A 72,089-nucleotide genomic window follows, 5' to 3' on the forward strand; every position below is an offset into this window, starting at 1 on the left:
TTGCTGTTTCTTTTTATAGCTATACCCTATTATTTTGCATAAGTTCTCAATGACACATCTGTTAAACTATGCAAAAGTCTTGTGGAATATTCATGTGACTGATGGATAGGATCCCTGCTTTCATTCACTTTCTGAAGAGCCAAGCTAAACTCCTTCTAATGCAAAGCCCACAAATAAGTTTTGTGGTCTTGTCTTGTGTCCTCTGAGGAAAAGTTAATATTGGTTCTTAGTTTATCAGAATGAATACTGATGACTATTTAGCAAGAGCTATCTTGATGGACTTTGGATCTTACTCAAGATTAAGCAGAACTGAATATTTTGAAATTTGAGGTATTTATGTAAGGTTCATGTTCTATCCAGGTCAGATTGCCTGTGCTTTTATTCCTCCAGACTTTAATTTAAATTCATTTCTACAGTTTGAGATTGAGCAAGCTCCATCTTCTAAACACAAATACTCTCACCTGATGAGAGAGGCTGTGACTGTTCATAAACTGCCAACACTGCTCCAAACCTGAAGGGATGGAAATGGATGCAATCAGCTAAGTGCTGTCTTAATGTTGCCTGTCATCAGCACAATCAGATGTGGCCATGGCACTGAAGGACAGAAAAGTCCAGATTCCAGGCTAGGGACTGAAAAAAAATTGTTTTGCTGTAGTGACCAGGGAAAAGGACAGTTACTGAGAGCAAGCCTGGAAAAAACACAAGAGCCTTCAATAAGCTGAGAGAAGAATCCCAGAGAAAAGATTTATATGTGGTCAAATAAAGAAGAAAATTATATGGTTACTTTGGAGGCTTCAGGAACAGCTGACCTGGAAGAATAATTTCTTACAATCTGTTTATGTGCTAACAGGGTGTCTAATTTTCTAGAAAACAAAGATTTTAACATGAAATATCTGTTTCTGTGACAGCTGCTTAACTGAGAAGGCAGAAACTGACACCTCTTCAGATATCACTGAGGAGAAAAATTGTGGTGATTCTGTAAAGATATTCTATTACTGTGTGACAGGTATGAAGGGTAGTCTTTTAAATGCAAGCAATCTATTAAATTAATTTTTCAAGGGATTCTTGATCATAATGCAAGGAATGGGAGTGATCTCAGTTCATCTTAGTTCTATGGTAAGTCTTCGATATCTGATTTCAGGCAGTTCTGAGCCAAGATATGTTTCTCTTTTTTAGTGGTATTCAAGATGGGGAGGATTTCCTCTGGCTTTTGTTTGTTATTTTCTCCTTTACTTATTCCATTAGTCCCTGGAAGTCCTACTAAAAAAAATAGGTAAAAGAGGCACAAATATTGGTCTTAATTGTGGAGTTGTTCGACAATAAGGGGAAAAAAAAAAAAAAAAGGAAAGAAAAAGGAAAATAATCAGGAAAGAAATGAGGAAAATAAAGAGGAAGAGAAAGTATGTAACATTCATGTAATGTTCAGGGAGTGGTATAGGAAACCTCTTCTGATAATTCTTGAAAGAAAAAAGGAGAATATTCTGATGTGACTGTATGACTCTTCAGGAATCTTGTATTTTATGGGTAATAACTTTAATGTATCAAGTACAGAGCCAGTTAAAAATTTCAGAATTTAAAACCGATTCAGAAGTTAAAAACAATTTTCTACAGCATGAAAAGTAATAGCTTCTAAAGAAACTGAACTGTCTTGAAAGGTTGTTTACAGGGGCATGTCTTTTTTTTTTTTCCCCCTTTTTTTTTTTTCCTGTGCAGAGTGGCTCCTTAATTTAGACCTGTCAGTGTACTCCCATTTGTATTCATTATGTAGATTCTTGAGAATTTTCCTTTTAGTATGCATCGGCTGGTTTCCTCAGTGATACTGAAATGTAATAAACAAAAGTGACTCACAAGGTCATTTGTTGCCACTCCTATGTTAATAAGCTGAGTTTTGTCCCAATTCTGTGTGAAAGAATTACTTCTGCTACAAAGGCGAACCATAGATTCTAATGACAGCGCATGGTGATCTATTGTAAACATCACAACATGGGTGAGCACAGCCTTCTCTTTGATAAACAGTTAGGGCAGGTATCCAGCATTACTGTTTATGCAAGTAAATATTTCCATTCCCATGTGAGATACTTGTAAGAAAAAAAAAAAAAAAAAAACACAAATAAAACAAACAAACAAACAAACTTGTAAGAAACAAACAAAAAAAACAATACTTTTTTTCTCAAAAATATCCCTTTTTCAAACTAATTTATTATTTTTGAACTCTTGTAATTTAAATGATGCAGTGAGACAGAAAATGTTAAAATTGTTAGTAAGTCATTACTAACAATTTCTAATTCCTTACAGTTCAACCTGTTTATTATTTATATTTATTTCCGTAAATATTCATGCATTTGTGCCTTTAAGAATCTTTGATCTAAAGCAGAGGAAGCTGAAAGAAATTTCAAGAAGAGAAACTTCCAGCAAGGGAAACAAGATTTGTTTTTTTCATGAGGAAGAAAGTCCATTTGGAATAGCCCTATTTTATACGTAAATCAACAGTAGACAATACACAAAAGTAAAGGTATTTCTCTTCAGAAAATACAGTGTCATGGAAAGACATGAAGAAAAACAGTTTTAATGTTATACTGTCTTAACAAAATGCATATGTGTTTGTGTTAACCTTCTGTGTCTCCTAGACAAGATACAAGTACAGGAAAGTGAAGGAGTATCTTGAAATTTTAATTCATGACTTGAAGTATGAAATGGCATAATGGAGACAGAATAGGATAATCAAAAAATGGAACATTATTTTGAAGAGGCATATCTTTCTCAGGAAGGAGAGAGACACACAAAGAAATAGCTGCTACTTCGGATAACAGAGATGTATACACTTGTCAGGTCCATCAGAGAGAAAGACTGAAAATATCTGATAACATTGTACAGTGCTAAACTTAGGTATCGGATGGGGCTTTTCATGCAGAAATGCAAAGACATTCATAGTGCTGGATTCAGTGTAAAGATGAATCAAAACATGTGTTTGGAGGGACATACTGTAGGACTCAGGATGGAATTCAGTGCCTGATCATTATTGAATTTAACATTTTAGGTGCTATACAGAAGGATCTCTTGCTGACCCTGCAAAAGATTACAACAGTCCACTGGTCTCAAGTCATATCTCCAACCTCATATAAATATCTCAAAACCCCTGACATGTCTGAAATGAACCAGATGTCTTGTGAACTCCTGTTTGGTTCTGGGAGAAGTGGAAAAAGAGAAATGAGAGTGCTTTTCATCTACCGTGAAGGGATCTTTAATAATGCTGAAGAGAAGGAAAAGAAGGTAACTTGGATAAGGATGGCCAGGAGGTAACAGACTTCAAAACTTTTCAGACACCAAGGAGAATGAACAAAAAAGTAAAATAATGGATTTAGGGAAAGTTACTTCACTTGACTTGGGAAAAAAAAAATAATAAACAAAATAAAAATGAGGTGTTCTGGGAAGCTGCTGCAAGACAAAATAGTAGTGAAGATGATGATGATGATGACATTTCTGTAGGGAAGTGCCAATTCTGGAGGTTAAGATGCAACAAATTCAATTAAGAAGGAAAGAAGGAATAGCAAGAAATCAACTCATCCAATGCATAAATTTTCTTCATTTACTTCATATAAAAGAGTGGAGATTAAGAAGGATGAGGACAGAAATACAAAGTGAGTTTACATCTACACATTCAACAACATCAAGGCACACTGTTCAAGACGATGTTAGCATAGGATGCCAAGAATATGTAACATAATATTGTCAGTATATATTGTAGAGAGAGAAGAAATAAATAGACAATCACAGAAAAGGAAGATTATTGATAAATGTATTAAGCAAGACGAGGTATTTAATACCATTTTACATTGTCACCAAAATGGTCAACTCTGACCATATGGCTGAAACAATTATAAACAGTGATGTAAGATAAAACCTCAGCCCACAGTAGTTAAAGAACAGAATAGAGCGCAGTTATGTGAATTAGATGTTTTCAGATCATCTGGAGTGATAAACTGAATGGCTAATGAGATCCTCATCTCATTAGCAATTACCTTAGAGAACTCCTGTAATATATATGCAGACCTACAAATGTCCAATAAAAAAAGGAGATTATTGAAATTATGTTATTTCCTTCACAACTTGACAATTCACTTCTTCCTCTCAGGTTGTTGTTTTCCATTTCCTCCCAAATCATCAATTGCCCCTCTGCTGTGTGTGTTTTACATTAGTATGAATCTAAATGGATCTTAATTAACCAAAAGATGTAAAGGTTTAAGGCCTGGTTGTGTCCAAGTGTATAGAAATGTGAGTCTGCCTCAACTATCACCAAAAGTTTCGGCTGTTCCAGGTTACAATCACAATTTAAAGAAAGAATATAGGCACAAAAATTATATCTACAATGCAGAAAAGACAGTGTATTCACATTTTAGTTGTTCTATTCTCCAGCCTTGAGTCTCAATCTGAGTGGCTGGCTAATAAGTGAGAGCAGTAAAGCATGGTGACACACCACCTCTGCACACTGCAGAGCAGAGATTTGGGCACAATTTTGTCTTAAATTGCTGATGCCAGAGCTCATCTGCCAGAGCCTGAAATGACTTCCCTAAGGTGCAAAGCAATGTATTATCAGCTTTGGGAATGATTCATTTTTCAGAATTCTTTTAAACATGAATCTGGCTGTAAAGGAAGGCTGATTAGTCAGTTCCTCCCTGCACCAAGCTCAGTCTTTTGCCCGTGGTTCAATACAGACAGGGAAGTGACTAACTTGTAATTTTTCTTTTACAGACAGCTGCTGGGGTATAATTGGTGAGGGAGAAAATGAACAGCCATATATAAGTTGCAAAGTCTTGAGGCTGGCAAAAAAGGGGGGACAAATCAATTGAGGGGAAACAGGATAAACTGCAAGGCAATAGAAAGTTGTGGGAGAACCGGAAAATGATCGCTTTAAAAAAATAAATGAGAAAGAAAGTTGCGGAGAAACTGGAAAACAACAAATGCAAGGGAAACAGGGTAAAAGTCACTAAAAATGTGCTATCATTGCTCTTTAAAGTTAAGTACTTGAGAAAAAAAGTCTTTGGGTACATATATACACAAAAGTAGAGACACAGCAGATCTACTTAGAAGCTCACCTGGGAGCTCTTTAAGTACATAAATATTGTTTTAGTTACTACAGTTTGCCTCTCAGTACGGATTTTTGACTCAGGCAGAGTGTTGTACTGTGGCAGCTGCATACTTTATTGCTTGCATCTGACCAATTAGAACCTAAAAATGAGAGTTTGGGTACCATTGTTTTCTTGGAACATCTTTGTAATAGTGACTTTTTATCCTTATTACAGTCTTTGAGAGAAATTTTCTCTGTGGCTCTTGATGACTAGTGCAGCATCATGTAGACAGGATGTCATAAAGCGAGTAATTGAATGTAATTTGCCACAGCCTTGGCCAAGCCAGATCCTGCTGAATAATTTTTTCTCCTTTTAGGGCTGAAAGAAGATAAGGTTTGATTGCAATTGTAATTGTGATAATACCTGCACATACTTACATATGTATCATACATGGTATCATTGTATGTTAACCCCAGTAGGCAGCTGAGCCTCACCCAGCCACTCGCTCACTCCCCCTTCAGTGGAATAAGGGAGAGAATCGGAAGGGTAAAATTGAGAAAGCTCATGAGTTGGAATAAAGACAGTTTAATAGGTAAAGTAAAAGCTGTATGCACAAGCAAAACAAAATAAGAAATTCAATCACTTCTTCCGATGCGCAGGCAGGCGTTCAGCCACTTCCAGGAAAGCCAGCTCCATCATGCGTAATGGTTACTCAGGAAGACAGTTGCCATAACTCTGAACGTGTGTGCGTATGTCCCCTCCCTTCTCCTCTCAACTTTTATTGCTGAGAATGATGTCATATGGCATGGAATATCTCTTTTGCAAGTTGGGGTCAACTGCTCTGGCTCTGTCCCTCCCAACTTCTTGTACACCCTCTGTCTACTTGCTGGTGGGGCAATCTGAGAAACAGAAAATTTGGCACTATGTAAGCACTGCTCAGGAATATATGTAACCCTGGTGTGTTATCAACACTGTTTTCATCACAAATCCAAAACATAGCCCCATACAAGCTACCATGAAGAAAATTAATTCTATTCTAGCCAAAATCAGTATAAGAGACATATATTACATCTGTATAGTAAGCTGCTTCATTTACATTATATGTAAAATGAAGTAAACTAGAAATTGCAGCCTATATGTTTTAGATTGACTTCAGGAGCAATGTATGATCATACATTCATAATCATTATCGATTTAGGATGTTCAGAAAAACTAACCCCTGGATGTGGTGGTGTTGATCTGTTAACAATTTATAATTAAAATCTCATCTTATTTACCCAACTGAACACAGCCCTGGTTACAACCTGTTCTGGCTGGCTCTATCTGAGGAGGTGTTTTTAACTAGATGATCTGCAGAGGTCCCTTTCTGCCTTAATGGTTCTGTTATTATAAGCAGGCATGGGTCCTAGGTGTAACAGTCATGATCTAATAAAAAGGGATAGGAAAGAAATATAATTCCTTTTTTTTTCTCTTTTACTTTATTCCTACCCCAAAGTCTCCCTTTACCATGTCTCCTGGCCATCTCTCCCTTTGCAGCTCAGTAATGATGTGGGATTTTTAAAAAACACATTATTTTTTTTCCTTCAAACTGGGATGATGCACACACTATGACATAAACTCGCAGTTCAAATATGGATCTGAACTTTCTTGAAGTTAGGGCATATTTTAATCTAGACTTTTGACATATTTTATTGGAGCGGGAGGTTTGGAGACTAGAATCAAGCAGACAAAAGGAAAAGGAATGGACACATTGAAGACAAAATACTATTGTATCCTTTCATAAAGGCAGAAGAAAATTGTTGCAATGTTTTTATCAATGCCTGGACACAAGATTTGAGTGCACACTAAGGAGATTTGCCAGTGATACTAAATTAAGCGAAGCTGTTCAATCTCTCAAGGGTAGAGAGTCCTTACAGAGAGATTTTGATAGATGAGAGTTCAGGGCCATCACCAAGCACATGGAATTTAACAAGAATAAATGCCAGATTCTACATATGAGGTTGTGTAATATTGAATGTACTGCAAGACTGGAGGACAAGAGGCTGGGGTGCAGCCCTGCAGAAAGGGATATGGGGGTTTTGGTTGATTGTAAGCTCAGTATGAGTCAACAATGTGCCCTAGTGTCCAAAAGAGCCAGGCATATCCTGAGGTGCAGTAAGCACAGTATAGCTAACCAGCTGAAAGAAGTGATTGTCTCACTATATTCATCATTGGTGGAACCTCACCTTGAGTACTGTGTGAAATTTTGAGCTCCACAATATAAGAAGGATATAAAAATATATGTGTCCAAAGAAGTAAAACAATAATAGTGAAAGAGCTAGAGGACATGACTTAGCAGAAAAAACTGAGAATATTAGGTTTGTTCAGCTTAGAGAAGAGGACAGTGATGGGTGACCACATGGCTTTCTACAGCTTCTTCATGATGTGGAGTGGAGAGAGAGAGGTGCTGATCTTTTCCCTCACTTGTGTCCAGAGATAGGACATGATGGAATGACTTAAATCTGCAGCAGGATAAGTTCTTCACTGACAGCATGGTCAAGCACTGGAATAGACTCCCTAAGGAAGTGGTCATATCCCAATGCTTGACAGTGTTCAAGAAGCATTTGGAAAACACTCTTTTATACAGGGTTTAAATTTTAGTTTGTCCTGTATGGTGTCAGGAGTTGGGCATGGTGATCATCATGGGTCCTTTCCAGCTTAGGGATATTATTAGGGGTATTCTATTATTCTATGAAAAATATTTCACATTTTTAGGTTTCTAGGTAGCAGTAATTTCTAGGTAGTAGACTGGTCTCCAGTCTGATCTTTGTGAGCTTTCTTCTTCAGATAGTTATTATTTGAGGTGTGATGGTACAAGCTGAAATTATCAAGTAACTCTTCCAACTGAGTCAGCTTTACTGATAATACACATGTGTATGAAACATTCCACTTTCCAAATGATATGTATTGATCTGTTATGATACTGACATTGTGTGGCTGATCTGCTATACTTCAAAAATGGAATATCCACTAACAAATATTAAAATTTTAAATTGAAATGACCCCTAGTGAGAGTTTGACCGTTTTGCATTGCACCAGAATACCTCAAAATATGATAATATTTCCTTTATTTATTTTTTTTATGAGAACTGTAATTCAGTGTTTTTCCTCATGAAGAAAAAGAGACTTAGTACATTACTAGAACCAGAAGCTTTCAACTTTTTCTGTGGTTATTCATGGTTTCCACAGAGTCAGCCAGGGTTAGTCTTTGTGCTTGAGGAAAAAAAGACAAAAATTAATGATTATAGTCACATATCTAATTCAGTTTACAGTAGGGATTTCTGTATTTTCTGCTTCTGCATCTAGGCGAGACCTTTCTCATGCTGTGCCAGAAGTGATGACAGTGAAACAGCATGGGCTCACAAAATTAAATAAGTCGTCGTGAACTGAAATTAATTGCTTCATCTGCAAACTAGTTCTGGTCTTTATCAATTGCAGGGTGTCAAATGCTTTCAGCTTGGGTAAAATTAGGTTGCTACCTTAGTAAGTTTCGAGTACAAGAAGATAATCTTACAAAACCTGGGTTCCTCTGTGTTTTTCTATCCCACATACATAATTGCAAATGTTGCCCTTAAAATTTACAGATGTCATGGAATCACTGATCTTCTATGGTTCTGTCTAGATAGAGGTTTGTAAAGGAGAACCTAATATGCTTCATCCTCACATTAAAGAAATGCAAGTCTGCACTGTCTCTGAGACAGACTGAAGCCTTTTAAACATATCCAATGAGGTGTCAGTCCAAGCTAATAATCCCCTTTGAGATCTTCAAGACTGGACTCTACACGACATTCAAAGGAAAATAGTTATTTTGTGGGTAGCAAAGTGCCTACTATAGTGGAATTAAGACATAGTTAAATATTGCATCCAAATTACTTTTATCCTCACAGATCTGCTGCTCTGTGTACATCAACAACAAGATTATCTCATCCAATGCTAAACAATGTCAATATCATCAATTCCTGTTTTTATGGTTCTGATCTTAAGACTTGACTGATAGTTACATGATGACATATTATCGTGACAAATTGAAGTTGCAAACATATTGTTAGGTACAGTGTTTTATTCAGCATGAAATAAATCTATGTCTTTAAATACTTTTTTCTTTCTGAAATTCATTTATTCAGTAATTGAATATTACCATAAAAAATGCAAAAGCATAACAATGATTCAGGGAACTATTCATAATGTGAATAGGACATTTTGCCCTGATTCACTCCACAGCTAGTAGAGATTATCTCCTTTACGGAGTTATTTTCAACCGGAGTCTTAGCTTAAATACCTTGCATTAACTCTTAGAGAAGTTAACTTTTGTCCACAGACTATGAAAGTGCTGCTTATCTATGTCAAATACAGACTATTCGTGCTAATTAGCCAGCTATAGACAACAAAGTTGGTTATCCCTACACTGTGACAGTCTTCCTAAAAGAGCATTCAAAGCCTGCTTACTCGGTACTTGAGAAAGTTCACAATAAGTGCATACCAGTTCAGTAATCTGTAAGTGAGATTTTTCTGAAACCAACAATAGTACCTATGTCCTTATCCCTGAAAATGCTTCAGCATTTAACTTTATTAGTGGAATTTAACTTCTCAGTATTTTTGAGGTCAGAGTCTGAGTGCCTGTTGATCCATAAATGCACCTCAGAAGTCAGAGACCTCAGGTGCTCAGCAGGTAACATGTAACCAAAAGGTTGAAGGTTAGACAACCTTGGACACATTTATACAGCATTACAACTGAAAGAAGTTCAAAGCTTCTAGAAAGATTTTAATGTTGAGGCTATCATTGCTAAGAGTTAAAGTAAATCTTGAGCAATAACTCTTCTTCAACAGTGTAAAGACACAAGGATAAACAGCTTTATAGGGAAAAAAAAATGAAAAGTATTGTAAAGCAAAGAAAACATTCCCTTAGATTTGATAATTCTTTCCAAGAACAGGGTCATTTCCAGCAAGAGTGTAACAATAAAAATCAGATTTTGCGCACAAAGAAAACTTGCCTGTGGCTATTACTTTATGTAAGTACTTTTTATGAAAGATAAATGCTGTGGTTAGAATCCTAAGAGACTGAGAAATCTGCTAGTAACCCTCCATTCAATCTTGCCCAGAAAGTCATCCCTTTAAGCAGAGTTAGCAGAAAATGAGTCAATAAAATCTTACTATGTGACATTTAATCCCTGATGTAGACGACAATATTGAGATTACTTACAACTTTTTCTTGCTGATGAGTTACTAGAATGGCTTTGCAGAAATGTCGTCTTCTTTTGTGCTGGGGAAGTCATTCTGTGACAACTTCTCACGAGCTCATGTTGTGGTACATCAGCTCTTTAGCTACATACTACTTCAGAATTATTGGTTATGCTGGATTTCAAATGATTCAGCAATTAACTACATGCTGTAATTCCAGCTACAGTTTTTACAGCTTTTTTTTTTTTTTGCAAGATAGTGAAAATGTGTTTGTTTTGAAGCATAAAAGAAATATTTGCTGTGAGACTTGGTCATCTTCTGCTCCAGTGGGACATTTTGCTTCACAATAAATAACCTGATATGGCTTTGCTAAGAAGGAAGATTATTATTTGAACTATTGGAGTCCTTTTGAAGAGAAACGGCACCTCCAAACCAGAACAGGGCAAAGGTGCAGTATCAGGAAGGACTAATCAGGTTGCTTGTATAAATAAATAATAATTAATGTGGAAAAGAGGTTATTGAATTTGATTGATCACATGGATGGATTTGGACCATAATGGGACTAAGATTTCCCTATGTTAATAGAATATTGCAGAACCACAGCAGAGTCCTCAGCTAGAAGTACCCTGAACAGAGATTTGGTCTCTCAGCTGAATTGCACAGGTGGAAAAAATCCAAGCTGATCTTGCAAATAGTCTCTTTATTCGTCTGTTGTGCTGCAAGTGTGGTCTTTGTTTTCAATTATTTTATTTTAACCTTGGTAAAACCTTGAAATATAGGATACTCCATGCTCTTAGGAATAGTGCCCAGACTTGTACATTTAAAAATGCCAGGGAAAGTTCCCAGGCCTGGAATCTGATTCTTTGTACTGTTAACATGTTGAAAGTGTCCCAGTGTGGTTTTAGTGTATGCCATGCAGAAGCCTCTGAAACAAATCGCAGGTGCTTTCTAGGAGTCAGTGCATCATCAAAGAATGTTTTGTCAGTAGACATTTTGATGTGAATGCCCTATTTCGGAAGTTAGGAGAGCTTAATTATATAGTGACAGGATGACTCAGTGCTTTGAAGAACAAAATTTTAGTATGTTAGTAAAGATGTAGCCATGAAGATGCATTTGGCTGGGTGTTTAAAGATAAGATGTTTTTCCACCTGTCCTTGTGAGCAATTTTGATACCTGCTAAGATAAGTTTCTGTAAAGGTCAAGTGAGCATAAGCATGGAAAGCTCTGTGGCACATGGCAGGGCAGTAGAGAATAACCTGTACCCCAAGAGTCTTGAAAGCCCATGTCACAGTGGCATAACAGAGAAGGATTTGCACCTGTTAGTCAGTTAATCTGCTTTACAGTTTATTCCCAGTAACACAAGGCATTTGCAAGTTTTAGGGAAGGATTTTTGAGAAGTTGTAACCACAACCCCCAGATCGGAGAAATTAATTTCACTTCCATACCTTCACATATATAATCCAACAGACCTGTAAAGCACATAATTTACCATACTTTGGCACTCTCCCTACTGTTACTGTAAATAAAGATAAACTCCAATTACATAATACAATATCTATTAAATCTTAAAAATGTACACACAAAATTTTGATTGTACAGGTGCACTCTTAATTCACAGAGTATACATCACCTATTCAAGATATTTTTCTCCAAATCCTTAATGCTAAAGACTCCTTCTTGTCAGATGATTTTATTTCAAAACTTGTTAAAGGCAATGGAAACTGGACTTGGCCTATAGACAGCTTTCCTAATTATTGTTATGTATTTTAGCTTATTGGTTTGTTGTTGTGGTTGGTGGGGCTTTTTGGTTTGTTTGGGGTTTTTTTGTGGGGGAGAGGGAGGTGTTTATTTTTTGTTGTTTTTTTCATTGTGTTTGTGTGTGTGTGTGTGTTTTCTTTTGTTTTGTTTTCAAAACAGGCAGTTTCCAACCAGCGAGGGATCATGATGTTGCCAGATTGCACTAGCTGGATATAATATTAGTTGGTTTTCATTGCACTGCCCTTCAGAAATAAATACTTTTTAAATCTGCTTTTAAATTGCAGCCTGTCTTGGTCATATCTAAGGATAACATAAATGCTAGAAAAATTGACAAATATGCATGCTATTTCTATTAATTTCTAAAACTTCAGAACACTCCCATGGAAAGCAAAAGAGATCCATATATAACCTTTTTGAGGTAGTCAGAGTGTCACTAGAAATAACATAATGATGTTAATTTTCTAATCACTGTGGCATATGTGTAAGGCATAGCAATTGATATTGTCAGTCATTTCAGTGGAAATATATGTCAATTAAATTCACTGGGTATATATGAGAAACTGCCATTACATAATAGCTCTTGGAAACATTTACTGCCAACTTAATTGCACTGGTGAATTGAAAGAATATAATCTATAAGATCTGTATTTAAAATTGATGAAATGTATTTAACTCTTCAGCAGATCTTTTAAAAATACTATTTTTAGGCAAAAATTACCATTTTAAAAAAATCCTATACATCCTCAAAGATATCAAAGTTCCAATATTGCAAAACATTTAGGTTCTAGAGTGCTTCACTGGTGCTGCATTTCACAGAACTACAGAATGGTTAGGGTTGGAAGGGACCTCTGGAGATGATCTAGTCCAACCCATCTGCTAAAGTGAGCTTTATGTCACTAAAGCTACTCCTGAATTACATTTTACCATTGGAAAATATAACATTTCTTGGGGTTTCCATCTACAGAGCCAGCATTTTTCCATTTTAGGAGACTGTTTTTAACAGTCAATGGAATCAGTTAGTTCAGGAAAACTGTGATGGTCAAACACCAGTTGAAGGAAATTTTTAATGTTCATTCTGTCTTTACATGTACTTGATGGAAATGAAGCAGAATCTAAGTATCAAAAAGACATAAGAAAGAGTAACTGTGATGTTTCTTCTGTTGACTGAAAACCAGAAAGGGCAAGATTAGAGGATCAGAAAGACAGATGTGTTACAAAGATTAGTTTTGCAGAATATTTTACTGTCGACAGTGTGAAACTAAGAACTAAGGGACAAATCCTATTTGTCTTGCTCATAGCAGTTCCTTTTAAATCAATGAAGTCACATTAGTGCACAGACTTTCAGGGTCACGTATTCACCTTACAGTGCTGAGCAGCTCAGACGAATAGCCTGAAATGTCAGCTGAGCATTCACAACCCTTATTGGCTTCACATTGAGTTGTGAGTGCTTGTTATTTCCCAAAATCAGAACTTTCATGTACAAAGGTCCCAATAAAATCAATGTACTCTGCATGTCTGGACCATCAGGGACTTCATTCTACTACCTTTGATTTGTATTCATAGATATTCATGTCTTCACTATGGAGAAGGCAATTTGTACTCATCTCACAGTCCCAGATTTTTCAGTCCAGATAACCTCTTGGAAACACTCTTTTCTGTCTACTAGGCTGGCTTTAAATCCTGTGTAAAGGTGGGATGGGTAGTGGTTAATACAGGCTCCAAGACAAAGAATTTGGGATGCATCCCTTTGTCCTTCACTATAGACACTTCCATTGACACAAAACACATCAAGAGATGCTCAAAATTAAGATAGATAGATAGATAGATAGATAAATAAATAAATAAAGTATTTCCATGATATCAGGGATTTTAGGAAGGCTAAGTGTCTGTTGTGGTTTAATCCCAGCTAGCAACTAAGACCATGATAATCGCTCACTCACTCCACCCACCCCCAGGTGAGATAGAGGAGAGAACTGAAAGAGAAGGGAGAAACTTGTGGGTTGAGAAAAACATGTTTTAATAAGAAATAAATAAATAAATTAAACAAATAATAATAAAATAAAACTAAATCTCTTCCATGCAGTTCCTCGCAAAACTCCAGTTGCCCTGAAACAGCCAGTCCAGGAGAAGAGAACACTCTGCTCTCTAACAGCTGATCCCTGTGAGAGAGAAAAAAAGCAAAAGGCAGAAAGGCCCAAAGGCCAACTGCAAAATGGCAGGACAGCAAAAGGCCAGACTAACACCGAGCTTCCAATGGAATCGAACTCCTGAACCAAACTAATGAACGTGAAAACCCAAATGAGCTGTTCATTTTCCGTGTAAGCTGGCAGTCCTACAGTCGTTTTACACTGGAGTATTCCACTTCATTCCAAAGCCTCTTCAGTGATGAACAGGAAAGGTTGTTCAAGCCACAAGTCCTGATGTTACTGCCAGAGCCTGACAATGCTTCATTTCTCAGACAAGATGAAGCTATAGAAGAGATGGAACTCCATCACTTTTAAAACTATGAAAAGTACATGTGTTGTTATTTCACCATTTCCACCCCTCATGGGTAAAGGAGTGGAAAAGAGGCTCCTCAGGCCACATCCTTTACATACACTGTATTGTATGTCTGCAAGAAAGCACCCAGCATTGTGTAGTGGAATGCAGCTCTTTAAAGTAAAACATATTGCACTGTTTGCAGTGCAAATCAAACTTTATTGTTGTCTATTTTATTCCATATCTACTTAGCAAAACATTCTGAGCACACAGCCAAATCTTAAATTGCAGAAGAACGCTTTTTTGAAAAAAGCAGTCCTTGACACCCTGTTCAAGATCAGTACACATAGCATTCATTTTTAAATAAAGCAAAATTACAGTATTAAAAAGGCAGAAAAATACCACAGAGCTGTGGTTTGGAAAAACTGAGAACTCCTGCAGAGAGCATCATTTCACATCAGAGCACTGTGAGTTAACAGGGAACATAATGCTGAGCATAACCAGAAACATCTGAAAGTGAATCCCATTTTGGCAACAACTGCTTATAACAGAAGAGGATTGAGAAAGACAATGCTTATTAAGCAGCCTAATGTCTTAATAGTCTGGCTTATTAGTTTTCTGAAATTTGTCCAGTACAGTTTTATTCTGCCTTATATAAAATAGATTTTTTTTCTCTAAGGTGCTGAATTTTTGTTGCATAATTCAGGCTTCATAGGGAGAACTCACCTGACATTTCTGTTGTCACAGAGTTCAGTGGGCTGGCATTTCCATATCACACAAGAAATATTGTGCAAGGCATCTCTATTTTTGAAGTTATATATTTTCTTTCAGTGTAAGTTTTTGTGACAGACAGAGACTGATCCTAGAGGTGAAATATCGTGTCTATGCCATTATGCTTCTTAGATGTCAGTATTATATTACTAAATTTCATTAAAAATGTAATTTGTTTTCATTTATAAATGAGCTGAGTAAATACAACTTCTTGAATGATATTTTATCAAGAAATTCCCGTTTATCATGTTAAAAACTATAATGAAAATTTTACCCACATGAAGAAAATTTCTCTTTCGCCAACACAAACCATTTCACTATCTGGAATACTGGATTTGAAGGCAGACATTTCTGATGGTATCTCCCAAGCTTTTTTTTAATTTCCTGTCACAATGATTTTTTGCAAGTCCAGAATAATGCTTACAAATAGTAACATTTTCAAAGTGAAAACTGGGCTTTCTGTTTTCTTTTAATTAGATGTAATTTGTTTTCGCTAGTTTTGTCCAAAAAATATTCTGATGGAATAAGTCCTTCTACTACACAGTGTTAGCTGGGACAACCTATTACAGTAAAAGAGCTATTGTGGTGTAATATTTCCAACTACTGAAGAAAAGGCAATAAAAAAAATGTTCCCTTATTATAACAGGCAAAAAATAAGTTCTTTAGAACTATCTGCATAAAAGTATTTAAAATGGTGAAAATGCTTATGACCTTTCTGCAGCAAATATACTTTTAATCCAAAGCGCTTTTTTCCCCGTATGTGAGTTGATAACCATTTAGTCTAATTAGAGGCAAGAAATGGAGAAGTCTGGTGCTACTTGAAAACACTATTGAAATTCACTTAGTTTCACATTTACCTCCTCATAACTTGTCCTGACTTCTTCCAGGACTTCCTTGTGGTAGTTACTGATTTAAAAATAAATCTCTTAAACATACATCCACCTCTCTGTAACCCAGATGACAAGATATTTTTATCATCAGCTGTACATCCTAGTGATCCTTATTCTGTGCTCTAAGACATATGCAATGGTCATTTAAATTATTGTTGTTTCATAACTCATGTTTTGCTTGTTAAGAACTTGGTAATATCTTAATTCAGGAAGTACAGATTACCTTTCAATTTGTGAGAGAGATGAGGTACTAAGAAATTTCACTTTGGGAATTACTGTGGTAAATAAGGCATCTTTGTCTCCATAACATTGGGTTGTTGGGAACAGACTGCTTGATCTCTATAACGCTTTTGTGTTTTGGAATTATAAGTATAGGTGGAATTCTGCCAAGCCTGATTGGTACTCCAGTTTCTCCTTTGTGAACTGACTCGTGTTTTGCTATTAGACTGTCATGCTGAGCTTCTAAAGGGGCACTCAGGGTACAATGCAACATTGCTCTCTGAATTACAGAGGGAGATACTGGGAAGATTCACATTAACCAGGTTCCAGAACAACACTTTTCTGTTTTCTGCTGGTGTGCTTTCTTGCCATCATCTGACTTATTTTCCTGTGTCTTCATTGTTGATCAGTTACCCAGGCTGGAATGGTATATGAAACACTTCAAAAGACTGCAGGATTTCAGGCTTTCTATGGATTTTTATTTATATGGAATAATGTGCCTGAGTCTGCATTACTGTGCAGGGGTAAGTATGTGTATAACCACAGATAAATTTTCATGGGGTTTTGTTGTTGTTGCTGTTCTGAATTGTGCAAAAATATTTCAAACACAAATTGCAGATGGCCTCAAGAAAATAATGAGCTGTGGTATAATTCTGATACTTGTAATAAGGATATGGCTGGCAATCTGATCTTTGATACCATTTACACCAGAATGGTTTAGCTTTTAACCAAACTTTGTCTCCCCTTGAAAATATTAGCTGTAGTTAAATCTGTCCAAAGAGTCTGAACTGACATTTTCTTGCTTGTTATAAGACTACTGTATGCTGCCTGTCTCCTTACCCTTTGTTGACATATACCATATACCAAGAGTGGTAGCATTTTCTAAGCATCAACCTGTACAGACAGCCTGAGAAGCTGTCTGAGCATTTGCAATTAGTGCTTACCTTGGAAGCATTATAAATTCTAACTTCTATTTCTGGACTTGATCATGCAGTACCACTTATTCAACAGTCTGGCCAGGCTCAAAAGCTGAAATGTTAAAACCTGTGAACTCCTCAGCAACAGATTTAAACCTAGCACATTATCTCCTGATCAAAAAAAAAAAAAAAAGGCAAGACAAACCCGACCGAAAACCCTAACCCTTTCCTAAAGTCTAATCAAACCTCAGAAACCATTGCTACCCCATGGCAGTCATTTAATGAGGAATGAGGTTACTCAGGCCAATGCCACCCAAAAAAAAAAAAAAAAAAATTTAAAAAAAATCATGTGGCAACTCTGATCATCCATCTCTGCCAGAGTGAATGTCTAAGTCTACATTTAGTATAAGTTTCTGCTTACTACTTCTCTCTGTACATCAACAGGAATGAATGTGCCTATGAAGGGAGATGGATGAATTGAAAGAGAGATGACTTTTGGGATCACGTCAGGTAGAGGTGATGGGGTGATTTGAAAGAAGCTGATTATTAAATTTATAATGTCTTCAGGCCATGCTCCAGCTTTGTGCAGGTGTATATGTTGCTAATTCATATCAGGCATCAGGTAGCAGAAAAAGTGCTTGTTAGAAAGGTTAAGGTGAGCCCAGAAAGACTGATGAAATCACATTCTGTATGTCTAGAAAGGTCAGTTTGGAAAGAGCAACAAGATAACTCTGTCTTGTAATGTTAGAGCTATAATAAAGCACTGTCTGTATCTAAAAGTCCACTTCATAACCCCTGCAGACTGGCACAAAGTTTCTACTAGTGATTCTGAGCTTAAGGCTGAACAGTGTTCTTGCTTCTTGCTTCATTAGTGCCCATTGCAGCTGGACTGTGAAATAGTCACCCTCTTGCCAGAACTAAGGCAAGTCACTGAAATCAGAGCAGCTCTCTGCTGCTGTGGGTCACCTCATGGCTCAGCCTGAACAGCAGTGCTTATGTGGAGATGTGTTTTTGGAAAACAAAACTTTGTTTTTACCATTTTTCTTTAAAAGATATGTTGTGAAATTCCAATAAAAATCATTAAAACATTCTGGTGTGGATAGGAAAGAGGATGATATCTGTTGTCTCCATCTCTCTCCAACTCTAAATGTCCCTGCCTTATATATGTATACATAGTCTTTACACACATCTTCAGACACATCTTCCTTTACTCCCCTAGTTTACTGTTAGACAGCTGAGTAACTGTAATGTAAATTGCTCTCTTCAACAAGAACTAGTGTGTAAAATACAGTAAAAGCTTTCAATTCTGACGTATCTCTGCTTTTGTCAAGCTACAGTTAGCTTAGCGAATATTTGAGGACCACTTCACTAGTGCAGTTAAGGCAGATGCTATGTGAAAAGTAGTGTGTCAGCATATTTCTAAAATTATGTAAAAATGAAGAGGAAAGAACATATGGAATAAAATTGTTATACTGCACAAAATGTAATTTATATTTAAACAATTAAACATTTTGAATGGACTGCTTTAATTAACTTCCAGTGCAAAACATTAAGTACTGTAGGTGGAGCTATCAGTGATTTCATGTGATTTATGTGCTATGCATGAGAAGGTAATATTCATGCAGTGCTATGTAACTCAAACTGCATTGCAATAGCTACATATTCATCTGAGGATAACCCTGAATACACTTTGAAAGAATGAGTAGAAATGATCTATTAATTCTTGGCCAGAGCTGGTTGTTCTTGTTGCATAATTTAATTAAACTACATCCAAATAAAATGGAAATCTTGCTAATTGGCTCTTGAAACTTGCTGAGCAAGACTCACATCCTGTTGATCCTGTTGTTAACTTTTTTTTTTTTTTTTCTTTGCATACTTTTCTGGTCATAGGATCTAGAGGGCAATTGCATCTGAAATTCTTTGTTGATTTCTTCACCATAATTTCTTGCTAACATACAAAGGGCCAAAATCCAGCATTTCAGGGTCATAAATATTTTATATCCACAGCCATTGCCCTTCTTGACACTTTATTTTAGACCCAGCTTTTGCAATAATATACTTCCACAGTTACAAAACTCAAAGACTAAGCTACATCTATAGTAGCATGTCGGATGTTTCATATACCTTGTTCACTGCTCCCTTCCTGTGCTTCTTCAAGACAGTCACCTTCTCTGTCTTCTTAAGTATGTCTGCTGGTAGTATCAGCTTTCCTGACTGTAATAACTATTTCACCTAATCCCCCTGTAAGACTCCATGCAGTCAACATTTCTGAATAACAATCTTGCTGTTCTGTCTAATCCTTTCCCCCTGAAAGAGTGCTTCTTGTTGCCTAACTGATGTGTGTTTCATCTTGAGACAGCATCCTTCTGGCACCTCAGAACTTCAAATGCTTGCAGAGCCAGACCCTTGAAGTCTTGGTCCCTGACTTAACATTCACAGGCTGTGCTGCACATTCCCCTCTCTGAATGGCCCCGTGGATGCCTTATTCTGACGGGCGAGACTGGACTCTGCTGCGAAAAAGTGATGAATCACACCTGTGAGGATTATGCAGCCAGAATACACTTTGCGATAAGGAAGAAAACTCAGACTTTCCCTAGTCAGCTGGGGAAAATTACAAGTACAAAGTGTGCTGCAGCCTAAGCTTGAACTTTGTCCAGACCATTCACACAGATATTACATCCTTTTTACAGGTCTTGAGAAGAACTGAGAGAAATTTCAGTCCAGAAAGAGGGAAAAACAGATTTGGGGAAAAGGAGAAACAGAGAGAGGCAACAAAGAATTTCCTTGAAGACTCGTGTGCCCAATGGGATATAGCCAATGACACCAATTACTGTCCTCTAATTCTCCTTCCCTCCTTTCCCCTCTAGACTAGTCTGGAAACCTGTGGCATGTAAGCTATATATCTATATGCATGGATATGTGTATAAATGCAAAATCATGTTTATACATACATATATATATAAATATTTTATATAATTTCTTATATCTCTATAATGGTTTAGGTGTACATGCACATATATGTGTATGCATGTGTTTATGTATATGTTATGAATATAAATTATAACCAAGCCTCAAGGGTGGTATGCCACAGAGTCAAACACAAACCACAGAGAGATATCTCCCTTTAATGGCAATAAAAATACATGTACACGTGTATATAGTTCAGGATATCTGCAGATCTGAACAGTGATCTGTTCTGCATACCCGTATCTGATGTTGTCTGAGCAGCTCCTTGTTTTCATTATGATCTTGTATATAACATAGGGACATCCTCTACCATGCTGTCTATCATGTGCAATTCTATGCACATTAAATTAGTATCCTAAATTGGTTCTACCAATCTATCAAGATTGCATTCCCATAGTGATCAGTAGTAAGCTTTAATGATCAATAAACTTCTAGTGATTTGTTTTTATCACCCTGGGGACACTGTTATCATTCCATGCTTAGACTTTCAAGACCGAAATTATCACCTTGTGCCTGTACTTTTGGAAGTCCCAGATAAAATTGCCTATTCTCATTCAACAGCCTTCAAGCTGTGGTTGCCTGAGTTCACTCAGTCAAACCATACACTCCTGAACCTGACTTGTTACCACTAGTAACCTCTTTATGGAGTAGCATATTTTGAATGCTCTGGGTTTGTGTTGTCAGGTATAATTTTTTTTTATTATTAGTCACAAGTACTGTTGCTGCAATATACAATTATGTTACCATAAATATAAAAACTTTTAAAAAGTGATATAATTATTTGTATTATCCATGATTCAATAATAGCAAGGAATACTACATATAATGCAGTTCTTAAGACTCTCAGCTTCCAATTTTTCAAAATCCAACTCAACATCTATGTCTACCTTCCCATCTACATATTCCGCAGTAATGATGATAATCCTAATTTTGCATTTGATATGTAAAGTATAATTCCTGTTTGTATGGGTTTGTTCATTTGTTACAGGCATCCTTGAGTTCTTCAGCTTCACTTTCCAGAGGCAGTGAAAAATAAATGCCATACCACTGCTTGTTCGGGCATGGACTGACAGCAAGAGTTTGTGCTGGAAGCCTTTCCACCAACTGGATCAATGTGTTCTGCTTTAAAATTCATGGGGAGAGCAGGAAGATGGAACATAAAGGGTAATTAGTTTCTCTCTATAAGTATGTATTGAACTACATGGTCAACTATTGCCAACATAGAAATGACCAATAAAACAGAGAGGCTTCTAAGCTGCAGAATCCCTGACTGGGTGCTCTTCCTTTTATCATGGCATGGAATTTCCCACAGCATTTTGCATATTTGAAGAGTATTCTCATCCACTGATTGTGTATTTGATTGATGAAGGTAAACGTTTCTTCTTTTTTTTTTTTTTTTTTTTCTGTCCATAAATGATATTAAATAACCAGAATAGCTGCAGTTAGTACATATAGCTTTCTATTGTTGAGGTGCTTTTGTTTGTTTGTTGGTTGGTTTATGGTTTTTGTTTGTTTTGTTTTGACCTGTGGGATTTTCTAATTACAGGATCCTCAAAATATCATTTATACATGGTACATGTACCTCTTCTTAGACATTCTTAAAAGTTCAGAAGTACCACTTCCTTTTTTTTTTATAGTCTTTAACCTTGCTCTCTATAAAATTCTGTATTATCTTAAAGATTTTATGCTCTAATTTAAATGTATTCTGCAGTAGACATAGCCCAATATGCCTCTCAGATCTTTTAAATGCATATGATTGTAACTATTCTTAAGGACAGTACTTACATGGTTATTTAGTTTATGTTATAATTGAAAGCATTTTGGTGTTAAGTCTTTAAGCAACTGAGGTTGGTGACTGAAGAAAAACTATTTCAACTTTATTCAAGATGATCAGTTGGTCCGAACAATTAGATCTATAGAATTGGAATTGTATGGTGGTTTTAGGAGCTTTTAAAAATTGTATCGTGATAAAATTTGTGGCCTTTGGATAAAAAACTTAGTAGAAAAGGATTTTGGTTATTCTCCTCTGCCTATAGGCCATGATCAGTGGAGTGCTGATGAATTGTCTAGGGATAAGACATAGTGAATTTTTCAGATAAACACACACTATTTCCAAAGTTTGGTGTTATACTAGTTTACACAGCTTGAAGGCATACGTAGTCTGTCCATCTCACCCGTACTTTCCACTTCAGTGAAAATCGTTGTGTGAGAAAACATAACTAAAACAACAACAATAAAAAACCAACACACAAACTCCCACAAAATAGCAACAAAAAGTCTAGTTCTGTTAAGCTGTTTGTAGCTGAATAAATGTAATTGCACTATGAAACTTTCAGACAGACTTGGATTTGCTTGAAGGCCATTCCTAAAATCCGTCCATATTTCTTGATGTGCACATTATCTAAGTTCTTATCTGTTGAATGTTTCAGGGATATAAAATCAGTTTCTTAGATGTTGTAAAGAACAGAACACCGGCCTGCAGCATACCTAAATGTTATACAGTCCATTGGTGAAGTTGCAATAAAACTAAACACCAAATAAAACTTATATAAAAGATAATAAGCTCAGCTTGCAAGACACTTCCCAGCTTCTGGAGAAATGGCATTACGAGATTCATGATCACTATAAAGCTAGTATCCTCATTTTTGAGAATTGAAGAGCATACAAGCTTTTCCAAGTAGATTTCCCAGTCACAATTCTTACAGTGTGTCCAAGTAACTTAAACATTTGTCTTTTTACAGAAAAGCAGTGAAAATGTTGAAGTTAAAATTTGATACTATCATGAACTTACATGGTACCAGGAGATTACTTGGAGTGAATTTCAGTGATCTGAATCAGGAAATGCATTTGCTCTCAGGCTCTTGGAGATTTGGGAGTGTCATGGGCAGACATAAGCAATGCACCATCCATTATGTACTGAATCTGGCTGGATGAAGTTAACTTTCTTCATAGCATCCTGTATGGTGCTATGTTTTGTATTTGCAGCTAAAAGAATCTTGCTAAGTCACTAACATTTTGGCTGTTGCTGAGCAGTGTTTGTGTAACATCAAGGCTTTATCTTTTTCCCACTCTGTCCCCACAGCCAGTCAGCTGAGGATGAACAAGAGATTTGGAATGGATACAGACGGGATTGCTAACCCAAAGTGACCAAAGGGATATCCCACATCATTTGACACTGTGCACAGCTAGAGAAAGGAAAAGGAAGGGAAGGATACCCTTGTTTATGGTGTTTGTAATGTGTGCTGTGGCCAGCAAGTGGGTGGGCCTTGCCAGCTGATGGGGAGCAGTGAATGAATTCCTCTTTTTGCTTTGCCTGCACGCACAGCTTTTGATTCACTTATATGTGGTTTATAACCAGCTGTCAACTAAACACTAGGCAGCCACCCAGGGGCATGGGGGAGAAAATCAGAGGGGTAAAAGTGCAAAAACTCTTGGGCTGAGACAAAGTTTAAAAACTAAAGCAAAAGCCATGCATGCAAGCAAAACAAAACAAGGAATTAATCCATTATTTCCCATGGGCAGGCAGGTGTTCAGCCATCTCCAGGAGATCAGGGCTCCATCATGCATAAGAGTTACTTGGGAAGGTGATCACCATCACTTCAAACATTCTCCCCTTCCTTCTTCTTCCTCCAGCTTATATACTGGCTATACTGGACGTTATATGTGTCACGGTCCGTTCAGCGATGGACTCGTGATGTTTCTTTTACCTTGACCTCAGAGCGCAAAATTAAGGCGACCAAAATGCCAAGGGGTTATAATTCAATCAAGCAGTGTTACTTTATTAATTTGCTCATAAAGCGGGACACGATAGAGAGAGAGAGTAAGAAAAAGGGGAAAGAAACGGGGAAAAGTAAAGGAAAAGATGAGAAATGAGGTTGCGTTTATCACCAGTCCAGTTCCAGAAACTTCCCTCTGCTCTCTGTGTCCCATGGAGTCTGGCTGGTCCTCCGTCGTGGTTCGGGATCCTCTGGTGGGAAGATCTTCAATGGTGTCCATTCTGGTCTCATCTTTTATGCTTCTTCACCCCCCCTTGCTCCCATTGTTTTAGGCCAGTCTCCGCCTAGACTTCGCAACCCAGGCGCGTACTGTGCAGGCTCGAAAGATTCACGCTTTCTTTTGCCAATGCTTACATGTCCAGCATTCAGGGGTCTTTCTCTGGTCCATTGGCTGACCTCAGGACCCTTGGTGAGCTCTGGGCATGCTCCTTTTCGTTGGCCATTGTTTGAGGGAGCAGGTGAGGAACATGTGTAACTGAGGCTGCAGATAAGAACACATTCTTCTGGATGGCAGCTATTGTTCCTGGGTCAAAGAGACCCTCACAACAATAGCTTTCAGGAGGTGGGAGCTGGTTTGGCTGAAGCAGCAGGCAAAGTCCACACAACAGCCATTGTTAGCAGGAGCCCCCCATATCGGAGAAACAGTGCCACAATGCTTCTCCTTGGGCCTCTCTCCAAGTCATTGTCCATCTGTTCTTTCGGTCTCAGCTTCAGTTCTCTAAGTTCTTGATGGCGATGTTCAGGCAAATACTGCTCCATCTTCGGACTGACTCTCACAATATGACATTGAATATCCCTTTAGCCAGTTTGGGTCAGCTGTCCTTGCTGGCCCCCATCCCATCTTCTTGTGCCCCTGGTGTGATGTAAGAAGCTGAAAAGTGCTTGACTGCTCAGCAACAACTAAAACATCCATGTGTTATCAACATTATTCTCACAATAAACCCAAACCACAGTACTGTACCAGCTACTAGGAAGAAAACTAATTCTAACCCAGCCAAAACCAGGACAACTTATTAAACTTACTTTATCTTCACCCACAAGTCTCCTTGTCTTTCTGTTTTTCCCTGTCTTGCAGAAGATGGGAATGAGTGAGCAACCGTGGGAGTGTTCAGATGTTGGCTGGGGTCAACCCACAACACACTGTTATCATTTAAAGGTCAGTTATGATGGGAACATCTTGATAGAGCAGCACAGACCAGCACTGTTGGGAATGTTGAATTTTCCTGAAGAGAACAAACACACTTTATTCGCAGCTGATGGATAAGCAGATCTTTCCAGGGTGGTCACATTTGTCACTGGAATACGCTGGCAGCATTCCCAAACTTTGGTTAGTCAGCAGTTGTATTTTCTGACAGTTATCGCAAATCCCTGCCTGATTGTTTTGTATTGCCAAATCTTTCACACTCAGCCCTGCTCTGGACCTTGGCCTCTCCCCCTGACAGGTCTTCAACCACTTATTTAATAATAAAAAAGAAAGAAACTAAAAGAATAAGAAAAGTTAACTTTTACCCAAACATTAAATTGTGGAGTTTTTTCCCTAAATGAATTTGTGAGATTGAATTTGTAATACTAGTGTCAGAAGAATTGATACAAGAAAACAGATGACCACACTGTGCTCTGAATACTCAAAATATGGTTATGGCCAAAAGAAAACAACTGCATATGTGAAGTCATGAGTTTGTTTTATTACAAGGAATGTTGTTACAGCCTAATAGGGACACTATTATCCAATTTACTCTAATATTAACACTTATAATTCATATTGATGCAGAAAAGCTCATTAACAATACCTTTAAAATCTTTATACATTTAAATCTACTAACATCTATTCTTTTTCTCTGGTATTCTGCCTGTTCTTTCAGTGTCCCTCTGGGTCCTGAAGTTGAACCTTTTGCCTTCCTTGGAAAACTCAGTTGTAGCTAACATGTCTGACATGGCAAGCAGAAAAAGAGGCCATGTGACAAGCAGTCCTGGTGGTCTGAGGAGGTGAGGTGGGATGAAGGAGGCAAGGGGCTGCAACTCCAGGACTGAATGGTCCAAGGGTCACTGAAATGCCTGAAAGGCAAATCATTATGATCCAGTTCGAAGAATAGAAGCAAAATAAAACTGGTTCTGGGACTATATTTTTGGTTTGGGTTGTTTTTGTTGTATTTTTTTTTTTGGTGATTCAACTATAAAATGAAGCCACTGTTTGTGATAGGGACTTGGGGATTAACACTGATTAATACCGATTACTAACAAAGCAAGAAAATTAATGTAAAACCAGCTGCTATTACTCTAAATCTAGTTTTAGCTAATCTGGAATGATTCCATAGATATTTTTAAATGGTAATTCCATCTGAATGAAAGTTACTTCATATCTCATATGTCTTCTGATGTAAGAGAGTAAAATTTAGCTTTTTTTTTTTCCTGACATTAAAACAATATTTCAAAATAAAGCAATATTTATTCAGCACTCAAAGGCACAAATTATTTCAGAATATGAGTTAAAAACGTGAAAACTTTAGGTGTAGGGTATCTCTATCTGACAGAGAAAAGGTGTAGGTTATCTCTATCTGTCAGAGAAAAGAAAAAATCAGCCCAAGAAAAACAAAATGCAGAGCTCCTTGCTTCCCTTTTATCTTCCTCCCTCTGTGTAAATGTGCCTGTTCGACAGTTTTATACAGACATAAACTGGGCAGGCTCTTCCTGTTCCTTCAAACCTTTTTCAGAAATGAGAATTTTTTGATCCCATTCTAACCTGAATGAAGCCAGACAACTAAATTTTATCCTCACTGATGATGGAGGCATTATTGTCTTTGTGGGTTTGAATAGCTATATTATGAAAGACTGACTTACTTTCATTTTCTCTAGATTGTCCCATTTGTAGTCTTATTTGAATAGAATAGCTAAATCAGTGTACCTAATTTCAAGAGGTCCAAGTTTACCATAATAGATTAAATTTGTTGTTTAGTGTTGTTGGTCAATAGCATAAACATACTGTGAAATCATTTTGCCTTTGTGTTATTTTATCTCCAGCAAGACATCTGTAGCATACTCATGCGACTGCATAGAGATATGCTTGAAATATGCAAAATTCTCTAGAGAATTTTGGGGTATAAACAATCAAGTAGACTAAGCCTTAAAAAGAGAAGCATTTTTTGTCGTGTTTGATCTCTGTCCCACCATTGCTTTAAAATGTAGTATTTTACTGAATATAGATCGACTTGTAACTGTTTGGGGATTACTACATGAATGTGATTTTTGATAAATGGATGTTTTTGTCCCTCTGCAACCTAATTCATCACTGAAATTGGAAGATTTAGAGATTCCAGATATCTAGAGAGTAATGAGTTCTCCCAGGTTACCTCAGCTTCTCATATGAGCAGTACATTTAATATTGGATTTACAGACAGCAAAAAGGTTGAATCAAAACAGATCAGACATGCAATCTTTAGAAATCCTACAGGTTGATCCAAAATAATTCTCATCTCCTGAAGCCTCTGAAGCAAAACTGCTGCCTTTGTGAAACATCGTTTGATAGAACCTCACGCTTCTAGACAGCTCCTTTTATCTTATATCTTGTAGTATCCTTACTTCTTTGCCACAAAATATAAAGTGCCAAACCTTTGGTTGGGAAGCTGTGCAGAAACGTTACCACTATCAATACTGTAATTTTTTTTTTTTTTTTTTATAAGGATTAAAACAGTCTAAAGTCTCTGAAGTAAGTCCATCTATGCTATACAGGGAAGTCTGCTTGCTCAGACATGGTTAGAAACAGGATGACATTTGTCAAATGTGAAGTCAAGTTGTCAGTTTTTATTACTATTATATCTAGATTTTTTTTTTCTCATTGTAGGTCAGGGTAATTCTGTTTATTCCGTACTGAATTTTGTTTTTAAACCTTTAAACCACTATATATTTTTTGACACATGTCATCAATCAGTTGTTCTTTACTGACAAGGTTGCAAAGAGGTATGCATGGAGTTTATTACCATAGAATCATAGAATGCCCTGAGTTGGAATGGACCCACAAGGATCATTGAGTCCAAATCCTGTCCATGAACAGGCCAACCCTAAAATTCACACCATGTGTCTGAGGATGTTGTCCAATTGCTTCTTGAATTCTGCCAGACTCAGGTCCATTACTACCTCCCTGGGGAGCCTGCTCCAGTGCTCCAGCACCCTCTTTGTGAAGAATCTTTCCCTAATGTCAAACCTAAACCTCTCCTGGCACATCTTCCTGCCATTGTCTCAGGTCTTATCATTCGTTGCCAGAGACAAGAGATCAGTGCCTGCCTCTCATCCTCCTCCCCTGGCAAGGAAGCTGTAGGTCATGTATTACATGGATTTCTAAAATTTAATATATTTTGTCTGAGTTTTCTGCAATTTACAAACATGGAATGTACCATTAGCTAAAGAGTACCATTCTTTCCTCTGTCCACCACCATCACCCAATCTGGAATTTATTTTTTAAAAATATTAGGTAGAGGAAAAATATTTCACTATCATTGAGTCCTTATTGGACAAGGCATCTTTATCTAAGATCTTGTGCTTGCAAGTTTGGGAATGAAGTAAATCCAAGAATTCTGTCCAGGAATATACAACCTCTTACATTTCAACCTGTTATTCATGGCTTTTCTGTAATATTCAGCATCCTTACTATAAAAGTAGTTCTTCCCTCTGTCTGTAATCAGCCCCTCAAGAGGTTCTCACCCCATGGTTGTCTCACCAGTCTTGCCTCTTGCTACAGAGGCACTAAATTTCCTTGCACCGCAAGAAATTCTTCACATTACCTGGTACTAAGTTGTATCAGCCCCTACCATGTTGCACTGTAGGGGGAAACACCTAATTTCTTTTGCCTTGCACTGCAAGTGTCCATCTAGGTTGCTAGTTTGCAACACTCATTTATAGAGGTCTGCCACTTATAGAGGTTAGTACCTATCAGTTTTACTCCTCCACATAAGTTCAAAGTTAAAACAACAGTCCCTATACATGCACAGCAATACAGCTAAGTGTATGATAATCACACGTGTAACATTATTGCAAAATAAGAACACTAAATAAGTTAGTGAAAATTTGAACTATATCTTCCAATAGTCACTTAGTTCTTCATGTGATGTTTTTCAAGGACATTTTTCTTGATTGTGACATCTATGACAACTGAGGATCTACTCATCTCAGATATTTTTGTCCCTGTCCTCAAGCTCCTTAAAATATATGTCCTCATATCTGCAGTTACATAGATACACATAGAACTTCAGAGAAGGACCTGGATCCTTCCACACTTTACTCCTTGCTAGTTAATTTTCCTGTATCTTCTTTGTTGGTATTTGAGGTCTTCACAAATGCAAATGAAACTTTTCTCATGGGTAAACTCTGTCTTCTGGTGACCAACAACAGAAACCAAGGGAATGGCAGAAAGATGTGCCAGGGCAGGTTTAGGTTGGACATTGGGAAAAGGTTCTTCATCCAGAATGTGATGGAGCACTGGAGGCAGAGCACTCAGGGAGGCAGACACGGCCCCAAGATTGACAGTATTCAAGAAGAGGGTGGACAACATCCTCAGACACATGGTGTGAACTGTGGAGTTGTCCTATTCAGGGACAGGAGCTGGATTTGACGATCCCTGTGGGTCCCTTCTAACTCAGGACATTCTATGATTCTATTTTGTAATGATGTAGCTCTGTTTTCTTGATTCCTCTCATGCGTCTCATCTCTATCTGATCTTGGTTTTTGTTTTTGTTTTTTTATTCTTTTGTTCTTCATACACATGCGTTTTCATAGCTTTCTTATGACTGCAGTCTTCATATCAAAGAAACTTTGTACAGAATTTTTGAAGGGTGATATGCATAGATTTCCAGCCAGACAATACCCATTTATCAATACTGTGGATGTCTAACAGGAAACCTTACGTACTTACGTTTCTGTAGATGTTGCTAATGAGTTTATGAAATATCCAGAACATATTTGTAACAGAAAATCTCCAAAATAAGCTTTTGTATCACATCCAGGTATTTGTTCTTTTCTTTGCTTCTTACCTTATATTTTTCTCATTATCAGCTACATGTTGAAATCAATTTTTATTTTTGTTAAAAATTCATCAATTGTTCTCTTTATAGTTATTGAGATATAGAAGATGGAATTAAATATGAGAATCTACACCTCCTTTGCTAACAGCTTTTGTGTATTGCAGACAGAGATAAGAGTATTTTGTAAGCAAAGTTCATCTTCAGTAAAACTGTTGTAGCAAAAGTGATATTGTCGGATTAGCTGCAGTGAATAATTTAATTAATTAGAATTTTGAAATAAATATATTTTCATGTTGAAATAAAAAGAATTGGAAAATATTTTTGTGGGTCCCTGATTTTACTTTTGAAACTCAAAGTGAAGTGACTTTAAGAAGAATTTCTGGGAGTACAATGACAAGCATTATGTTTATTCAAGTTTTTGTAAGTTTACAAACCATACAAGAAGAAAACTCAAAATGTCACTGGAACCAGTTTCTTGGGATAGACAATTCTTATACATACCTTTCCTTGGAACAGTACAGCTTGTGCCTTGTTTTGGGGTTTGTAAATCCTGGAAGGTCAAGTAGGAGAAAAAAAAAAAAAAGGGCAAACCAGGCAAACCAAACCAAACCAAAACCAACCAAACAAAAAACAGAAACCAAGGAAAATTAACTTTGGCTACACATTCAGTGCCTACGTTTCTCTAATCACAAACAGCATATCATATGGCTTGGACAAGTGTACTCTACGCTGGGTTAAGAACTGGCTGGAGGGCCGGGCCCAGAGAGAGCTGGTGAATGGGGCTGCATCCAGCTGGCGGCCAGTCACTAGTGGTGTTCCCCAGGGGTCAGTGTTGGGTCCAGTCCTGTTTAACATCTTTATTGATGATTTAGATGAGGGGATTGAGACCATCATCAGCAAATTTGCTGATGACACCAAGTTGGGAGGGAGTGTCGACCTGCTGGAAGGCAGGAGGGCTCTGCAGAGGGATCTGGATAGACTGGAAAAATGGGCTGATTCCAATGGGATGAAGTTCAACAAGGCCAAGTGCCGGGTCCTGCACTTTGGCCACAACAACCCCCTGCAGCGCTACAGGCTGGGCGCAGAGTGGCTGGAGAGCAGTCAGGCAGAAAGGGACCTGGGGGTACTAATTGACAGGAAGCTCAACGTGAGCAAACAGTGTGCTCAGGTGGCCAAGAAGGCCAAGGGTATCCTGTCCTGTATCAAAAATAGTGTGGTCAGCAGGACAAGGGAATTGATCCTTCCCCTGTACTCTGCATTGGTGAGGCCACACCTGGAGTATTGTGTTCAGTTCTGGGCCCCTCAGTTCAGGAAAGACATTGAAGTGCTGGAGTGGGTCCAGAGAAGAACAGCAAGACTGGTGAAGGGACTTGAACACAAGACCTATGGGGAGAGGCTGAGGGAGCTGGGGTTATTTAGTCTAGAGAAGAGGAGGCTTAAAGGTGACCTCATCACTCTCTATAACTACCTGAAGGGAAGTTCTGGCCAGGTGGGGATTGGTCTCTTCTCCCAGGCAGTTAGCAATAGGACAAGGGGGCATGGGCTTCAACTCTGCCAGGGGAAATTTAGGCTGGATATTAGAAAGAAATTCTTTCCAGAGAGAGTAGTCAGGCATTGGAATGGCCTGCCCAGGGAGGTAGTGGACTCACCGTCCCTGGAGATTTTTAAACTGAGATTGGACATGGCACTCAGTGCCATGATCTAGTAAATGGACTGGAGTTGGACCAAGGGTTGGACTTGATGATCTCTGAGGTCTTTTCCAACCCAGTTGATTCTGTGATTCTGTGATATGGTTTAACAGAATGTTATCATACTGAGCAGAAACAAAAAAAAATAAGTTGAACATGATTACATAGAACAAGAAACTAGACCTTCCAAGAAGCAGTAATAGTAATAATAACAGCAATATAATCATACATTGATATAAGTGCATAGGAACGGAGATCTGTCCACACCAAGAAAAAGAAAGCCTGAGTTAGCATCTGTACAATTTCTTCATTGCAGGATATGGCTTTACTGGTAGTTAAGAAAAACAGCAGACCAAAATTTAATCTAAACTTTGTGCCAAAGATTGCCCTGTAGGATAGTTTCCCAAGTTCTCTTTTCCCTCTTAGTGGAAATTAAATGGAGGCATAAAGATGCCACAGTAATTGTCATTACCTTAATCTGTATCAGTGATTTTTGTAATGCAGAAGTGATATATTAATGCAGAGAGGAAATTGCACAAGTTCCTTGGTTTTTGTGACAAATGCTTGAAGAAATAATAAGTTTGCACCTCAGAATCATGACCTAGTGAAGATGCACTATTTTGAGAACCCCCATCCATCTCCTGGCTTATACTTTGTTACCACCAGTGATATCTGTAAACTTTTGACATGTCTGAATTTTGTCACAAGTAATTTATTTAAACTTCATTTACATCTACCCCTAAAAGTAGTAGGGAAGTGAAAAAGGTACTTCAGGGGAAAAGTTGTTGTTTAGCTCTCTAAGTTACTCACTTTAAAATACCAACCTCAGAGCCTTGGCTCTTTGCCTTTGAATATGTTAAAGTTGTACATTTGGACTGCTCCTAGCCTTTCTGGCTGAATACACCCCATTCTCTGTGATCAGCTAGCCAATATGTTAATGCAATGTAATTTGAGTTGCATATAATTATCTGGATGGGAGACTACCATGCTTGTGTACTCTAACGGATAGCTGGATTATGTAGCTTTATTATTCAAAGCAAATGGGAACATGAGTTACATGCTGTGTAACTGAAATGAGTATGGCCCATAGGTTCAGTCTGATGCTTATTAAAGTGGTCTGCTATAGTTAATTTACTTGCAAAACAGGATTTATAATGGAAACATTTAAAGTGGGAACAGCAACTTCCCCCCATCTACTAGTAGCTATCGAAACATCATATGACAACATATTAAAACAGAAAAAAAGTTCAGCTCTATATGCCTAATGCAAAGGATCATTAATAGGTATTTATTGACTTTTTAGTTGTATGTCTTGATATGGGCAGTCTGGTGGTCTGTTTGCTTTGAACATATTGCCAGAGAATTAATGAGTTTTGAAAAAATATGTTGAAATAAACAGTCTTAAAATGAAAGCAGTGCCAGATAGCATTAATTTTCCTTTGATAATTTCATTAAATGGTGTGCTGATTATATCTGTCTTTGCTTGGTATCCACAGACACACACTGAGGAAAGTAAAAGTGTTGCTGGGGGAAGAACTGTAGGTGGAAAACTGGGCATGGAAGGAAGGCCTTGTAACTTTGCTTGTTCTTGATTTCTGCAAACCTACATTTTGGGGCTTTTTAGACTTCTTTATATTTTCAGAGTCAGGCCCTAATCATATGGACCCTAAGTAAATGTAACTAGCAACATAAAGTGACCACCAGTATGGGAAGTGCCACTTCTGAAATTTCATGGTATATGATACCAGGCAAAACACTTCCAAACTGGCTTTTTGGGCCAGTGACTCAGTCAGCACTGAAAATCCCATGAACTATGGATGAATAATTAATCCCCTTTGGCACTGTATGGAAAGGGACATACTTGCAGGAGTGGCATGCATTTTAGAGTTCCATATTACTTTCAGAGAGTAGCATGACTTGTCCTTAAGCCAGTCAAGGTATAAGGCCTTCAAAATGCCTTTACAAGGACCTTGAGGCTGTAATGGGCAAGAAGTACTCCACCTGGAGTTGTGCATCTGGATTTGGGGCCACTAGCACAAGACAGACATGAACCTGTTAGAGCAGTCCAGCGGAGAGCCACAGAAACGATCAGAGGGCTGAAACACCTCTCCTGTGAAGAAAGGCTGAGAGAGCTGGGGTTTTTCAGCCCGGAGAAGGCTCTGGGTAGACCTTCTTGCTGTCTTTCAGTATATAGTGGGGGCTTATAAGAAAGATAGACTTTTTTTAGCAGGGCTTGTACTTACAGGACATGGGTAATGGTTTTAAACTGAAAGAGGATAAACAACAAAAGATAGAGAAAGTCTTGAAGAAGGACTGAGGTGTAGGAAAGAAGGTCAGGAAAAGAGTTTTAAAAAAAGGTGGAAAAAACAATAAGCAGGAAAAAGCAAGGGTGAAAAAGCAGTGGGAAATGGAAAAAAAAAAAAAAAGTGAAATTGCTGTTTCATAACTCTTATCCTTTTATTTGAAATATTCCTTATTTTTCCAAATTTGAAAACAAAAGACAAAATCTCAAAGAAGTCATATCATGCAACTTTGCTAGTATTCTACCATCCAATGTAAACCACATTTTTGACTGGTAAAAGTGTGCCAGAACGTAACTTACGTGTCACAAGAATGTTCTAAAACCCTCAGAAATGGATATGAAAAAAACACTCAGCCACTTGGCTTTAGAATGTGTCCCAGTGTTACTGCTGAAATTTTAGGTAGAGGTAGGCAGAATCTGACTGTGCAAACGAGGCTTTGGAATGTCAGAAAGGTGCCAAAATGTGCAATGAATTTAATTACAGAAGACATATTGAATCTTTCTTTAGTTTTTGGCTGAAATCTTGCCTCGATTAAAGTTGTTTGCATTTTGTAATTAACTTTGTTCAGATTATCAATTAATTTCATCCTTATTTTCTGTGCTACCTCAGCAGCACAATTCTCCTAAATCTCTACTAGCACACTCAGACAATATTGACTCAAGAAGAAGTCACTAATTGATTCTACACTGCAGCTTCCTTGATTGTCTTCAGGGACTCAGTATATTATATGATTTATTTTTTTTTTCCTAAGATTTGGTGTGTAAACCACTATTTCTGTTTCTACTAAATATTATACATAATTTTCTTTCAAAGTTTCACTAACCTTCAATTACCTTTTCTTCTACCATGCTGAATTGAAATTACTTCATGTTTCGAAATTCTTTCAGTTGAAACAACTGTGAAGACACAAGTCCAATCTTTTAGGAAGTTAAAACAGTTTCAGCAGTACAGTTTAAATCCGTTGAAACCTTTTTAATCAAAAAGAGTGCTTGAGTAGGACAAGAGAGGATTAGAATGAGATCCTGTAGAAACTACTAAAACATACAATTACCAGCTTGCAAAAGAAACAGAACAAAATTGTGGAATGCAAAGAGCAGGAGGTCATAAGGCAGAAGTTTCTCTCAAAACGTTTAAGACAGTATATTGCAAATTGCAGTAAACCCACTTCTACTGATTGCAATTACATGGAGTCAAGATTACTACTATTGAATACCATCTCCTACATCTGAAAAAAACTTCTGTGATAGTAAATATGCTGAGAAGTTGCAGTTTTCCAGTCCTTACTTTTTTTTTTTTTTTTTTTTTTTGTCAAACAACTGAGAGGCAGTATACTGAAAAATATTTAGAACTACTTAATTTGATTTTTTTTTTTAATGTTGTCATATATCTTGTCTGTAAGATTTTGGTGACTGAAGAATGCAACTTGCGCCTAAATAATAGCAAATTTCTTTTATGCAATGTGTGACAGTGCTAGCAGTCCTGATAATCTCGAAAAAGAATGTTATGAAGATCATTTCATGAGGTTAGTCAATTTAAATTGTACCAGAAAACACTCATCTTAAAAGACCTTTTAGATTCAAACAGCAACTGCTGCTTGCATATTAATGAGCAGAAATCATAACTGCTGTTGTAAATAATATGTTGTTAAAATTGTGCCTTGGAATCTGAAAGCAGATGAGATTCTTCATTCATAGATTCTCTTACTCGTGATGTTCCATTTGAGGCCTGGACAGTTTTGTTGGCAATATAACGTAATGATTAAGATATCCATTAAAGCTCTGAGGAAAGTCCTTTGTCCCTTATTATAGTCATAAAGATTTTCTACAAATGAATAAAGCAGATTAAGGCTATACTTCATGTTCCTGTAGCCTCCCATAAGGTGTCCATTCCACTTTAGGCAGGACCTGCTGCAGTAATTGCAGCTACAAGGGTGCTTTTTTGGTACACAGGCTGTCACCATATACTTTTTGGAGACATGAGAAGCAAAAATATTGATAGGAATCCAAGATCATTCAAGTATATCCTAGATGTCTTCAGTGACATAATGATATTACCTGACACCTAATAAAAGCTTTACCATTTGATTTGCTTTTCTAGTTTCTGCAGAGACAAGATTTGTATATAATTATCTTGTGTGATTGAAATACATATTTTCTTAACAGTAGTAGCCATTATAACACACATTTTTAAAATCGGGAATTTTTTTGTTTTGTTTTCCAAATTTGTGCACAGCACTACATTTCTCTGTATTAAATATTACCAATAATTTTATCAACTAATCACTATTACTTGTAAGTTCCTCCTTCATATAAGGTCTTCATTTTAACACCTCGATACCACAGCACTCTCAGAAAATGCTGTGATTTTATAAAGAGTTAATACTTGAGTGTAAAAAGAGGCTATAAAAGCTGATTGTTTTTTCTCCTTTCCTCTCCACTTCCTTATCATTACTGATAGCAAACTGTGTGGTGCTGTTTATGTCACATATGGAGCACATGGAGAAGCTCTGCATTATTCTTTCTAGTGCTTAGCATGGGACAGAGATGCCAGTTGATTGCTTTTTGAGTACCATAGCTTTGCTGCCATGATATGCAAAGTTGTGCATCTCCTGTCAGCATTTGTTGATGAAGCTGTTCCTTTCTTCTGATATCACAGCCACAGAGTTTCTTTGCAATAAAAATCATGTGCCTACTTGTGTTTTATGAAAACAACAACAACAAAAAACAAACAACAACAAAAAAAAACAAACCAAAACAACAACAAAACAAAACAAAACAAAACAAGCAAACAAACAAACAAACAAAACCAGTTATAGTTATAGTGATAGTATAGTAACTCTACTGTACCCCAAAGACAGGGGAAAAAAAAGGTGAGAAGGGACTGAATTATATATATCTCAGGAACATACTGGTGAATATGAAGGAAAAGAGTCATTTGAGGTGAAGTGTCACAGATCTAGACTCAGAATCCCAGGTCACAAGATGCATCTACTAGCATTAGTGCAGCTGCACCCCAGCCCACATATTCTTTCCAAATATGAACAAATAATGTTATTCCAAATTCTCTTGGGTCTGTTAAGCATTTTCAGTAACACAAATAACTTTCGTTCTTAATAGTATACTTGAATATAAAAATTTTCTATAGATTTTCATTTTCTTCAGTAAGAAAACATAAAGCACTATGCTAGGAAATGGAGATGCAAATAAAATGTTATATATTGCATTTATTTAAATTAGAAAAAATAGTAATCTTGAAATTAATTGCCCAAAATTACTTCATCTTCCCTGTTACATTACTTTGAAATTAATTTCTATTAATATTACTGTTTGTTTTCTGGAAGCACAGCACTTACCTATTAAAGAGTTTGCAATGTTTAAGTTATTCCCTCCCTTAGTTCTTGGTCTTTGAAAATTTACAAGGCTCCTGCTGTGTAACACAATTATCGAATTGTGCCATATGGTTTATGCATGTGGCAAGCATTTTGGAGACGCTCTCAGTGTTGTGTTCTGCAGATCTGTGCAGGAAGTGCGACTCTGAGATCTGTGCAAATTGTTACAGCTGGAAAAAGATCATCTCATTACAAAACAATAATGGAGCTGGTTTGGGCTGCTGAAGGGAAACCTGGCACAGATGCTTGTGTAGTGGAACTCAGTTATTAATTTCTAGAATTAGCACTGTCCTCCAAGCTGCTCCTGGCATGTGAACCCCATTGACTTCATAAGGGGTCTGCAAGGGCACAGTGCCTTCCAGCCAGATGGACCAATTTGCAGGGTAAGAGATTAACTGTGCCATTTGAGTTAGATAAAAAGTGACATGAACATCTATATCAGGTTTCCAGCCTTCAATGTAACTGTCATCTAATCTCACTGTTTTGCTACTTATTGTGTATTGTTATCATGTACAAACTGTGTCCATAATTTGGTGGAATTTTAGACAGGAAGCCCAGATTCTCAAATAGTAACTGTTCCCATAAGGTGAAATGAAACATAACTATCTTTCAAATTCTCATTGCAAGATAAAAAATGAATTTGGGATTCCTACCTATTCCTCTTTTATGCTTTAAGAAACAGTGAAACAGTGGTTGGATGGTCAGCTTAGTGTCTGCTAAGGGGTTTTATGTAAAAGCAGATTAATTCTATGAATTGTGACAGTTTGAAAATCTCTGAACTATCAGAAATACTCACTGCAGAAGCAAGAACCTATTGTTTATATGAAAGACCAGGCTAGCATCTCTATGGTGACATCCCCTGACCTCAGTACAAATAGAGAGTATGCAAAAGAGTTTTAGGTTTGAGTTCCAACTGAGAGAACAGCACAATATTGCACCTACATGTTCATGTCCACATTGCAGTAATCCTTCATTGGTAAGAATCTGACAACATGCAAATCACGCTGTGCAGATTGACAGTTTTGCTTGCTGGAGTACACAGGAAACAGAAACCAGAAAAATCAGGTGTCTTAAAAGAGGTACAACTTCCTTAAAAAATATTACATGAAATAAACTTAAAAAAAAAAAAAAATAGGAAGAGTAAATTACCTCCTAAATCCCTCAATTACCTTGCTATTTCCTTCTCAGTTCTTCAGAGGATGTATCTGAGACACTTGATTTTTAAGAGGCAGGATCTCATATCTGAATTTCATACTTGAAGACAGTATCTGTATTTGTACCTTGCAGACTATCTGACTGTATGTGTGTTCTGTCTTTAAAGCTAAACTGTTTTTCCTGGATGTTAAAAAAATGTTCAGATGAAAACTTTGACGTGTGATTTTTTTTTTTTTTTTATTTTGCAAATAATTGGAAAATGTTATGTTGTGTAAGTGATCATTAAAACAATCATACAGAACTGCATTTCAAATACTTTTGCCAATGTAAACTTTGCTGGTTTAACATATTACAATACATAGATTTTTACGCTTGTTATAAAGTATTTTCTTTCTGTCCATTGCAACAGATTCTATATTATAACTGGAATTTTTGTTACAGAATGGATTAAAAACAAACAAACAAACAAACAAACACAACACAGTCCTTTATCATCCTATTTGTATGTGAACTTCTCTTGACTATTAACGTTTTGATTCTCTAAGGAAGAACCTAAAACAGTAGAACCTAAAACTAGGCATATCAAAAATATTTCAGAAAGATAAGGTAAAACAATTAAATGTATAATATCAGTTAACCATAAAGGAAGTATATTAGATCTTCCTGTACAGGCTATTATTCAGGCATTAAATGGCCATCGATCTATTTCAGTCAAAAGTACATTTCTAATTATGACTTTTAGTTTTACAAAACTTAAATGATCTTCATCTACTTCTCGAGGTCTTGATATAATTGAACTTCACATTTATAGGAATAACCAATCAGCACTCTCTCTACAATGCAAATCCTTCATCTATTCTTAGGCTTTTTATTTGCAAAACAAAAACACTTTGAGGCAAGAAATTGGTCCACCCCTTGTAGTAACATATATTTCACTCGGTACTACAAGATTTTTTTTTTTTTTTTTTTTTTTACATGTTTGCCTATAGCAACTTGATACGTGCAAATTTTTTCAGCTTTATTAGTTCTACTTCAGTGCACTTACTTGTTGGTTATATTGGCAGTTTCATGAGAAGTCTTGATTTGCATATCTGGTGATTCATTTTAACCAGACAACATAATGGATAAGAGGCTAAGGAAATCATCCACTCTCAGACAGCCAATGCCACTACATCTTTCTTTAGGGTAATATTTGAAGCCAATAGTTATAAATTGCTTTCCACTGAGATATTAATGATTCTGAGGTAGAACTCAGAGGTTTCGATCAATTTAGGCATACTGACATTTTGCTGAAGTAAGAAATCTAGAAAGCAAAGGCAGTAATTCTTCACCTGTAAAATTACTGCTCTTACTCCATATGATTAACTTCCATAGATTACTTTATAGGCAGAAGATACCCTGCAGACTTTAAGGACAAAAGTTTTCATGTGAACTCCTGGGACACCTACACAGTGAATAAGACTTTATTCAGTGGAAATAATAGCAGTATGTTAGACAAGACACTAATAACTCACAGTTCCCAGGGGTGTTTGCATTTAGGATACAAACCGAAATTATGTGGTGCGTCAGCATTTTGATGTGATTTTTTTTCAGGTATTTCTACTGGTTATGGCTGGGATAATGATTATTTCTTTTTTCTTCACAGCGGCCTGTGGTGGTGCTGTGCTTTAGACTTGTGACAAATCCCAAGTTGGTAACACACTGATGTTTTGACTGTTGCTAAGCAGTCATTGCACATCCTCTAGGCCCTTCTGTTTTTCCCACTCTGCCTCCCAGCAAGTAGGCTGGAGATGTGCAAGAAGTTTGGAAGAAACACAGACAGGACAGATGACACAAATTGACAAAAAGGATCATGCTGAGCAATGAAACTCCAGAAAAGAAGAAGGACGGGAGTACATTTGTGGTCATGGCATTTGTTTTCCCATGTACCCATTAGACATGCTGAAGCTCAATTTCCATGAAGTGGTTAAACATCTGCCTACTGATGGGAAGCAGGGTATGAATTCCTTCTTTGCTTTGCTGGCATGTACAATTTTACTTCACCTATTAATCCATCTGTATCTCAGATCATGAGTTTTCATGCCTTCTTTTTATTTTCTCTCTCTTCCTATTCTCTCCCTTCATCCTGCTGTGGTAGAGAATGACCTAATGGTTGTGAGGGTTTTTAGCACAATAGTCTTTGTTCATATAGAATCATTGAACAATTGACCTAGACCGAGAATCACTAAACATTATAGTTTGAGACTGACCATCAAACTTGTTTCTCATCCATCTAGTAGATCACGGTCCAGACCATAATGTATACAATAAGGATGCTGTAGGAGATCACGTCAAAAGCCTTTTTAAGTAAGGGCAGGAAACAACCACTGCACTTCCCTCATCCACAGGTCTTATTATTTCATCACAGAGCACAAACAGATAATTCAACCCTCCTTTGCCCTTGATGAACATACTCTCAAGGCACAAAATATAAACCTAATATTTCTTTTTTATCCTAAGTAAGTGCTCTACTGGGAAGTCGTGAGTACTGTAGAAAGGACTTTGGGGATGTTCTCATGGCTTTCTTTGTTGCCAGCTCTCATGGTTATATTATTCAATTGAGAATGTATATCAGGAACTAACTTTATTGCCTATATAATGCCTTCTAACAAACAGCAGGCTGACTAAAGTAGGTTAAGGCCAGACTTAGCTTAAGCTTGTGGAAATGCATTTATTAGGCAAATATTTCCTACACTTTAGGCAAGAGATACAGCTCCAGTTGCAATACCTGTTTATTAATAATTGTGAATCACATGTGATACACAGTGGGGTTTTTTGGCTCTGTCTTTGCGTTATGTATTATGTTTGTGATAATAAGCCCTGGGAAATCAGTATTTCACTGAGCTTTTCTACAGCTTTAACCTTTTAAATGATAACGTTACTATGTAATTACTAAAAGCAAAAGGCCTTGCATTACATTCCTTTTGAAGTCATTTTGGTATCTGAAGAAAAATTCAAATAATAAATTATTTTTTTATTCTTCAAAGTTGAACAATATAGGGAGAGGTTTATTTCTAATATTATTTATTTACTTTAAGGATTTATATGCAAGCTGTAAGAAGTTTTGCATTATTTTCTTCTTAGCATGATAATGATAATGCTAAAATCTTTTCTAATACACCTATTTCCCTTAATCTAAAATTTGTCCTTGGGTAACCAATAAAGGGAATTATGAGGGCTTTTCATTGCAGTAAAAAGCCTCATTGTAAGTGCTCCCTACCTTGCTACTTCTTCCTGAACTTGAAATTTACTAAAAAGATTTCATCATGCTATTGTGATTCTTTGGCAATTTTGGTTGCAGTGCAGCATCCATAGAAAAGACAATACACGGTGTACTCAAAGCAATATAAGAAGCAGCCTAAGCCACTATCTACTTTTGAATTAGTTCATTTTACATGTTCCACAACAAGCAATCGCTTGATGCATCAAAGTCTTCACTTTGATAACACTTCTTCTGTTTGTTTCATTAAATGTAGGATTTGAAACTTTTTTTTTTTTTTTTTTTGTCTATAGAAGCATTCTGAAATCCCACGAGATTTTAAGGGTAGATGATTTGGTAGAATTTATTCAATCTCAGCGAATCTTTTATTAGTTGGTTTAACCAGAAAGTACCCCTAGGCTTTGGCAATAGTTAAGTTTCAGCCCACATTATATTTATTGGAATTTAAATCATGGTCCTATCACTGAAGTCATCAGCTATTATGGAATGGAGGAAAAGGTGGGAATAAGTATGATTTCACTATAAACACATTTGTATCTACTAAGCAGTATCCACACAACTGAAAATACAGAACAAATTGAAGAAAAACTGTGAAACGAGCACTACTAGGCTTAAAAAATACAAGTCACATGGAGTGAATCAGGCTATTAATCAGTCTTTTTTTTTTTTTTCTTGGTTAAATAATATTTTTAATATATATTTGTAAAATATTTTAATTCTTGTTTCTGCAAACTCAGCCTGCGTTTGTCTTTTCCTTTCATAACCAACTTTATCCCCAGTATTCAAAAGTTATGAGGCTATTTATTTCAGCAATAGTTAAATCCTCATTCAGGGTGATATAATAAACACCAAAAAATGTCACTCAGTCTTTGCAGGCAATTTCTTATCAGTAAAGAAAGGCAATACAATTCAATTTATGTAATTCAGTTTCTGCATGGTTTGTTTTGTTTCATAAGTTGAGGAATGAGTTAGTATACCCGTATTTCTCTTACTATAGAGCCAACACTAAATTATACACAATGTTATAGCAAATTTTTCATATGGATAATTAATACATAAGTCACAGGAGCCCTTGGACAGTGCCCTCCTTCCATTTCAAATGTTAAAAACATAGTCAGAAGTAACTGACAGCTCATGATATCTAATCAGTAGGCCAACTGAAAAATCAGATTTACTGTTAGTGAGAGTACAATCACGAAAGAAGTAAAAGAATGCAAATTTTTGCTGAATTCTTTAGAAATATATACTTGATAGGCGAATTGATATATTTGTATTTCTCTTACTTAAGTGATTGTGACAACCTTGAAGCGCTTCTCCCGCCCCCAAATCCTTAGTAGAAAAAAGGACCTTGTTATGCCTTAAACATTTGTTTTTTGTTACTTTGGGAGTAAAAGATAGATGACACCTCGTCTTATCTTTCCCAGTTTTATGGTCATGGAGGTAGACACCTTGTAAGATAAGAACAATTAACAGTGTTGCTGTAAAAGGTCTCATGGCCTAATTGGGATGATATAGATGAACCATCTGTTGGACAACCAACTACCAGAAGAAACCATGAACCAACAGCTACTCCTGACCGGCAAGACAACTCACTTCTGGTCAGTACTGTGAACTTTCCCCTACTTTGAAGAACCCAGACCCATTTCCAGAAGAGTCTTCCTAATTAGCATGAAGAACGAGCAGAGGGAGGAGATAAACCGCCCTCTCCTATCTCGCATATAAATGAACTGGGTTATAAAACAACGTCACGTATGATACAGGTTGGTGGTGTGCAAATCTTCAACATGTCCCCCCCTCCAGAAGTCGTCGCAGGACCAATGTACCTGTGGAGTGGTGATATCTTACTCTCTCTCTCTCTCTGTCCCTTTCTCTTTCTGATATCTTAGTTTTTCTTCTCTCTCTCTCTCTTTCTTTTTCTTGAACATATGAAAATAGTACCATTTTAAGTTCTGCTGCTAAAGTCTTGTTAAGTTTTGCATTACAGTTACTAATTGTTGCCAATCCACCATTTTTAGAAGGGCTTTTGCCATCAATGTATTGATAAGTTTTGTGTTACTATAACATACTTTTAACAAGTCACTAATTGCTGTAATTTGTAAACCAACACGTGTTTTTAGTAAATTCATAATTGGACTCCCAGAGTGATTGTCTGCCATTGCCATGCAGAATTACCTGGAGTTAACTCACACCTGATCTCATCTGTTGAGTCAGGGCTTGTGTTGTGTTCAGAGTTAACTTGTGTCTCAACCCATCGGTTGGGACGGGACAGTGATGAACAGAAATACCTTATAAAAATAAGCAAAATAAATATATGTTTATTACGGAAATTACCTTTCAAGTTGACTAGATCTTTTCTCTTCCTAAAATGAAAAATAAAACAAAACAAATTTTTTTTCACCAAATTTTAGGAAAAGTAGATCTTTTGACATTTTTTTTTCCTAAAATTAACTTTTAGGAAATTTTTCATGCAGTAAGAATTCAAATACAGTCATTTCAACAAAGAAAGACAACGATTAAGAGAGATTAAAATAACAGGCTCAGCAAATTGGCATATGTGAAGCATAGTATTATGGATAACAAATGTACATCTGTAATATTTAGGACAGGCACTTATTCCAGCACTTGCTCTTTCACAGGAATCCAAAAAAATATAGGAAAATCAGTTACTCTGCTTACTTTAAAAGTTTTGGTTTGGTTTAATTTTGTTAGTATTTATAAAAAGTTTTACAGCCATCAGATGAAAAAAAACAACTCTGAAGGGCTGAGCATTGGAAGTGTTTGAAACGATTTGAAACAAATTCCCAAAGTTGCTCGGGGCAGACAAAATTAGAAACTGAGATTTTATTGTGGATATCTGAGTGTAAGGGGAAGAGATTATGTCTTTTTACATGTCTCCTCAAAGGTCTACATTAAGAACTTTGCTTAATTGTGTCAAATAATTACTTATTTCTGCACACAAAACTGTACAAATCCACATAAAACATCCTTTCAGATCACTTATTTAAGCAATGGAGATTTTTTTTTTTCTCACTCCATGACCTTCAAGCAGCCTAAAGCCTGCAGTCATCTTCTATGTAAGGTAGTCAAGAGACATCAACCTACTGTTTGTGGGATTAAAGCTTATCATACAGAAATCTGCAAGAGCATTGGCACATTTCGTGTACTCCATACACTACTGAGATGAGACATTTGTAGCAACAGTGAGACGAAAGTGGGAAAGCTGACTTTTTAATGTTTCAACATGCATTCAGACAGGGTAATGATTCTTATATATAGTCTAATGTTAGTAGAACACTTCCTATAAATCTTCTGAGCAGATGAAAACAATTCCCACTGGAGCTCTGGCAATTGTGCCTCTTTATCACCACTGAAATGTTGCCTTCTGGAAGGGCTGAGTAATTAAGAAAGCACTTGCCAGTTCAGCATGGTGTGGCAGCAGCTGTCTGTTCACTCAGGTGAGAGAATTGAATTCTGGAGAGCTCTTGATTCTCTTTCCCTGGCTTGTTTTTTAAAAGGGAAGGTCTATGCTTCCTGATTTTCCCTTGGTTTTCCATCACTACGCAAAGCAAAGCTTCACCCCAGGGAGTTCCTTCTTCACTACAGACATTATGTCATTGGAATATCACAAGGTTATAGATAAAAAGGCAAAAGAGATCAAAGCAAGCCACTGGTAGCTTGGAGGCAGAATGGGTAGTCTAGTCCCTCTTTCTGGACTTCTTTTAATAAAGTAAACAGAATACTTTCATACTGCCCAATATCTAAGCAAGCAAAAGAAAGAAAACATTGGAAGTAAGAGGAAATAAACATAAGTGTATATGAAAGAGAATATATTCAATCACTAGCAGCAAGACATTTCAGTTTCAACTTTGCAAGGGGTTCTTAGCATACAGAAAACACAAACATAAAAGATGGGGATGGAATGTTATCAAAATTCAAAACCTTTCTGACATCATAAAGTCAGACATTGGAAGTGAAAAATGCATTTACAATAGAATTAACTAGAAGAGTGTGAAGTTTTATATCTTTCTTTCTCTGTGTTGTTTTGGCTTGTTTGTTTGTTTTTTGGTTTTTTTTTTTTTGACTACTAACTCACTGATTCTCTTTTACCATTTTCTGTCCTTTCTCTTCTACTTCTGCTTCTAAAGCGTATTTCAAATCACTTCAATTTCAGCCTCTGATTCCTTCATCGTATACAAAACCTGAAGCTGACCCAGCAGCAAATTTAGCTTACATTTTTTGAAGCACAGCTTGACACTCTATTTCCTAAAAAATCTCTTCCATTTTTATTGAAAATCATTTCCACTGAAGGAAGTCAGTGTCATCACCAGAGGCCATACCAAAAAAAAAGAAAAAATTGAATAAATTCTCCATACTAACTGTATTCTTGCAGTATCCCCCTATAGTTACATCACCTTGTAGTACTGTAGTCAAGGACTGCAAAAAATAGGTGGATGATTCATTTTCAAAAATATCACATATTTTAAGCAGTAATTAAAGATAAAATGTTGTGTGGGCAACATTAAAAAGATTCAATAGCCAAAGGACCAACACAGTAAAACTGAAACCTCGAGTCTCAAGCAGCACGTTGTTTTTTTTTTCTGTTCTAGTGTAAACTGTAAGTTTATATAACATATTTCTATCTTCCATGTTTACCTCCGAACTATTGTTTTATGAATTAAATTATTGAAGCGATGTTTAAAACACTTTTTTTTTTTTTTCCTGTATATCCAACATATTTCCCTGTTTGCAGCCAAACAGTACATCTTTAGTACCAGTGTAGAATCCACTCATTTTTCCTATATCTGCTTTATGGCCACTATGTAAAAGCACTTCCAGTCAACACAGACAAAGGTGACTGAAGAGCACTTTTTTTTTTTTTTTTTTTTTTTAGTATTTGAATCAATCATCAACCTCTGCTGTCTTCTTCACTTTTTCTGCCTTTATGAGGAAGCATTTTCCTTATCAATAAACAACAGTTTGGTGGTTTTTTTTTTTAATCTGGAAAAAGTGAGATACAGGGTTACAGTTCACATTAAAATTATTCTTCAAAATCCTAGAGCTAGTCTGCTTGTGTTTACACTGTTGACTGTTGTGTTTTATTGTTTTCCTTTCATTTTTCTTATGGTTGGTGTTAAAAGGAAGCAGCCTTTTTTGCTAAACGTTATTGATATTAATGTTGGCCATGATCACTTACTGAAAGGGTAGGTAATTAGGCTTTAAAAACCACCCCCAAAACGTCATTCTCATCACAAAAAGTTGCTCAAGAAAACCTCTTTCTATATCATATTGCTCTGACATTGTTTATTAAAGAGGCATATAATGATTGCACACAGTTACTTGTAAAAAAATAGCAATTTCCCTTTTCCATCTGCTTCCATCCTTGTTGTACATCCATTCTTTTATTTCTTCCTTTTCCCTCTACTCTTTTCATATTTTCCCTCCCATCACCTATTCCTTCTTTTTTTCTATTCTGAAAAAAAAAAAAAAAGAAAAAGAAAAAAAAATACAGGACAAATTGGAGTGAAGTTGTCAAGAGAAAATGGATTTTGTGAAATAGCTATTTTACAGGTCAGCAATGTTAAACAGAGACTGACTGAGTTGTACAGGAAATTTTAAGAACACCATTAGTCTGAAATAAGTGTGTTTAACTAAAGGGTATTGTACAATAATGTTCAGTACCTAAAATCCATTTGGTCTCATTCTTTCTCTTTCTACTTTCATCACTCCAGTACAGCCATACTTCTCAATTATGACAACATTTTTCATTGAAAACTTTCTTCATGGTTCAGAGATATCCAGATAAAGATCAAGAAAATTTTTGAAAACATCCTGAAAGAGTTATTTCAAAAACCATCTTGAAACAAAAGAATGGAAACTATGGTAATAAAAGAAAAAAACACTTAAGAAAACCATTCCTTGTCTGTGAGTTGAGTTTGGCACTGCACAAACAAATATAGTTTATGGTACAGCTGTTTCTACATTAAAGAAGCTCATAGAATAATATGACACTTTTTTTTCTTAAAAAAATTTCTTTGGAAATTATTCAGCAATCTAGTTTCCAAATATGTTTTTAAGATGTTTTACAGGCTCATGAAAGCCTGATAAAACAGTATGTAAAGGTTTCCTCTAATGGCATTTGATGAATGCTTCTTTTCACAGTCATTAACTCTTCATGAAGAACTCTGCAATAAATGGGAGCTCATTCTCTTACACAGTCACTGCTGCGGGCTTATAGGATTCTGTGATGTATATTTTTAACTACCACTGAATTAAATATATACAAATCATGTTCCAAAATTCCTATTAAACTAGTAGAAAAACATTTACTCCTTGGTCAGTATTTTCATTGGTTGTACTTTGTGTAATTTTATCCTATAAATATCAGTTTAGAATATATTCCTTTGATTCTGTTTTGAAAGATTGCAGAAGTAGGGAAATACACACTTAGTGTTACTTAGCTCCAGGCAACAATGGCACAATGTATGTGGGAACCAATTATAGCTTATTACAGTTTGACTAACCTTCTGTGCTGTTAAAATTCTTAAAGAGCTTCCACAGTTCCTGTTCTATGATAGTTCTTTTTCTAAGGATGTATCTGGTTTAGGAATTTTTTTTTTTTTTTTTCTTTTTACTTGGGATATCATATCAACCAGAAGAAAACTGAGATTTAGGAAAGGAAGGAGAATCCAAAAGAGACACTGTAGTAACAGTCTACTAGTGACCCAATACCAGGAGACAAGTATGTTCACCAGTTTGAAGATATTTATATGTAAGTTCAGTGGCTGATTTTCTTTAAGTAAAAATCAAACCCACCGAAATAAAATCTTCAACACTGTGAAAAGATTCTGGAGTAATAGTAATATTGGAGCAACTCTGATTACTTGTGTAATGCTAACCACAGAACAATGGCAATAACCTCTCAACTAATGGGAAATAATTTTTTCCAGGGGAAAAAAAAAAAAAAAGAAAAAAAAAGAAAAAAAAAAAAAAGAAATAAAAAACGGATGAACACATTCTAGGAATGTACTGGGCACAGGCTTGTTACAAAAGTAATTAGATTGGGAAGGTGCTACAAGTTTCAGTTCTCAGCAGCTGGGAAGTATTTGGGATTACAACTGTGGAAAGTAATTTGGGACAGTCTAATTATGAAACAAAGTGAAGAAAAAATACAAGGAAGTGGGTTTTATTAAAAAAAGGCATTAAGGAGTTCTGAGAATTTAAAAGTAGACTAGAAAAATTGATTTCAGAGAACTGTAATGGTAGAAGTGCAGATTATTTAAATGCAAAAAGGAAAAAAATAAAGCAAGGAAGGTAAAAAAACATGTCTTCATGAGAAGGAAATAATAAGATAAATCATTATAAGAAATCATATAATTTTAATTATGAGTACTTGAATTCCCTCAAAAACAAGAAAGATGCATGCAAAATCTGAATACTAGGTTTACAATGCAGAATATTAACACAAACCTATTGGGACAAAAATCAGTATGCTCAAAGCAGAAAGAATGATACAAGGGAAAAGATATATCGAACATTCTATGTGGGATGCATCTTAGCTAAATTTAGCTATCAGAGACAAAAAATGTCTAATCAGAGCTAGATGACAATGTCTAAGAAAGAACACCTGTAACTCTTTTCGCCTTTCTCATGAACTGATAATTATCCTTTTCTCCTAGCTGCAGAGGGAGTCCAGATGACCAAAAACTATAGTTTAAATATTTATGTTTTAAGTATCTATGAATACCATAAATTAGGTCCTTGTCTGTAATTACTTAACTAATAAAAGAATGACTTAGAAAAGGAAAATTAAACATTTCATCTACTGCTTGGTGACGGAAGTTCTTGACCCCAATGAGACAGAATTGACCAAAGCTATTTTTGCTTCTAGGTTCATTGTCATCAGACACTTAAAAAAATACATTGTAATGACAAAGACTAAGATTTTTCTTTCAATAGAAAAGACAATGCATTAAAGAGTAGGTAAGACATGTTTTCAAGTCGGCTGGGTGTGATGAAATTCACTATATCACAGTCTGAGAATTGGCTTCAGTCATCCCAGAACCATTTGCACTTGTCTTTGAGAGCTTATAGAAAACAGAGAAATCCAGAAGAGTAAAGATAGTGCCCACTATCAAAGTGGGAGGTCAAGAAGAGGGTAAGAAGAAAGAAAAACGAAATTATTGTCCTGTAAGTCTCACTTCCATTCACAGAAGAATTTTGGAACAGACTAAGTGCTTTATAACCACCTAGAATATAACAAGGAGATCAATACAGACCAGTATAGATTTATCATGATCTAGGCTCACAAAGATAATCTAATTAGCTTCTACAACAGGGAAACTGGCCTCAGAGGTTGTGGAGACATTGTAAATACTTTGGCATTACTAAAACTTCAAACATTATGTCAGGTAACTTGCTAAGGAAACATGGTCAAGACAGAATGTCTGTTGAATGCCTATATGATTAGAAAACAGTAATTAAAGAGTGATTATTTTTTTCCCTGTCACAAGAAAATCTGTTTGAATGCAGTTTTATACTGAGCCTGGTTTTAAACTTACATTTATTTTTATTTTATTGTTATAATTTTGATAAAAAATTAAGAGTGAGAAAATTTGCATTTGATACCAGGCTGGGAGCATTTCAAGCATGACAGAGGCCAGGCTTAGAATTTGACATGATCACAGCCAATTGGAGAAACAATTTGGAGAGCAAAAATGCACTTCGGTAAGGACAAGTGACAAGCTATGCATGCAACAGAAATAATCAACTTCCATAAATACAATATAAGAAACAAATGATTAGATATCATCACTGTTGAAAAGAACACAGGCATTTAATGGATCATAAATTGAACATGAAACAACAGTTTCACATAATTACCAAAAAGGAAAACACATTCTGGAATATGTAAACTGGATTATTGCCCATGGGGCATGTGATACATTGCATTATTCTATTCAGCATGGGAATGAACTCTGCCAAGCAGAATTTGCCACAGTTCAAGAAGGATGCAACTCAGGAGGACCGGGTTCAGAGAAGAATAAAAAAACAAATTATTAGACTTGTGAAAAACTGACTTAGGATGACAAGTTAAAAAGAAGGCAGATATAATATACAATAATATTAAATGTGTAATAAAACTATTGTAAAAACATAGTAGAAGGAAATCTTCCCTTGGTAAATTCTGGGTAGAACAGCCTGTGTGGGCATCACCAATAGAGCTGTTTGATTTACATCACCAGTGCAATCTTTGCTACAATATTGAAGCCTGGGAATGTATTTTGGTGGAAATTATACACAATTCCTCCATTGGAAACTGAAGAAGTAACTGTAAGAATGGCAGAATTATAGTTGAACTTGCCTTGCAATAATAGGTGATTTCTTATGTTGATTAATTTCCTGTACTTTCTGTTATGAGGCTTGCAAAAGAATCTCGATTTATTTCTACACATGCTTTCTGCTAATCCAAGGGAATATCTTCTTTTTCTTACTGTTCGTTTTGATGATGTAATTGAGGAATTCTTTAGGATACACTCAGTAGAATTTTTGATAGATGATTGTCCCTTTTATTCAAGAGCTACAGAGCCAAGACAATATTTTAAATGTTTTATTTTCTGAAAAAAGAATGAAGAAAACAAACTGATATATGCTACACAGTGATATGCCTAGATGGCATGTTTAACCATCATTTTCAGAGTCTACATTAGAGAATTGTGAAAGTGACTAGACAGTACTTTAAATACAGACCTTTACATATTGTAGTTTCTAGTCTTAGTGACTTTGATTCATTGGTTACGATTGGTGAATAATTAAACAGAAAAATGCTGTTTGAAATAGCAGTCATGATCTTCAGATGTATATATTGACAATAACCTTTTGGATTTAACCTCATATTGTTTAACAAACCTCTGCATTCAATCTCAGTTACCCATAGGCAGATATTTTTATTCAGTTGTAGAATTCTGTTACCTACACTGCAGGTAATTCATATTCCTATAAAAAGAAATATATCTACTTTTATCAAAGACTTTTTTATGGAAGCCCAGGAAATACTTTATTAGGAAGAGAAAAAAAAAAAAAAAAATGATGTCGGTGTTATTACTGGCAAGTATTCTTTCAATGTATAAATTCAATAAAGAATAAGAAGATGTTAATCTGGGGGTATTTAACTATTTTGAACTTTTTGAAGTCATACATGTGCCCAAAGCCTACATTTTCAGTTGAACTCTATCTTGGCCTGTTTTACTTATGACAATTACCAGCAATGAGAAACTACCACTGTTCACATATAGAAATTATTTGACTGCTGAAAACACAACTTGTAACTGATTTGCTGAAAGTTCTTTAGTGTCAATAACATCAAGATTATTGTCATTAACTTTGTTTGTAAAATAACAACTAGTCTGTTCATGTTAGAATGTTTTTTTTTCTACAAAATTTTAAGCCATGAACATTTTTTTCTAAGAACTTCCCTCTTTCACAACTAAATTCAGTCAACTACCTTGTCTTCATCTGGGTAAAGCAAACAGAAAAAAAAAGGAAAAATTAATCCAGAAAATTATCTTTAAATATTAACAAAAAACCAAAGAGGTATATAAAAAAATCATCCATGACTGGAACTGGTCTGAGGTGTTCTTCACAACTATCAGCAATAATATACAACAATACCCCAGACTTATTAAACATCTTTCACTGTTAAACTGCAACAGTTGGCAGAAAGGTGTTCAAAAATGTCATTCTTCTTTTATAAATAGGAAAACTGTGAAGCGATTGGCCCAAGGAGAGACAGAGATCATCAACAACACAAGTATATAATTCCTTAAAGCATTCTTTAAAATTCTATGTTTGCAATAAATTATTTTCTTATATACATTTCACTTCAATTTGGATCTCTTCATAATCTCACAAGCTCATGTTCAGTCACTGAGCAAGTGCTAATTGTAATCTGTAAATACACTATAAATATGTAACAGTCCTCTGTGTGAAGGATCAGGGATAAACAGTATGTTGCTATTTCTTCTGCAAATGAATAGGATGTGCTCTTATTATTTGATTGAGGAATTTATGGGCATATGTTTAGTTGTTTGTTCTCTCTGTATTTTAGTTTCTCTATAATAGTTTTCAATTTAGCTTCCCAATGACAAGTACAAAATGTTTGTGTGTTTAGCAAAGCAGAAAAAAATAATGCGTTGTGTCTGTAAACTAAAACCAAAAATTCAGTTCTGTCTATGTTTGAATGTTAGGAAATTTAACTAGATATATGACCATTTCAGCTCCAATCCTTAGAGAAGTCTGACCCCTCAAATCAGACTTGCCTTTTCCTGATGGGTCATTGCTGAACAGACATAGCTTGTTGCTGCTTCCTGCAGCCATTAAAGAAAGAAAATACCACCACCTCAACAGGATGCCTTCCAAATGAAATCTCTGTAGATTGTACAGTGGTGAGATAAACATGTTTCCTCACCACTTCACAGAGTCTGAAATGATTGCAGTTAGTGCAAGTAATGAATGTGGGGGATTTTTTTAGAGAGTATTTGAAAATCAAACTTGTGCCTGCCGAGTGACTTATAAAAGAAACATTCCATTTCAGGAAAGGGGCAAACTGCTGTGTGTTCCCCACTGGTTAATCCTTGAAATGGGCTTTTGAAATTCTTTTGCATTTGAAATGAATGACACTCATTCACCTGCTTGTTTAAGTCTGAGTTTCACATTCTGAGAGGTGGATAAATGCCATTTGAATAAAATGCTCCAAAAGTGACCTAGGAGAGCCTCTGAACATGTAAACTCTTTCAAATTGTGGATCTTTCAACACCTTGATCTAAGATTCTAGGAGTTGTACATAAAGCTTAATTTTAAAATATTTTGGGCATGAGTGCCTGTTTGCAGTGAGTTTGTCAAGCCGATTTTTAGAACCTAAGCTTTAGTACAAAGCTGTCTCCTGTTTTCTTAGAGTGACTGCAACAGCCCAGATGTTTATGTACCCAATAATATAGCACATGTTGTGGCACAGGTATGTTAACATGCTGCAAAAACATTGTATAGTCAAGTTTCCTTCCCATGAGAAAACGTTTGAAAGATAACTTGTTTATTTGTACTTTGCATATGAAGTTACGGGACGGGATGAAAACTTACCCTGAATATCTACAACTGCTTGAATTAAATCTGGATTGGAATATGGGAAAAATCTCCTACCACTAATAGTGAAAAGGAAATTAAAAGAATAACAAGCAAACTTCTGATATGAATCATGAGGACATTTGTATTATTCCCAAAGAACACTAAAGTGTTCATTACTAGAAAGTACACTACATAGATAGCTCAAAGAGATTTTAGTAGGAGATATTTCTAAACTGTTTTGTTGGATGTGAATTCTGAGCAGAGCAAAATTTTTGCTTTATTTCCTACTTAGTCTGACATTTATAATCACAAATGTATGACTGTCGAAAAATCTTTGAAACAGATTTCATTGCTGGTCAAATATCTCTCACCTCACAAGTTGCATTTATAGACTTCATCATAATTTTCTGCATTCACCAATTAGTAAGGTGAAATTTTATAGATAAAAGTATATGACTTCTTAAAATTCGGGATTAAAAGTTATCACAATCATACAGTGCTTTAAAAAATAATATTTCTGGTTATTTAAGCATAATAATTCATACAACACAGGCACCAGTGCAGGTTAGGGGCAGACCTGCTGGAAAGCAGCTCTGCAGAGAAGTACCTGGGAGTTCTGGTCGACAACAGATTGTCAATGAGTGCACTTGTGGCCAAGAAGGCAAAACGGTATCCTGGGGTGCATTAAGAAGAGTGTGACCAGCACATCAAGGGGGGTTCTCCTCCTGCTCTACTTGCCCTGGTGAAGCCTCATCTGGAGATTTCTGTCCAGTTCTGGGCTCCTCAGTTTAAGGACAAGGAATTACTGGAGGGAGTCCAGTGCAGAGCCACAAAGATGATTAGGGGCCTAGAGCTCCTTTCTTATGAGGAGAGACTGAGAGAGCTGGGTCTGTTCAGCCTGGAGAAGACTGAAAGGGAATCTCATCAATGTTTATAAATATCTCAAGTGTGGGTGTCAAGAAGATGGGACCAGACTCCTTTCAGTGCTGCCCAACGACAGGATGAAGGGCAACAAGCACTGACTGAAGCAAAGGAGGTTCTATCTCAATATGAGGAAAAACTTCTTTACTTCAAGAGTGCCAGAACACTAGAACAGGCTGCCCAGAGCCATTGTGGAGCATTCAAGACATGCCTGGATGCATTGCTGTTCAACCTACCCGGTTGTACGTGCTTTAGCATGTGGGTTGAACTAGATGATCTCCAGAGGTCACTTCCAACCCCAACCATTCTGTGATTCTATAATTGTTCTTGGGGTGGAAATAGGGCAAGTTTTGAGAGCTAAAATTATATTTTTCTTGAAGCAGCAACAACATAATTTAAGTGTTCTATCACTAGCAATTTGATTTGCTGTTCATTATAATAAGAGTAATAATAACAAATTCAATTGCTATTAATGGAAATGTCATATGCACTTTCATAGAGGTTTTATTGTAATTCAGTTTTAATCAGTGTATCATTAAAATAAAGTGTTATCATCTAATTTGTATTTATTCAAGCATAAAGGCAAAAAAGTCTATTATGATGTACTGTACCATTATGCAAGCAGCTCTTTTAATAATACAATTTTGCTACATATTTGTGTCTTTTTCTTACATTATAAAGTGAACAGTGTACCAGAATGTTCTAATTCACACCACATACACCCAATGCTCTGTTGCAATAGCAAGGTTAAATTTGCTCAGTGCTTTCCTAGCAAAAGCATCTCTACAATATCTTCAAGGCTAAAGCACGTATTTTTATTTGAACAAATTATATTTATTAACACAGATAGTTGACTAAAATATACCCTGATATAACAGCTTCTAACCTATATGAGAAGCAGATTTATCTGTTTTTGTAGCTGAAAATATAAGTTGATATTTTTACTCATATTTTAATTTCTCAGTTATGGTTACATAGAACAAACAAAATTGCATAAAAATGTTTAAAATTACACAATAATTCCATTAATTTCACTGATTCGTGTAATTTTTGTAAAGTTGGACTGATATTATCAACCTTTTTTTTTGAAAAAAAAGATCCAAAGTAACTTCAAATGTATTGAATTATATAATTCATTCATTCATTGAAGATGAAATAAAGCTCAAGAGTTATATTCACAAATCACCCCTAAGATGTTACAAGACTGAGGGTTATGTGGACTTCTGGATTATTTTTGAGGAATCTAGCTTCTGTAGCAGATCCAGTTTTTGGGGTTCAGCTGTTCCCATCAGTATAAGGTCTGAGTACAGTTGGGCTCTCTGAAATGCAATAGAGAGAAATCAAAATGAAGAGCAAGCAGAGATTTAGAACTAACAAAAGAAAACGCTGAAGATAGAGATATGTATAAAAGGACAACAAAAGAGCACATTTATGCACTAATTAAGGTTATTACTTCAGACTACTTTAAGTTTTCCCAGCCCTTGTCTCAGAAAAGCATTTGCTTAATAATGCTTTTTATTGACTGCTAATTTAAGATACAAAAGCATCTCTTGACAAAGAGGTGGTCTCACATATCCTTATTAATGATTCTGATCCCATCGATAGGCTAATAAAGCTTTAATTCTTGCCTGAAATCTTACTTCCTTTCAAAACAATTGATGAAATGTTGCTTCAGATCAGCCAAGAACCAGAATTCTTGCCTGGGTAGTGAAAACCTTCAAGTCATAAATCCATTTCCATCTTGTCTCCTATGCTATATTTGCCAGATTTTTGTAAAAGGAAAAAACATATTCAGAAGAATAATTCAGTAGAAGTGAGCATAAAGGATGATATCTTAAAATCCTTGAGTAATTTAGATTGGAGGGGACCTCTGAAAGCCATCTGCTCCTACTTTTTGCTCAGAGCAGACTCAACCAGAAACTCAGAGCAGGTTGCTCTATGTCATCCTGTCCAGACGAATTTTGAGTATTCAGTGAAAGAAACCTCCTAGCATCTCTGGGCACGATGTGCCTTGCAGTGAAAAGATGTTTCCTTAGAACTACCTCGAATTTCCTGTGTTCAGCTTGTGTCTCTCAGCTCTTCTGAACCTCTGTGAACCCCTGGGAGGTGTCTGACATCATCTTTCCTGTAACAACCCACAACCCACTAGGCAGCTGATGCAGCAGTAAGGTACCTTGCAGCCATTTCTTCCTTGGTCTGAACAAGCTCAGCTCTCACAGAGTGTTTTGAAAATTTTGTGATACATGCCCCAGGCATGTCTACAGCCCTCCACTGGATATGGTCCAGTTTGTCATTGTCTTTCGTATGCTGGGGAGGCTTGAACTGGACACAGTACTCCAGATGTGATATCAGAGGTGCCAGGTAGAAGGGATTAGTAATTTCCCTTGAGCTTTCAGCCATTTTCTTAGAAACACAGACATAAAGGGCAAATTGCTGGCTTGTCTCCACCTTCCCATACACCAAGATACCCAGGTCCTTTTCTGCAAAACTGCCTTCTATCCTGTTGCCCCTCAGCTTTACTGTTGCATGGAGTTCCTCCGTTCCAGATGAGGACTTCTAATTTGCCTTTGTTGAACTTCACAAAGGCTCCCAACAGCAAATTTCTCCAGCTGTCAAGAGCATTTTGAATGGTATCCCTGCCGTTCAGTACATCAACTGCTGATGTATAGATGTGTTTGACATTTTATGTGGACTTGCAAAGAGTGTACTGCATCTCATCATCCAAGTCAACAACAAACAACAATATTGTCCATTGTATTACATCCTGAAAAATGTTACTTTTCAGGGGCTACCAGTGGGACTTCAAACTGCTGACCCCAGACTACCAAGCTAAATGATATGTTGAGTTTTGCAACTAACTTCCAATCCATTTATCAAATCCTTACCTCCAGTTTGGCTACAAGGATGCTTTAGGAGATGGTATCAAACATCTTGCTGAAGTCAGGCAAAATGACATCCATTACTCTTTTCTACCTAACTTCTCATTTAATCACAGATGGCTATCATGTTGGTCATGCGTGATTTGTCTGTAATAAATCCATGGCAACTTGTTTGCAGATATGAATTAGGGATAATTACAGGTTGGACTTCTCTATTTGAGACAAATTCTGCTTGTTCATACTATTATAAGTCTCATCTATTAGCTACTGTCTTCACGGTGAATAATCAGGTACTGTTAGTAATAAACAGTCATCTTTAGATCATAGATTGGCATTGGAATAAATGTTTTTAAGATAATTTTTTTTTCTCATGGTGCAGTACAAAGTTATACCTATCATCTTTAGTTCTGCTGCCTCCTTATTGATTTAAAGTGTAGATTTCAAATATATATATGTAGGTACATATATAATAATATATCTCAGCTGGTGTGCTTCTTCATTGCAGTCACTAACACCAAAGGGAGTGTTTGAATTAATGTAGACCATTAGTAAATCAAAAAAGCAATTCAATACAACACAGTAGGGAGAAGATGCAATATCCACTATACTGGAAAATATTTTCAGGAGGGCAGTTGTTTGTTAAGAGCTAGGGAATTCAGAAAGGCAATTTAAGAGAATGGTCTAATAAAGATCAGAGTTGTGCTGAACAATAATAAAAACCAGAATTGAACAAAACAAATCCAGCAAATCTCTCTAAAAACCTATAAAGTAAAATGCCACACTCTCCCAGCCCAGGTGGTTGATTATAACCTTGGTCAAGAACAGTTCTCAGAATTTTATGCTGCTCTGTGCCTTAAACCTCAAGGTACAGCCATGAAAGTACAAAAGCATGGCAGTATACAACATTTAGCCAGCTAACTTTGAAGTACATGTGACCAGCGCCTTGGCTAGGCACTTAGCCCTCATTATGGAGTATATGGAACAAAACTCTTATCTTAACATTTTATACAACATTTCCAACATCTGCATAGATAGTCAGTGAAGGGCAGAAATACTAAAAGAGGTAACTTCTAAATCCTGCATTTTAAAAATTAGATTGGAAGGAGTGCTTTTAAATTTCAAGCAGGACCACAAAGAGGATTTCATGTATCCTTGAAATACACAATCTGGAATATCTTTTAACAGGAATGCATGTAAACTACTTTTTTTTTTTTTAATTTATTTTTTTTAATTATTATTTTTATTTTAGTTTTAGCACAGACATTAGCAGAATGCTGTGATATTTTAAGCTGATGCAAAAGATACCACTCAAACTTTCCACTCTCACAGAAACAGTTGCCATTAATAGGCCCCTCACTGGCTTTTGAAATATTACAGGCACTCCTCACTTCTTGCTTCTCTAACTTCATCTCAGAAGCTGGCTGGAAGTCAGTTGTTTTTACAGTCCCTTGAGAAGGCAGGTAACTTCATCCTGTACAGAGTAGAACCTTTACTTCATATTCAGAATCATCTTCATGGCCAATAATTCAGTAATCCAAATAACACATAACTTCAAAGTATTGTTAGGTCCTAGAAAAGGCAAAAGTCACAGTGTTTTGACTAATAAAAAGAATGAACTAGGAGTCAAAAGAGACCCTAGGGATCTGTACATGTTCCTGCATAGAGCTAGATATCCTCTTTGGAAGCTGATGGCTACTTCACATACAGTTCTTCAAGGCCTGACCAGGACTCCTGCTGGCATTTCACTATATTAACAGTAACAGCAGATGTATCAGTGAACTAAATTTTTCAACAGGTAACTCTTGTCATCTAATCCCATGCCATGGTACTATTTCTCTCAGTGGTGTCACAGAGATACTGAAGAGAAACAGGTATATTCATTATCTCTTCAAGTCTCTGGAGTTTCTGAGAGAAACTATTCATCCTTGATCTCTTTGAGTTATGCTAGAGTAAAATGAGTGGAGATACTGATCTGTCAAACACCTACTGAATTACATCAAAAGATGAATGATACTTTCTGATCCATTGAGACAAAGTATGCGGATTATAATTACAGACAACTTGCCCGTGTATATGACTATCAGAGGTTTTATTTTTGTGTCATACAAGTGATTGCTATGCTGTATCTTGATTTGAGCGACTGTAAAGCACTCTTAAGTTTAGGTCTTACGTGATGCCAAGCGTTCTTACAGCTTTATATTTATTGCTCTTTGTCAAATAGTAAGAATTTTGTTAAAAGGAATTCAGATAAATAGATCAGCAAGTCTGAGAGACAACAGATATTTTAAGAAGCATAGTTACAGAATATTACAGTGTTACATATTAAGTAAGCTGCAGTTTGTTTGGTTCTACTTATTAGAGGAAGTAGCAACAAATTGACTCACAGAAACAAGTCTGGAAAACTTTGAACATATGGCCTCTTCACGGCACAAGTTATAGGTTAGGTCATATAGTGGGGCATTCTACTCCTATTATTTGATTTAGCAGGCTTGTAAACTAAGATGGTTACAAATCCTGACAAGGTCTACATACCTATTCTGGGTGTAGAACTCTGTACCTTTGAGGGACAGCATATACTGTGATTCTCAGCAGTGATGGTATCCCACTTTTCTTGTTGGCGTTGGTGAATTCCAGCCAGTCTGAAGAACAACTGGAACCTACACACCCAAAGTGCTACAAAGCAGTGAGGTGCTAAATGTCAGTTTGTGAAGAAGTCTGCTGACTGCTTCTGCTTCTCTTTTTTGATATTCTATCAATTCCTTCAATTTTCTCTTGGTTCTCTTTTTTTTTGGCCAAAGTAGTCTGCGCTGTTCTAAATAGAAATTATTCTTCCCGGAGTAGCCAGCATACCATCAGATAAGTAAAATCACCATCTCTGAGACTTCACTTACTGTTGTTTGTGCTTTCTTTATCATTATCAGCTCATGAGGGAAGAGTTAGTAGGAAAATAAACTAATAGTTTTCTGACATTTCTATCAATTCCTACCCAAAAGCTTTTTCCACCTGACCTGCTGGTTTGTTTTAGCTGGAAATGCATTTTTGCTGCTCTGCTCGAAAACTTACAAAATGCATGAATGTGTTTGTATTTTATATTCCTCTCACTGTTTAAGTTCAAAAATTCCCAACACCAGAAGATTTAGCTAATCTGTAGTAGAAAAAAAACAAATGACAGGTTGTGGTTTTTTCCTCCCCTCATTTCCTTGCTATAAGGAAATTGACACAGTATTTGTTTATTTGTTAAAGAATTATATTTTTATTTTTCCAAGTTCAGATCTGGATTGTGCAACCTGTTGATTTCATGTGAAAGGAACTCCAGGCCAGAACAGTGGGAAGGTCTGTTACTGGCCCTCAGTAACAACTTTGGCAATGGATATGGCACATCTTACTCAAAAGATGCTAGAGAATTCACGCACACAATACCTAAGTATGGTACTTATTCTGTCATAGTCATTGATTTCAGCAGGCTGGGGAGTAACTCCTTGTCTCCAAGCCAGTCCCAAGAGACTTTTCATGAGTTCTAGAGTCCAAATTAATTAGATAATAATGAAAAGGTTAGTCCCCCACTTTGAATTAAATTCCCTGAAACAAAATCTATACTGATCATGAAGGGAAAAAAAAAATTAAAAAATTAAAAAAAGCAGGAAACCTAGCTGGTTAATTAGGATTGAGGTGCGGAAATGACCTTACAAACCTTGAGGTTGTAAGGAAGGTATGCAATTACAACATTCAACACACAGGGAAAAAAAATCACCCAAAACGTATGTATTTTACAGTAGTTGTGAGCTTGGTTAAATACAGTAAAGTGTTACACATTCATGAAAGTTTTAGGAACACCTCTACATATTCATAACCTGTCCTCAAGAAGGCAGTTCTTATTACAATGAGTTCTGGGAGACCATTTTCATAGTCTCCACCTCTGGCTCTTCCTGGTTGCAGCTGCACAGTGATCGTGAACCCGGGTCCTCTTTCTCTGTACACGGTCACCTTTGGTCCGGTGCGATGAGTTGGTTAGGTCTCAGACTGCTAAGTTGGTTAAAACTGGCACATCTCCTGTCCTGTGCCCAAGTTTATGTTATCTAGTTCACCCTAGGATGCACCAAGGATGCACCCAAGGATTATTATTTTTGCAAGGCATCAGTGAAGTCCTGTTTCTCATACAATAAGTTACACAGAGCTAAGCAAGGCTAGGCAATAGTGATTGTGAGTTAAAGGTTTAGCTCTCTAAGTGTCTTTAGTGCTGTGGGGCAGGGTTAGTTCTTTAAGTGTCAAGTGTTAGTTCTTTAAGTGTTAATTAATTAATTGTCAATTCCCTGTATCAGGATGTCTACATGAAGTATTCAGAAGTAAGCAATATGAATCTTTCCTCCTTTCCTGACATCGTTTCGCTGCCTTTCCATGGAGAAAGTCTTACTTGTCAGGAAGGTGATTATTAGATAGCATATCAGGAAAAAAAGCCCATTTTTAATCTTCAGTACTCTAGGCAAGTCAATTCCCTTTGTTTCTTTCTCATCTTTGTCACTATTGGTTGTATATACTGCAAGTATCTATCTAGACCGAAGGAATCTCAGTCCCTAATTCCAATCACCTGCTTAAGAAGTAGGTGATGGCTGAGACAAAAAGACCCTGCTACAAAAAGATTCTTTCCTTCACCAAAGAATGGAATAGGTTTTCTGAGACAACTGACATATTTTATAAATGCATTTCAATTGTTTATTCATTAAAGACCTAATTCCCACATCCCCTAGTTTAACTGAATGCAAACAATGGGCTTTTAGGTTATATCACAAAGAAAATGCAAAGAGTCACCCGAAGAATATCTGATTACCTATCAGTCCCCCTTTTTCACACCAAATTATTTATCACCAAATACTGTGTGTCTTCTGCTAGATATCATGTTTAAATTATTAATTAGGATTTTAAGTAGGTTTTTATATATCTCCCGATATATACAGTTCTTCACAGTAACGTTAACAAGGTCTCTATTAGGCAAAACCTACCAACCTACCAGCAAGAGATGCAGATAACTGCCAAGACATTTGCTGTTATTTAACAATATTCTAAAGGCTTTAAAGTCAAATAAAATATGAAGCCATCCTTACCTGAAATTACAGAGATCTCTTTACTTCATCTCACCCTCTCAGCTGGTGCTAGATCTAAAAGAAAATTACGCCACTGTAGAAATATAGCACAAAAATATCCTTTCTTTTCTTTGTTAGCATAGGGACTTCACACTGATTTTCAGGGGATAATTAAGAATTCCAAAGACCCTATTAAAGATGTTTCGAGCACTCATTTGCCTTATAAATGTCTTAGGTCCCTGTTCACTTCTCCAGTTAAATATTTTGTGATAAAGAGCACAAAACCGGATAGACTTTGTATTTATGTTCTGTGAGTCACAACCTGCTTAATTTTCATATTCTTTTTCATTTTTTTCCTAAGGAACATTATGCGTATAAGAAAGTTGAGCAGGAGTTATTTGTTTAAAGAAGAAATTTCATGTCCTGTGACACAAAGAAAACAGTAGCCAAAATTACTCATTCCTCTTACATTCATGCACATAACACATACATGCTGCAAAACAGAAATCACACAGATCTTCTAGATAAAAAATACATTACAATAAAGAACTCCCAAAAAGAAAGAGAAAGGATTTTTTGAATCTGTACACCTTAATCAAGGTTAGTAGCAGCCTCAATTTCTCCAAAGTAGGAAAAAGTGTCTTTACCAAAACCATCTTACACAGACAGACTAATTTATCTGAAAATTGAGAGAAACCTTAGCTTTCATTCCAAACCACTTTCTTCTAATGCTTTCACATTGTAACTAATTTAGTTGGGTGCTGTTTGTTTGTTTTCTTTTGTGTGTGTGTGCTTATTTGTTTTTTTTTTTTTTTTTTTACAAGACTGTAAAAACAGATTCATTCCCAAGACCAGCAGTATTAGTGATATTTCTATTGAGCTAGATATCTCCGTTCTTAGCATTATCTCTCCTTTAATGTTAAGATGACAAAAATTTTTTGACCAAGGTTGTATTTACACAATGGAAATAAAATCGTTAGGCCTATACTGGGTAAGAGCATTTGATCCAAACCCTGCTGTAGTCAAAAGGAATATTGCCAGTCCTGCAGAAACAGAAGTCAGTCTATGAAATGTGCCAAAAAAATAATGGGCATTCACTATCTGTGAAGTGTTAAATGTTCTTTATACAGGGGAAGGAAAAGAAGAAAAGCTTTTGCATAGTTGCAGTCTTATGTTTGCATTTTCCTAGTTATGGAAATAAAATTGATATTTTTTAGCTTTGACAGGGTCCCTTTAAATCTGTATCTTCTTTTTTCTGGATTATATTTCCTATATAGCATTTAACTTCTTGATAACTACTATTTAAAATAAATGGATTGGCTGTATGATAAGTTACTAGCTGTTATGAATAAGAATGGAAAAATTGAGTTCTTCAAAGGTATTTTTGTTTTAATAACTTCGTTCCAGTTTTATCATTTTTTAAAATCTACAAATAAAAGAAATATAAAATAAAATATATAAACAGGCTGAGAAATGCATGACAATTAATGAGATATTCAAAGTTACATTCATTTTTTCAATAAGTAGCACTACCAATTAAAAAAATATTTTATGAAAGACTGATGCCAAATCCACACATAATAACAGATCTGCGAGGTATGTTTTTCATACACTGTTATGTCTTTGTCATGCACAGTATGTTTTTTGAAGTCATTATTGACAGATTCTATTATTTATCCACTTATCTGGCCCATGAACCACTGCAAAGGATTAATTTTGGCCTTTGGTCCAGTCTTCACATACACAACCTGGATTCTGATTGTCATATTTTTTTAAAGAAATGCGATTCAGAATGGCCTAAAATTCACAGGTGTTTGTTTTTTTTTGTTTTTTTTTTTTTTTTTTTATTTTAACTTGAACCTATTTTTGGCAGCAAATATGGCAGTTTCATAGCCATTAGAATTAAGGGTCAGTAGTTAATACCAGTAATATGTCCGTGGAAAATCTAAGACTGTTTCATTTCCCTGTGTGCATCTTATGCTTTTTTTCTCCTCATGGTGTGTGTTTATGTATATCATGTTCCGGCAGCACACGCTCTCTTGATGTATGACTCCATGTGCCAGAAGCAGGTGGCAGTTTTATTTTTCATAAGAGGTCCAAAATTGAGAGAGAGAGAGACAAAACATGTTGCATTGCAACATGTGAGGAGGAATCACCTTAACGGGGCCCTACACTGAAAAGTTGAAATAACAAAGCTGCCATGTTGCACCCTTGCTTTTGTGTAATGAAACTCGCAGACATTTGACAATGTGGTGTATGTACACGTGGTACTGACAGGTACCCCAACAGACAGTCCCTTTGTAACATGATATGGCACATGAGTTGTTCTGTAGAAGGGTATCAAAAAGTTGAGATGCTTGCTAAAGGACCAAGATGATTTCACCCTTTCCCACGGGTCAACCCTTCATGTGTTCAGTAAGGCAAGAAACAGATAAACCAACAGAGAAGTAAATTAGAAAGAAGCTAGTAGTCCAATCGGTCCTAGTAAGACTCAGCTTTATTCAGTAAATTAATCAACAAATTATGACATGGGAAGCAGGTGGAAACACTTTTTAGTATTACTATGTATGTTAGCTAAAACAACTCAACAGGTAAAATTATGAAACATTCAAGCAGGACTTCTTAACTGACCAACTAATCAATAGCCACAAGCAGTACCTAAAGGAAACTCTGGCATCGACACATTTGGAAGGACTAATTTTAACCTATTTGCTGACTCGATGGTGGCTGAACTCTAATCTCAAAAGAGAAAGATACCAGAATCATCTATGGGTGAGAATAGATATATTCCATGCAGAGTTAAAGTTCGATGCATTCGAGATAGGAGAATTTTTAGTAATCAAACAAATCTGAAAGTAAACACGTAAGACCAGTGCTGAAGTTGTTACAGCCAATGAGACCTCAAAACTTTTCTATGAATGAAAGATATTTGGAGAATTGTCTGCTATTGGCAAGGAATGACTCCAGGTTGCTGGGATTGTGCACAGTGAATAAGCAAGGGCAAGGGCAGAGGAAGGGCTGCATTGTGCTAGAAGTTTATTTGGGTGTCAGGAAGAACAAAGAAACACAAGGTGGCAGAGATGCGGAGTGGACTTCCATGTGCCTGGAACATCTTAATCAGGTTTAGATAGGAAGTTAAGCTCTACAGTGCTTATCTGAGCTGAACAGAGCTGCTGAACTTTTTCTCCTGAGCCTTTAGTTAAACTGTGAAGCTTTGGAAAACACAAGCAACTTTCCTCAGTGCAGAATCTAAATGAAGGCAAAGCCACGTCAGGGAAAAGATACTGAATTTTTCTTTTGTATTTAAACATCATATTTCTCTTACGTAAAACACTCCAGGCTATGTATTGTAACTTAATACTTGGTTTAGGTCAATAAATAAACCAATACTTGGTTTATGTCTTCACATAGTTTTTCTTTCAGTAATGAACCCTTTGTTACTCTTTTCAAACATTCTTTCCCCAAATTCCATTCACAGCAGACATTTGATTAAGAAAAACAGAACACTTGGGACTTCTGCCACTCTTTCTACCTGCTCCTTGCACTGAAACCCAGGAAGTTTCACAGCAAGAGTTGATTTCAGAGAATCCTGTAATTCACTCACACCACAAATAAGTGAGTTTCTGTCATGATAGAAGTGTATACTGGCATATGAACAGGAACAAGCTGAAGCAGGTATGATACTGTTTCTGGATCAAAGAGAAAGAAGAGGCTGTCACATCTGTAATCTGTGCTCCTAAGTCACTGAAGAAAACTTGGCATCACTCTGGAAGCTCTGAAGCAACACTCACAGTCATTGTGCTTAATTTCAAATATGCTACCTCACATCAGAGCCTATTAGCTTAATCACAGCAGTGCCGTAACATGGCTATATGCCCTCTTCAGAACTCAGAGTAGGGCTCTCTAGACAGCTATATGTTGATATCTCATCTGAGGACAAAATGCATTTACATAAAAGAAGCACTCATGCTGAATTACTTCTACGTTTTTGTTTGCTTTGGTTTTTACCATAAAATTTTGGATTTAGAAACTGCAGATCATTAGGCTGTTATTCAGTCTTGCTATGGTCCCAGGTACACCACCCTTTCACTGAACTTCAGGAGTTCTGGTTTCCCTGAATTATTTATGGGTTACATGTATTATACTCTTTATACAAATACCAGAAGTAGTGCTAGGAACAAACAACCTGAGAAAACAAAAAAAAAATATCCTAGATCTTTCCTCTAAAGCTTAAGTAGTTTAAGTACTGTGCTGAAGAGACAAATGGCTCCTTAGCTCTTTCATTATCTAGATCCTTGGTATAGACGTCAGCTCAACTAGCAACATTTGACAACAATGAAAGAAGTGTTTCCCTTCATCATTTTCTGCCCCTTTCTAACTAGTCATTACCTCCTGTTACCCATTACCCTAGAGAACTATGGAGCAAAGCAGAGCCAGAAGCCTGGTTTTCTTCTTTCTGGTTTTGGGTGGGTGCTCCAGTCCAGACTTCTTGGCAAAAGGCAGAGGCTAGCCACACCATTCTTTCCTTAGGCATCTCAACTTGGGAAGCAGGCTCTGAACATCAGTTTCACAGATGAGCCAAAGCTATACACCCAGGCTTTGCTGAAGTCTAAGTACACAACACCCACAGGCTTTCCCTCATCCACTAAGTGGGTCGTTTTGTCATAGAAGAAAATCAGATTGGTCAAACAGGACCTGCCTTTCATAAACCCATGCTGACTGGGCCTGATCGCAGGCCTGTAATTCCGTGGATCCTCCTTCTGGACCTTCTGGTAGACGGGTGTCATGTTTGCCAGCCTCCGGTCAACTAGGACCTCCCCAGTTAGCCAGAACTGCTGAGAAATAATGGAAAATGGCTTGGTGATCACCTCTGCCAGGTCTTTCAGTACCCTTGGATGGAACCCATTAGGTCCCATAGACTTGTGTGTGTCCAAGTGGCGTAGCAGGTCACTAACCATTTCCCCTTAGATTACTGGGGCTTCATCTTGCTTCCCACCCCTGTCTTCCAGCTCAAGGGGGTGTGTACCTGGAGCACAACTGTTTTCTCTATTGAAGACTTAAGATATCAGGGCATGTATGCTTACTTTTGTTTGTGCTATGTTAAATGCAAAAGTATTTAAGTTTATTTTTGTTGTGTTCTTCACACACGTAGGAATAATACCAAATAACTCCCCAAATTCAGAACATACTTCCAGTAACTCCCCAGATTTGGCATGCACTTCAGGTATCCACCTCCAAACTGGAATACAATTTTCTTTAACTATTTTGTTAAAAGAAATACGTTGCAGACAAGTAATTTTTTCTATTTCTTTGTATGTGCTATATATTTTACTGTACAAGTTTATTTTCAAGTCCTTAAACCGAATTTACTTATCAGAACTTACACTGGCTGTGTCTTGTTCTATATTCAGATGAACCTACTGAAGCTACAGAAGAAAACATCGTTCATGTATGACTGGTTTCATTTATGGTTTCTGTCTGCTAATACAATACCATTAAGTTTGGTCTTACAATACTGCAAAGTATAGGTTAAATTAGGACAAAACAAACAAAACCTTGTTCATTGAGATTTAAAACCCATTATGAACAAACATCTTGCCCAGCCAAACCCTTCAGGGCTTGCCACATCTCTAAGATAGAACCCAAATTTCATACAAAGCAGGGTTTCTCCTAGGAAAATGTAACAGCAGCAGAAGCCTGTGGCACCCATAATATTTGAAAGATAAAATAAGGATATTTTTCTTGAACCCAGACATAAGTACACTAAAGGACGGTAATCTGTGACTGTATATAAAACTTCCATGACATTGTAAGTCTAACAGAATTTTGTAACACAGCTAAACATATATATAAATGCCACAAAGGGGCAAATGGAGATTTGTGGTGTAACTGCACAACTAGGGGGCTGGGAGATGTGTTCAAGCACTAAAATCTGCAAGGTAACAGCTAAGGATTTACAGCAAGGAAGAAAAATGTATGATGAAATCAAAACAATCCTGCAGAATGAGGACAGATGTCTGATCAGACCAGAATGATCCTGCAGAATAAGCAAGAAAGATGTATGGCAAAACAAGAGAAATTCTGCTCCCAAAACTAAGATGCATTATATCAAGGGCAGGTGAGACCAACCCATTTTCTCCCAGGGACAGGACAAAGAGTATAAAGCATCAGCAATGAGAGAACATTGGTCAAGGTAACAATGACCATCAACACTAACTACTCCATGTCGGCTTCCTGGTATTGTATATTTGCAGCTAATTCAGGTTATAAGTGTCAAAACCTGACTACTTTGAATACGTATTGATAACAATTGAAAGTGATTAAGAGGCAACCAGACATTAATGACTGACAACCAAGTGCTGATCTGTCAAAAATGGCTTCATTCATTAATCTTTTAAACATGCCATAACACTAATCTCCAATGTCCTTACAGATACATAGACATATAATATATAGGCATATAATATATACATATCCAACATAAATATTATAAATACATATATGTATACAATGAGCTTGTTTCATGTGTGTATATATAAACACACACATACATTCAGTAACAACAAAAACATCTGGAGATACACCCTCTCAGACATTCCTTTCAGGCTACCTCAGACATTTCAGGGATATGTAATTTCATTCCAGCTTCCAAAGCACACTGCATAAAGGCACGGAGCCACACTATAGCTCCCTGCTGCCAGAATTAAGAGAATCTTTGATTGAACTGCTTGGAAGAAATAGTTTGGCTCATCCAAGCAGGAATAAGTTGCCTGGCAGCTGCTGAGGAACTTAATATACTTCACTTCGTTGTATTGTACTTTCAAGGACTCTGCTTTCTCCCGGCACTCCACTTCAGCCTGCAGGATGCATCTCTGGTTACAGCAATCACCTTGAATATTTTCTTTACTTCATATCACAAGGTCTTAATTTCAACTTTTACCATATATGGGAGAAGCAACCTGACAACCAGCATACAGTAGCTCAAATTGAATGCCCTACAACTCTATCTGCAAACATTACAAATCTGCTCATGACTTTCAGGGGCTCTTGTCAGGTCTAGTTTGCCCAAAAGGAAGGGTTTCAATAGAGCAATTGCATGATGCATCGCCTTCCAAACTTCAGAAATCAAACCTGAGATGTAATCACAGACTATGCAGGACTTAATAAAGGAATTCCAAAATTACTTTCCCTAAGATAAGAATTGTCCAGAGCTGCAGTTGTGCGAAGCAGCGTTTCATACCTGGACTCCTAACAGCAAAAAAATCCTCGGTAAGTAGTAGCTAGAGTCTCTAATTAAACATAGAATTTTATCATGGCAAAAGTATAAGCTCTACATATATTAGGAAAGTGATTTGGAGATGAATATACTTCTACTGCAGAATGCACTGATTTTATATTAGATATATTTTTTTTTATTTTTTAATTTTACCAGTCTTAGAGTAATTAAATGAAATAACGACCACAGCAGAACTGGGTCAATTTCAATTTAATCAATATTTTAAAATTTTCTATTAATTTCTTAAGTCCACATCACAATTAAAGCATGTCTTTGCTTTGTTTCCTAGTATTCCTGACTACATTATACTTACAGGATGAACACACATGATGTAACTTTTTAAAAACTCACTCTAGGTAAAATTCAGATCTAATTAAATCTTTTACTCTGCTCTTTATGGATTGTTTTAAGTCTTGCCACAATTTTGATTCAGCTAATTCAAGTTTTTAAAAAATAACAGGTCATGTGCTTAAGTGACCTTGATTTTTGAAATGGTTTGTTAGCTTGTATTTTCACTGAACTGCTTCAGAAGTAAAGTAACTTGTAAATTTTAAATTTCTAGTATATTTCAGTGACTCAGCAGAATTCATAATGATTGAAAATGGCAAAAAGTGCTGTTAAGCTGAAATCCTTTTCACAGAAACAGAACACAGTAGCATAGAAATTCAACGAATACTTGAATATATGAGTGCTAAAGAAAACCAGCCCGATTAAAAATACAGAAAGAGACAAAGCCATTGAGATAACAGAGTTCAAACTGTGAATATTAGCCCATTCACTACGTGCTCTAAGGTGAAATACCTGTAGGCTTAAGTCTGATCTTGTTGAAGGAAGCCTGGATTAAAGAAAAGAACTGAGGTAATAACTCTTCAGAAACTTATTTTAAAATGTAACTTATTTGTTGAGAAATTTATACTACAATATGTTTTATTTTTACAGACTTACAGAAAAATTACAGCAAGTTCTTCTTACCCGTGATCAGTAGGTAGTAGCTTCATTTACACTTGTAAAAACTTTCCAGAGATCAAGGATTTAATAAGATTTTGTAAACAGAATACAACAGAATTTTCTGCTGTCTTATTTCTATCTGTTGGAGAGAAAATAGTCATTCCTTGTAATCTCAAAGCAGAACTGAGCAATACTGATAACTCAGATTTTCTCAAAAAATATCCACTTGTGTACTAGAACAAAAATGCATTGAAGAGAAGAAAGATGGCTGCTTCAGCAGGTGTTTTTCAATAGAAGGATGGCTTTTGATGGAAGGTTGATAAATTTAGATGAGGAAATTCAGAAAGGCTGTTTCTTGTAGCAGACGTGACTCAAGAGAATATCTGTGCTTAAACTGCCAGTTTTTGTATCTGGGCTGATATCCAGGACACAACAGCCTCTGTACATGTTAACATGCAAAAATACACAGATATGCAGGCTGACGGGCAGTTTTAGGCTTCAGTGTCATCCTAGTCAAACAAGAGAGGGACAAAGTCTGCATCACTTTTTGTGAGCTACTTTTGCCTCATGGTACAGGCGTTGCCACCAAGTTCATCAGATGGCTAGAAGTCACCCTTTACAGGTGAGTATGGAGGCCAGGAGACCAGAGAGATAGGAGCGTAATCATTCCAAAAGATTCCTCGTTTTGCCTCTTCCTCTCTCCCAGTCACCATGCCTTTGTGCCAGATCTCCCACTCAGTAATTACACTGAATGGATGTAATCAGCATTTTGGAAGAGCCTACAGGGCCAGGACATATAGAGAATTTCACAGTTTTTGAATGTATTGAACATGCTTCTTGTTATTTTAGTATGCTGTATCTTGTGGCTTTTTAATAACTTTCAGTTGTCTTATGCTGTAGGCAAGAGAGAATATGCCTTTCTTTTGTGTCATTTACAGTTAACCCTATAGTTTGTAATTTTTTTTTATAGTCAAGGCTAGTAAATGCTATAAATTATATGCAACTAT

At 36.4% G+C, this 72,089-nt stretch overlaps 1 long non-coding RNA gene across 1 annotated transcript; it reads right to left on the bottom strand.

Annotated features, from left to right (window-relative positions):
* Nucleotides 1-24,056: 24,056 nt before the first annotated feature.
* Nucleotides 24,057-37,676, bottom strand: LOC135579628 (uncharacterized). Its single transcript, XR_010473175.1, has 3 exons — nt 37,414-37,676; nt 34,885-34,957; nt 24,057-25,282 (listed from the first exon to the last, which is right to left on the bottom strand). It is a non-coding gene; the product is annotated as an uncharacterized LOC135579628 (long non-coding RNA).
* Nucleotides 37,677-72,089: the final 34,413 nt, after the last annotated feature.

Source organism: Columba livia, chromosome 1, assembly GCF_036013475.1.
Source record: "Columba livia isolate bColLiv1 breed racing homer chromosome 1, bColLiv1.pat.W.v2, whole genome shotgun sequence".
Taxonomy (NCBI): domain Eukaryota; kingdom Metazoa; phylum Chordata; class Aves; order Columbiformes; family Columbidae; genus Columba; species Columba livia.